At 42.6% G+C, this 72,089-nt stretch overlaps 2 protein-coding genes across 5 annotated transcripts in view; both read left to right on the top strand.

Annotated features, from left to right (window-relative positions):
- The first annotated feature begins 21,204 nt into the window (after positions 1 to 21,204).
- Positions 21,205 to 51,806, top strand: LOC138768424 (limbic system-associated membrane protein-like). 4 transcript variants are annotated; one of them, XM_069946398.1, is made up of 9 exons: positions 21,205 to 21,457; positions 28,334 to 28,394; positions 28,746 to 29,047; positions 35,791 to 36,078; positions 45,177 to 45,422; positions 46,919 to 47,176; positions 49,417 to 49,677; positions 49,865 to 50,125; positions 51,649 to 51,806. In XM_069946398.1, exons 3-9 carry the CDS (start codon positions 28,987 to 28,989, stop codon positions 51,732 to 51,734), a joined length of 1,461 nt encoding a protein of 486 aa, XP_069802499.1. In that variant the 5' UTR covers positions 21,205 to 21,457; positions 28,334 to 28,394; positions 28,746 to 28,986; the 3' UTR covers positions 51,735 to 51,806. The 4 variants fall into 4 exon arrangements, with proteins under 4 accessions (XP_069802499.1, XP_069802498.1, XP_069802500.1 ...); XM_069946397.1 differs by lacking the exon at positions 28,334 to 28,394; XM_069946399.1 differs by lacking the exon at positions 28,334 to 28,394 and having other exon boundaries at positions 28,960 to 29,047.
- Positions 51,807 to 64,222: 12,416 nt separating this feature from the next.
- LOC138794769 (intercellular adhesion molecule 5-like) overlaps positions 64,223 to 72,089 on the top strand; it is a 16,230-nt gene continuing 8,363 nt past the window's right edge. Inside the window, exons 1-2 of the mRNA XM_069973670.1 lie at positions 64,223 to 64,428; positions 72,085 to 72,089. The exon at positions 72,085 to 72,089 is cut by the window's right edge and continues 271 nt beyond it. Of these exons, the coding sequence (XP_069829771.1) occupies positions 64,365 to 64,428; positions 72,085 to 72,089 (69 nt within the window). The 5' untranslated portion in view covers positions 64,223 to 64,364. The remainder of the gene's footprint in view (positions 64,429 to 72,084) is intronic.

The raw sequence follows: 72,089 nt of genomic DNA on the forward strand, positions 1-72,089 counted from the left end.
GGTGGGACCAAACCACTTTAAACAACTATGTGAGTAATGAGATGATACCGCGTGGACTGCGAATAAAAAAAGTGCCAACAAAAGTTTTTTGTGAGGAATTCACAACAGAATGGAATGACGCACTGAGTGACTGTTCCATGAGATTAATGAAAACAATAACCAAATATGAAGCCATTGAATTGTCAAAATATAAGGAAGAAATTGCTCAGATGAAAGCAACTCTACAAAACTACAAAGAACTGTCCGATTATGAAAGTCTGACAAAAAACATGAATGACCGTATTTCCAATCTGGAGGAGCAAATTATGGAAATGAAAAAAATTAAATTTCAAAGAGATTCCCATGATTACTCTACCAAACAAATATATTAATGGGGCCGGTGGGAAAGAGAAAACAATACACCAAAATCCATACTAAAAAAGAATAAGAAAACCAGGAAACCCAAAGTCACATTCAGCTCATCTGAAGTGGACACTGATTGCCCGGACAGTTCTGCCTCAGAAACCTCCCCCAAATCCAACACAGGTGCGTCTTATTATGCGAAAAATAAAAAGTCAAAAAACAAGCAAGGCCCTGGAGGAGGGGCGGCAGGAAGCACAACAAACATGGATGCACGCGAGTTGAGGAGCAAAGCAAGGAAGGGACAGTGATGAATCTTTCATCCAGAGTCCTTACCCAGGATCAAATTCATGTCCTATCAAGAGGAATGAACTTTTCACCTACCAACTCACCCGATGTATTTTCTGTTATGTGTGACGTCAGCAGGTTCATTCGTGGTCTCACGGTACGTAGACATTTTCATAATCAGTCTGATAGTAATGTTGTTATTATGCCTAGCGAGACCACGAATTAATTTGTGGGCAAAATGTTTAATGAACAGTTTGCATTACTTACCTTGCAGGAATTGCATAGAACTGCAAACGTGACACATTCAGAAAGGGTTAATACCAATGCTTCCTTTAAAACCAGTAACCCGGATTTCTATCCTGTCCAGTCACAGGCTGAATGTATGGAGAAATTCCAATATGTTGTAGAGAGGGATCTGACGGGCTTGCTACACGGTGCCACTGGGGAACTGCAAACTCGTCATAATTTATCATTTCGAGAGCGTATGGCTCTTAAAGAATTGCAGTCCTACAGTGACATCGTGATCAAGATGTCGGATAAAGGTGGTCTGGTCACAGTTATGAACAAGTCTGATTACATACAACAAATTAATAATTTACTTGATGACAGAACCACTTACATGCCTCTCACTTACAATCCTACTAAACAGTTCCGAGAGGAGCTAGAAAAAATTGTAGCACATGGTCTTGGGCAGGGCATCCTTAATAAAAAGGAATCTGAATATCTTCTGATAGATCATCCTATCACTCCTATCATGTATGCTCTGCCCAAGACACATAAAGGTATTTCGCCACCACCCATGCGTCCTATTGTATCCAGCACAGGCTCCTTATTGGAACGTCTTTCAGAGTGGCTTGTTAATCTTTTGCAGCCACTTGTCAGACGTGTGCCTGGCTACTTACAGGACTCCAGAGATGTTCTTACCAGCTTGAGTGACGTCACGTGGCAGCCGGAGTGGCACTGGCTGACGTGTGACGTCACTTCATTGTACACCAGCATACCATGGCATGTTGCCTTGCAGGCGCTGGAATTTCACTTAAATAAATATGGAAATTACACTCCAGATCTAAATGAATACATCTTGGAAATCGCATCCTTTTTGCTCAGTCATAACTTTTTTATGTTTGATCGAAAATTCTTTTTGCAGAGGAGTGGAGTCTCTATGGGAGCGAGACACTCCCCCTCGTTAGCAAATTTAACCATGTCGTTTTGGGAGGAACAATTCATTTTTTCTGATACTAATCCCTTTTACATGCACTTGCAATGGTACGGGAGATTCATCGATGATGTCATCATCATTTGGAACGGAGATGTCTCTCCCGTACCATTGTTTATAGATTATTTAAACTCTAATAATTATAACTTAAGATTCACATATAATTTACAGGAGATGGATATTACATTTTTGGATTTAACCTTACGGGGAACACCATTATCTAAAATTAATTTCTCTAGTTACCGCAAACCCATCTCTGGAAACACCCTGTTGAGGGCAGATAGCAATCATCCTTCACATACAATTTGTGCCATTCCTGTTGGAGAGCTCACACGCCTCAAGAGGAATTGCACGAACAGCAACACCTTCAAACAGGAAACAGAGGCACTGGTTGACAGATTAAAAATGAGAGGCTATGCTAACTATCATATTACGAGAGCTAAACATATTGTCTCCAAAAAAAGCCGAGATATTCTGATTAAACCTAAACAGAAAAATATTTCTAACCAAACCAAAACTAAACCGGTTTTATCTATGGTTTATACTCCGTTATTTAATCAGATAAAATATATCATTAAAAAACATGTACACATTTTAATGGAGGACGACATATTGTCTGAGATTCTGGCACAAGGCTTTGCAGTTGTTCCTAAGCGAGCAAAAACCTTGGGTGACATACTTTCTCCAAGTTTAATCACCACAGATAAAAGGACCCCTACATGGCTACAAGCACATGGCTTCTTTAGATGTGGTGGTTATCCTTGCCGTACGTGTAGATTTGCCAAACCTTGTACCACGTTTTCTAATAATTCCAATACTAGCAACTATAACATCAAACAAAGGATAGATTGTAATTCCACCAATGTGGTATATGTCATCGAGTGTTCCCAGTGCAATATTAAATATGTAGGTTGCACTACTAGGAAAATTAAAATACGTGCACTGGAACACCTGAATGACATTACCGGTAATCCATTCCGACATAAGTCAGGCGCATCGGCGCATTTCATTAACCAACATGACAAAAGAACTGATTATTTCATGATTTATGGTATAGAAAAAATACATGTCAAAGCCAGAGGAGGCGACACAGAAAAGTTTTTAAAAAACCGTGAAGCCTATTGGCAATTTGTACTTGGCACAAGGGCTCCGGATGGTATGAATATACGCCGAGAGCTCATGTATCATTACTAACCACATACAGTGGCGTAGCCACCGTGGTCGCGGGGGTCGCCGCCGCAACCGGGCCCGCCACAAGGGGGGCCCGCGGGGCCCCCCGATCAGTCACTCTTGTGACCGCAAGCATTGTTTTGCTTGCGGTCACAAGAGTCTGGCTCCGTCTTTCCCACGGCTGCTGCGCGGCTGCCGGGGGTGTTGCGTCTTACCCCCGGCAGCGCGCGCATCCCAGAACTCCCTGCGCGCCTTGGGCCCTGACTTCCGGTTTCCGGCGCGCAGGGAGTTCTGGGATGCGCGCGCTGCCGGGGATAAGACGCGGCAGCCGCGCAGCAGCCGGGGACAGATCGAAGGAGTGAGGATCAACGTGGGAGCGCGATGTCAGGTGAGTTAAGTTTTGTTTTTTTATCAGCCTGTACGGGTGGGGGGAAAGGAGGGGGGCATCTATGAGGGTGGGGGGAAAGGAGGGGGGCATCTATGAGGGTGGGGGGAAAGAGGGGGCCATCTACGAGGGTGGGGGGAAAGAGGGGGCCATCTATGAGGGTGGGGGGAAAGGAGGGGGGCCATCTATGAGGGTGGGGGGAAAGGAGGGGGGCATCTATGAGGGTGGGGGGAAGGAGGGGGGCATCTATGAGGGTGGGGGGAAAGGAGGGGGGCATCTATGAGGGTGGGGGGAAAGAGGGGGCCATCTATGAGGGTGGGGGGAAAGGAGGGGGGCATCTATGAGGGTGGGGGGGAAGGGGGGGCATCTATGAGGGTGGGGGGGAAGGGGGGGCATCTATGAGGGTGGGGGGGAAGGGGGGGGGCATCTATGAGGGTGGGGGGGAAGGAGGGGGGCATCTATGAGGGTGGGGGGGAAGGAGGGGGGCATCTATGAGGGTGGGGGGAAAGAGGGGGCCATCTATGAGGGTGGGGGGAAAGAGGGGGCCATCTATGAGGGTGGGGGGAAAGGAGGGGGGCATCTATGAGGGTGGGGGGGAAGGGGGGGCATCTATGAGGGTGGGGGGGAAGGGGGGGCATCTATGAGGGTGGGGGGGAAGGAGGGGGGCATCTATGAGGGCGGGGGGGAAGGAGGGGGGCATCTATGAGGGTGGGGGGAAAGAGGGGGCCATCTATGAGGGTGGGGGGAAAGAGGGGGCCATCTATGAGGGTGGGGGGAAAGAGGGGGCCATCTATGAGGGTGGGGGGAAAGGAGGGGGGCATCTATGAGGGTGGGGGGGAAGGAGGGGGGCATCTATGAGGGGGGCATCTATGAGGGTGGGGGGGAAGGAGGGGGGCATCTATGAGGGGGGCATCTATGAGGGTGGGGGGGGGAAGGAGGGGGGCATCTATGAGGGTGGGGGGGAAGGAGGGGGGCATCTATGAGGGTGGGGGGAAAGAGGGGGCCATCTATGAGGGTGGGGGGAAGGAGGGGGCCATCTATGAGGGTGGGGGGAAAGAGGAGCCATCTATGAGGGTGGGGGGAAAGAGGGGCCATCTATGAGGGTTGGGGGGGGAAGGGGACCATCTATAAGGGAGGGGGGGTGAAGGGGACCATCTATAAAGGGGGGGAAAGGGGACCATCTATAAGGGATGGGGGGAAAGGGGACCATCTATAAGGGAGGGGGGGAAAGGGGACCATCTATAAGGGAGGGGGGGGGGAAGGGGACCATCTATAAGGGAGGGGGGGGGGAAGGGGACCATCTATAAGGGAGGGGGGGGGAAGGGGACCATCTATAAGGGAGGGGGGGAAGGGGACCATCTATAAGGGAGGGTGGGGGGAGAGGGGGCCATCTATAAGGGAGGGTGGGGGGAGAGGGGACCATCCATAAGGGAGGGTGAGGAGAGAGGGGGCCATCTATAAGGGAGGGTGAGGAGAGAGGGGGCCATCTATAAGGGAGGGGGTAGAGGGGGCCATCTATAAGGGAGGGGGTAGAGGGGGCCATCTATAAGGGAGGGGGTAGAGGGGGCCATCTATACGGGAGGGGGTAGAGGGGGCCATCTATAAGGGAGGGGGTAGAAGGGGCCATCTATTTGGGGGGGGGCAACATAGGGGGAGAGGGAATACACAGAGGGGGGCATATATTATTAGGAGGTCACATAGAGTCAGGGCTACCCACTAAATGAGGGTGTAAAGGGGACAGTACAGATGTGCAGTGTGTAGAGAGATGGAGATGGTGTCAGAGTGTGGAGCCTAATATGTCTGTCTGGCAGATTCTGTGGATTCGTGGCTCGGAGAAGTTCTCACAACCGACTAGGACGGATGGAGAAGAAGATGAAAAGGAAAGAACTCCGATCAGAAAAGACGTCCCCCTGTGAGTCACCTGATATAACTGCACAGTAATGTATATGGTGTATAGAGCCTGTGTAGAGCTGGGGCCACTTCTATATGACTGGATGAGGTGATTTAGTATACTGGATTTGGTCAGTAACAATATGGTGGTGATGGTAGTGGTTGTGGTGTGGCGGTAATGTTTCCTCCCTATATACTGGTATTACTGGTAATATTGGTCTCAGTATACAGGATTTGGTCGGTAACAGTATGGCGGTAATAGGTAATATCTGTCTTGGTGTGTGTGTGTGTATATATATATATATATATATATATATATATATATATATATATACATACAGTGGTACCTTGGTTTAAGAGTAACTTCGTTTAAGAGCGTTTTGGTTTAAGAGCTCACAGTTTTTCAAAATTGTGACTTGGTTTAAGAGCATTGCTTTGGTTTAAGAACTTCCTGTATTGGGTGGGAGCGCGAGTGGAGAAGGGGCATGGCCTGCATAGCGGGGTCTACAGCACTGTACTCTAAACACCTTCCAAATCATAGCAGATCCCCTTCAGGGTGGGGCTTACATCAGGGGACAGGACTGTGGGGGGGGGGGGGGTAATCTCTCCATAGCTGTAACCCCTCTCTCCCTGGACAGAGAGTGCTGCATGTATGTGCCCACATCTGTACTGCTCATTCCTTCATGCTCCCTGCAGTCTCTGTCAGCCCTTGTGTTTCCCATCCTCTCCATTACTGTACAGTACAGAATAATAAATATATTTGGGGTGTGGAACCAATTGTCTGCATTTACATGATTTCTTATAGGAAAATTTGCTTTGGTTTAAGAGTGGATTTGGATTACAAGCACGGTCCTGGAACGAATTATGCTCATAATCCAAGGCACCACTGTGTAAATATATATATATATATATATATATACACACACACAACAATAGCATCACTTGGTCGTGAAAGGAGGGGGGGGGGCCCAAGTTGGCCTCTCGCACCAGGGCCCAGGAGACATTAGCTACGCCCCTGACCACATATATACATATATTACAATTCTTGTATCAGTTACTTGCCGTGTCATATTATTAAGATCAGTGGTTTCTATATTTCAGTTTAATTTGAGATACAACACTGTCTTTAGCCGCATATGCGGTTTTTCATTATTAGAGGTTATTCACATGCAGCCATTATCACTTATTTTCGCATTGTTCAGTATTCCCTCATCACAAATATTATTAGTGACCCATCCAGTTATATAATATATACAAATATATACATGATTATACTAGGATAGCTTGTCACGTATTATTTAATATTCCAGCCGATACAATTCATCATTTTCCCCATTAACGTGAAACATAATAAATAAATAAATTAATAAAGTAACAGTACACAGCAGGCATTTAACCTGCATGTTTGTACATTACATTTAATTCATTATGCTTTTGGGGTTCTCGCATATCAAGTCATATACCGATATAGATTCATCATGTTTTATTATGTTTCATCACGTTTTATATATCACAATATATCATCAGTTACATAATTTTATTTGATTTTGTATTTATCATTTTTTACAATCATATGAATGTATCTGGTATTGTGTTAAATAGATGGATTATGTTAGTTCCTTCTTGCCCTTACAGTGTTTCATTCTGAATGAATATGTTATCGCAGTAACAGTTTTGTTTGTTTTAAGAGTTAACTTTGTGCACCTGTCTTTACTACACCTGTAGTGGTGATAATTTAAGGAAGTAGCTCACAAGGGAAACTTGGGTGATCAAGAGCGCGCATGCGCTTGAAACGCGTCCTGTGGGGTCACTGCACTTAGGTGTATTCCTGTATACTGGCATTTGGATAAATAAAAGAATTTCTCTGCTTCAAGTGCTGAATTGCCGATTTCTCTTTTGAACAGATAGAAAGTACAGATTATGGCGCAAAAAATGACACCTCATACAGCCCCATAGACCAAAGGCTAAAAGCGCTATAAGCCTGGGAATAGAGACGGAACGTTTATTTTCTGTAAGGTAAGGTTTTATTTTTTTAAAAGTCATCAAATAATATAAAAGTTATGGAAGTTGCATATCATTTTAATTGTACCGACTTGAGGATATATATATATAACAAGACAGTTTTACCATAGGGTTAAAGGCGTAGAAACAAAGCCCCCCCGCTAATTTTTTTATTTTTTATTTTTCAATTTCACTGTGCATATAATTTTTTTCTGGTTTTGCAGCATATTTTATGCAAAAATTAAGTCTGCCATTGCAAAGTAAAATTAATGTCGCAAAAAATAAGGGCTCATGTGGGTCTCTAGAAAAGAAAAATTGTGCTATGGACTTTTAAACACGAGGAGGAAAAAAACTAAAACACATAAACGAAAATTGGCTCCGTCATTAAGGGGTTAAGAGAAGCATTGTCAGTTCTAATGGGTGTCACTGGTAAAGGTCCCTTATTCAGCACATTCAGTTCGAAACCATTATAGCTTCATATAGTGAGGAATATCCACGCGGCATGAAGATGGCGGCTCCCTAGCTGTACATGGCATTTAGGTACATGGCATTTCCAAATTGCAGTGGTTTCACGGTACAAAGTGTCCGCGGTCAGTTCTGCCTTGTTTGGGTTTACCTGAAATAACACTGGAAATATTCCAAGATGCTATCCGACATCAGACATCATACACCGGCTGAGGAAACCACCACTGGGGGTGGGCAAGTGTTTAGGCTAAGGTCATGGATATCCCTGGCGTGTTTTTGGACAATCATCAAGGGAATCTCTGTGCTGACCTTCAATAAAGGTCATCTGCTGTAAGACACAAACACAGCCACAAGAGGGCGCACTGTCACAATGTTATACAGCTTAGATTACTAACTGGAATAAGACAGCAAGTAATGCATTATCATCTACCACATCAGTGACCCAGCACAAGGGATGGAGTGTGGGCTCCCTCTAGTGGACATTGTCATCTGTGCATTACAAGGATGGTGAAAACAAATCAAACCATTCTCAGCCCCCATGCCTTCCTATCACATATAGTTAAATAGCTTTTATCAGAAGTGTAATCTGAACAGGACCCTCAGCTGGGACACTTTATTTATACTGGACACAACAGTGATCTTTGGGTCCCCGTAACCTCTGCCTCGTATATGTGCACCCCTGCCCACATTCTGTCAGCTCTGTGCCTAATTCTCAGGGTTGTCACTTCATGCATAGAACCGCTATATGGATTCAGGTCACTCACTCTCTTTCTTTTTAGTGCCAAGATTAGTCACAGACGAGTTTCCTAGGTGTGGCCGAAAAATAGCGGCTCCTGATTATAAGAGGATCGGAAAATATGACGGAAACCGTTATGTAATCTACATGTAGTCACAGACTATAGGAAATATCCTATCTATCTATCTATCTATTTATCTATCTATCTCCTATCTATCTATCTATCTCCTATCTATCTATCTATCTATCTCCTATCTATCTATCTATCTATCTATCTCCTATCTATCTATCTATCTATCTATCTATCTATCTATCTATCTGTCTATCCGTCTATCTATCTATCTATCTATCTATCTATCTATCTATCTATCTCCTATCTATCTATCTATCTATCTATCTATCTATCTCCTATCTATCTATCTATCTATCTATCTCCTATCTATCTATCTATCTATCTATCTATCTATCTCCTATCTTTCTATCTCCTATCTATCTATCTATCTATCTATCTATCTATCTATCTATCTCCTATCTATCTATCTATCTATCTATCTCTTATCTATCTCCTATCTATCTATCTCCTATCTATCTATCTATCTATCTATCTATCTATCTATCTATCTCCTATCTATCTATCTATCTATCTATCTATCTATCTATCTATCTCCTATCTATTTATCTATCTCCTATCTATCTATCTATCTCCTATCTATCTATCTATCTATCTATCTATCTCCTATCTTTCTATCTCCTATCTATCTATCTATCTATCTATCTATCTATCTCCTATCTATCTATCTATCTATCTATCTATCTATCTATCTATCTATCTATCTCTTATCTATCTCTTATCTATCTCCTATCTATCTATCTATCTATCTATCTATCTATCTATCTATCTATCTATCTATCTCTTATCTATCTCCTATCTATCTATCTATGGGTCCATTTACACAGAAAGATTATCTGACAGATTACCCAAAGATTTAAAGCCAAACCCAGGAATGGATTTGAAAAGAGGAGAAATCTCAGTCTTTCCTTTATGACCTGTTCTCTGTTTATAGTCTGTTTCTGGCTTTGGCTTCAAATCTTTGGCAGATAATCTGTCAGATAATCTTTCTGTGTAAATAGACCCTATCTATCTATCTATCTATCTATCTATCTATCTATCTATCTATCTTCTATCTATCTATCTATCTATCTATCTATCTATCTATATCTATCATCTATCTCCTATCTATCTATCTATCTATCTATCTATCTCCTATCTATCTATCTATCTATCTATCTATCTATCTATCTATTATCTATCTATCTATCTATCTATCTATCTATCTATCTATCTATCTCCTATCTATCTATCTATCTATCTCCTATCTATCTATCTATCTATCTATCTATCTATCTATCTATCTCCTATCTATCTATCTATCTATCTATCTATCTATCTCCTATCTATCTATCTATCTATCTCCTATCTATCTATCTATCTATCTATCTATCTATCTATCTATCTATTATCTATCTATCTATCTATCTATCTATCTATCTATCTATCTATCTATTATCTATCTATCTCCTATCTATCTATCTATCTATCTATCTATCTATCTATCTATCTATTATCTATCTCCTATCTATCTATTTATCTATCTTCTTGTGGAAGCCTAAGGGGCCACGGAGGGGCCTTGTCTAATTAGTACAGTACTCTGTCGGGGCAATGTAGCTTAGTGCATAAATCTTGATAGAAGAACTAGTACTTGTGGTTTAGAAAGATACCACCTTCTACAAGAGGAGATCATGGAGTCCCAGATCTGGTAGCACGAGCCCTAAGCTTGCACCCCCGTGTGTAGCTAGCCACTCAAGGTTCCCCGAGTTGGTGCAAAGATCAAGAGATTACTTCAGCTTAAACTTCACTTTGCTCCTCTACAGAATGGAATGTACTGACTAGTAAGGATTGTCACCCTAGGCGGAGACAAGGTGTACCCTGAATGGAGTACCCCACCTTTAGGCTTTTAGCAGTGCAGAAGTATACTGGATCTGTCATAAGGTCGCTGTCAGGGAACCTGGCCTCCAGGCCAGGCTCTGAAGTAGGCTTCTGTAGGAATACCAATCTATGTACACCAATCTGTATACTCTCTCTTTCAGAATACTGATTTGAAGAAGACCCCACCCAGGAACTTACAGGTTGTTAAATAGTGCAGTGCATATAGAAAAGTGAGACACCCAGTGGCAGGAATAGTTAAGGCACATTTCAGCCCAGAGTATAGGAACACATATAGAATACCTGACGACAGGTATGGTGCATCTGGTGCACTGGCTGGTGGAGACATGACCAATGGAACATCACCAATCTTGAAGACGGAGGTCCCTTGCCCTTGTTGATGGAGCGGTGGTCATCTCTATTCACTTACTATGGGATGATATGTACTTGTAATCTTGGAATAAGCTCTTTAATAGCAGACGTGAGCGCCAGGCCCAGATGACTGCAGATAAGGCAGGTCTGGGCCTGGTGCCATTGTATAAAATGCAGGAACCTAAGAGAATTGGAGGAAAAACTGCAAATCCCCAGGTGGGTCAGAGCTGTGTTAATGACATAAATAAGTGGTGTGGACTCTCAGCATTGTGCCCAGCCGGTGTCCATTACTGGGCGTGTGCTCACATATTATCACAGCTCCAACTCGCTAAACATTAGTCCCAAATGAGAAATCAAGCGCAATGCAGAAGCGTCATCACAAGCAACAGCCAAACCTGGCTATTGTTTAATACCGTTACTTTATTACGGTTAACGATAATCCAGAAAACGATTATTACACTTACTGTAGTTTTACTTTCTGGAACCACAACCAAAAACAGAGGTGAGCGAAATTCTAACACTCAGAAGAGACTTCCAGACTAGTTTACATACAAAATGCATATATAGACAATGCCGCATATATAGACAATGCCTTATATCACACTTTCTTCTTTACCCAATGTGAGAGAAAACACCACTTCCTGCAGAGCATACAGCAGCTGATAAGTACTGGAAGATTTGGGATTTTTGAATAGAACTACATTTACAAATCTGTATAACTTTCTGACATCATAAAAGCATTGTTTTCTCTTGAATACCCTTTAAATCATGGATGGGGAACCTCTGGCCCTCCAGCTGTTGCAAAACCACAATTCCCATCATGCCTGGACAGCCAAAGCTTCGCTTCGGCTGTCCAGGTATGATGGGAATTGTAGTTTTGCAACAGCTGGAGGGCCAAGGGTTCCTTCATCCCTGCTTTAAATTGTAGGTTAAGAGCTAGTGCTAGTGAGGTAACAGTAAGTACCATAGAAGCCTGGTAGAATCATCTGACATTAAGATTTTTTTGAGAATTTTTTTTTATATAAATGAAGCAGGAAGTGAAAGCAACACAGAAATAATAAACGTTAATGTGGGAATCTAATCTATCTGTGAGACAGAGGTCAATGATGGGTTCCCTTCCAAGGAACAATCACTTCCCTTTTTCCCCATAAGTCAAACAGCATCTCTTAGTGTTTACAGTCTCTTTGGTAAGCCGCAGTATGCATACTGGTTGGGTGTCGGACTGGGATACCTTGGGGCCCACCAAAGAAGAATCGGTAAAAAGCTACATACTGTCCCGGCTCTATTCTGGATTCATCTGGATCTGCCTTGTCCCCCACTCAGAGCAGGCTATAGAGATAGCACTCCAATGACTGACTGTATATACTGGTAGTTTGTGCCCATATGATGCAACTGCACCCCATATAATCATTTTATTACCCCCTTCATCCTCCTGCCCCTCTATCGTCATACTACTACCTTCTTCATCCTCCTGCCCTCCATCATCATCATACGCCATCATCTTACTACTACCTCCTTCATCCTCCTGCACCTCCATCATCATACTACTGCCCCTTCATCCTCCTGCCGCCCATCATCTTACTACTACCTCCTTCATCCTTCTGCCCTCCATCATCATACTACTACCTCCTTCATCCTCCTGCCCTCCATCATCATACTACTACCTCCTTCATCCTCCTGCCCTCCATCATCATACTACTCCCCCTTCATCATCCTGCACCTCCAACATCATACTACTAACCCCTTCATCCTCCTGCCCCTCCATCATCATACTACTCCCCCTTCATCATCCTGCACCTCCATCATCATACTACTCCCCCCTTCATCCTCCTGCCCCTCCATCATTATACTACTCCCCCTTCATCCTCCTGCCCTCCATCATCATACTACTACCTCCTTCATCCTCCTGCCCTCCATCATCATACTACTCTCCCCTTCATCATCCTGCACCTCCAACATCATACTACTAACCCCTTCATCCTCCTGCCCCTCCATCATCATACTACTCCCCCTTCATCATCCTGCACCTCCATCATCATACTACTCCCCCCTTCATCCTCCTGCCCCTCCATCATTATACTACTCCCCCTTCATCCTCCTGCCCTCCATCATCATACTACTACCTCCTTCATCCTCCTGCCCTCCATCATCATACTACTCTCCCCTTCATCATCCTGCACCTCCAACATCATACTACTAACCCCTTCATCCTCCTGCCCCTCCATCATCATACTACTACCTCCTTCATCCTCCTGCCCTCCATCATTATACTACTACCTCCTTCATCCTCCTGCCCTCCATCATCATACTACTCTCCCTTCATCCTCCTGCCCTCCATCATTATACTACTACCTCCTTCATCCTCCTGCCCTCCATCATCATACTACTCTCCCCTTCATCATCCTGCACCTCCAACATCATACTACTAACCCCTTCATCCTCCTGCCCCTCCATCATCATACTACTACCTCCTTCATCCTCCTGCCCTCCATCATTATACTACTACCTCCTTCATCCTCCTGCCCTCCATCATCATACTACTACCTCCTTCATCATCCTGCACCTCCATCATCATACTACTCCCCCCTTATCCTCCTGCCCTCCATCATCATACTACTACCTCCTTCATCCTCCTGCCCTCCATCATCATACTACTACCTCCTTCATCCTCCTGCCCCTCGATCATTATACTACTCCCCCTTCATCCTCCTGCCCTCCATCATCATACTACTACCTCCTTCATCCTCCTGCCCTCCATCATCATACTACTACCTCCTTCATCCTCCTGCCCTCCATGATCATACTACTACCTCATTCATCCTCCTGCCCTCCATTATCATACTACTCCCCCCTTAATTCTCCTGTCCTCCATCATACTACTACCCCTTCATCCTCCTGCCTCCATCATCATACTACTCCCCCCTTCATCCTCCTGCCCTGCCATCATCATAGTAGTACCCCTGTCATCTTTTTGCCCCTCATCACCATACTACAGTCTCCTTCACCATTCTCCTGCCCCTCCATCTGTATTTAAAACAAAAAACAGCTATACTCACCTCACCAGTATGGTTCCTCTAGTCCCCCAGCGACTCCTCTCCCTGGTCTGCATGAGAGATCGGTCACGCTGGGGGCAGGACTTCCTGCAGCGGGGGCGGAGCTTACCGATTGATACCTGGGAAATGGTTTTGCCGGGGCTGAAGTCCAGGTATCCTCCGCCACCAGCGCAGGGCTGCTGAAGACCTGACAGCTGCCGCAGCGTCCGACACAGGGGCCCACTGAGGACAGGCAGCATCACTCTATGGATGTCTGGGGGCCCCAGCTGCTGGACAGTCAGTGGGAGTGGGGGAGGGGCCCATCGGAGGATCCATGAAACAAAGCTGCAAATCTTTCTATTAAAATTTCTCCAATTCCACTGCTGGATTTGGCTAAGGATATTGACTGTAGTGGGCCTCCATGGTAAGGTCTCATCATAACCAAGATGATGCAGCTAAATAACCCTAAAAATTTACAGTTTCTATCTCTGATTGACTTAAATGGGAAAAGTTCAGGAAACCATGGGATTTAAAAAAAAAAAAAAAAAAAAAAAAAAAAAAAGAAGGGGACGTCACTTTTCAGAGCAGTACCACTTGAAAAATATTAACATACAGGAAGACATACAACAACTTCCTTTCTCCTCCTATTCCTGCAGGACTCTTACTACACACCACGTGTTTAAAGGGGTACTGAGAAGGAAAAAAAAATTAAGATCAACTGGTCTCAGGTAGAGGTGTATTCTTTCCAGTCTGACACAGTGCTCTCTGCTGCCACCTCTGACCATGTCAGGAACTGTCCAGAGCAGGAGAGGTTTTCTATGGGGATTTGTTACTGCTCTGGACAGTTCCTGACAAGGACAGAGGTGGCAGCAGAGAGCACCGTGTCAGACTGGAAAGAATACATCACTTCCTGCAGGACATGCAGCAGCTGATAAGTACTGGAAGACTTGAGATTTATTAATAGAAGTAAATTACAAATCTCTATAACTCTCTGACACCATTGTAGTTTTTTTCTCCCTTTAAATTTTTCCAGTCAGTGACATAAATACTATATAAAAGAGAAATGGGGTGCAGCTGGATCTCTTCGTCCTGTTATCAATCATCTGAGGTTGGGGAGAGGCTGATGACAGTGTTTCTCATTGAGATTACTCCAATTAAAACATTCTATACATTTAGGTCCTAGGCTTTATAGGGTGGTTTAGAGATGACGCCATATTGAGATAAGACTGGGCTATAGGCCATATACTCACACATACCACGGCCTCATCCTCCTCTCCTACACTTTCCCTGACCTCACAGTAAAATGGACTGACATGGAATAAATGATAGGCTCAGGTAACTGGCGGAGCCCCCCTAGCAGTACACTGACTATAGGGGAGGGCGGCTCTGCCTCTAATGTTATAATGTTACACAAGGCAAAGTGACTGACTCAGGTATTGGGATATAACAGTGAATTAGGCAGCAGAATGAACTAAACAATAGGATATACTGTGTATATGTATATATATATATATATATATATATAGAGAGAGAGAGAGAGAGAGAGAGAGAGAGAGAGAGAGAGAGAGAGAGAGAGAGAGAGAGAGAGAGAGAGGCTCAGGGTGACCACATGTAGCAGAGTTGAACTTGTCATTCAGCTTTGTGATGTCCCCTAATGTATCATAACTGTGCCAGCCACAGGACCCCCATAACAGTGCCAACCCCAGGACCCCAATACAAGGCCAGCATCAGGACCCCCATAACAGTGCCAGCCACAGGACCCCCATAACAGTGTGAGCCACAGGACCCCCATAACCGTGTGAGCCACAGGACCACCATACCAGTGCCAGCCTCAGGACCCCATAACAGTGTGAGCCACAGGACCCCCATACCAGTGCCAGCCACAGGACCCCCATAACAGTGCCAGCCACAGCACCCCCATAACAGCACCAGCCACAGGACCCCAATAACAGTGCCAGCCACAGGACCCCCATAACAGTGTCAGCCACAGGACCCCATAACAGTGCCAGCCACAGGACCCCCATAACCGTGTGAGCCACAGGACCACCATACCAGTGCCAGCCACAGGACTACCATACCAGTGCCAGCCTCAGGACCCCATAACAGTGTGAGCCACAGGACCCCCATACCAGTGCCAGCCACAGGACCCCCATAACAGTGCCAGCCACAGGACCCCCATAACAGCACCAGCCACAGGACCCCAATAACAGTGCCAGCCGCAGGACCCCCATAACAGTGTCAGCCACAGGACCCCCATAACAGTGCCAGCCACAGGAACCCCATACCGGTGCCAGCCACAGGACCCCATACCAGTGCCAGCTACAAAACACTCATAACAGTGCCAGCCACAGGACCCCCATAACAGTGCCAGCCACAGGACCCCCATAACACAGGATTTCTATCATTTCACCTGATCGGGTTAACTTATAATAGTCTGAGTGTTACGTTTAGAATGTATGTACTGTACTTTTAAAACAGTAACTGTCTGAGAGGAGAGTGTATGAGAGGATCCAGCAGCCCCCATAAACAGACACTGGATGTTTAATTCTTCAGGATTATTAGAAATTTATTGTTGTGTCCTGGTATGAAGAGTATGAGTATGTGGTCTGCACCACAGGAGCCTACACTTACACAGTCACTCTGTAGGCGGGAAATGTTCATCTCTGCGCCCTCTATAGTAACGCTGATACTCTATATCTACCGCCATTGTATGAAAACATGGACAAGAGGGAGTTGCTCCACATAACCTGTTGTACAGTGTATAGTCTGCAGTTCATACAGATATAGAGGGGGTATTTAGATATATAGAAGCTGGGGGGGGGGCTTCTTATAAAGAAATATATTACTTTATATAAAAAAAAAAATGATTAAAGGAGATATAAACAATATGATTTAAATGGATTATTAGGAGTCCAGTGGGTGGTCCTAATCAGTGACGGGGGCATATAGAGCCCGCCTGCTGGACTCTTAAGCAAATTCAACCCCCAGTTCCAATATCGGATGGTAAAGGTGAGACATTTTAACCTGTCAAAAAAAAAATTCATTTAGAACTTGATGGCAGGAAAAAGCTGGAAAAGAAAGCGGAACTAATAGAAAAAACATCTGGTGGAACAATTAACAACATAGGCGTGATTATATACTGGAGATCACTGCATGGGCTGAGGAAATCATTGTCTATGAAGACGGCTTGTCATGCAATTCACAGATACAAATCAAGGCTGTGTTCACACATAGAAGCTGTGTTCACACATAGAAATATTGATCCACCAGTATTTGTGGCCACAATCAGGAGTGGAGTGGAAAGATATGCACAGTTTCTGTGTTTTCAACCCACTCCTGGGATATTGGCCAAAATACTAGGCGAAATATTGTGTGTGTGAACATTGTTATTGGGACTCATGGACATAGACGACAATAGACAGATTCTGTCCCCCTAAGATAAATGTGAAACATAACTGAGAGCGCTCTGTGACCTTAAAGAAGCCATTCCACAGGGAGCTGCTATTGCCTCCTCTACTGGTGTCATACGACGCTGCAATACTGTACAGATCACTTTACAGCAGCCTCCTCTTATCACCACAAACAGGAAGTCTTAGCTTAGTTTTAGCCCCGATGGTGAGAATGAAAACTGTAAGATATCACCCCACAGACTCACTCCCACATTACAATGCTTAACCGCATCCATTACAACAGCATGTCCGGGTGCTGAAATATTATTTACATCTTACGTGGACTCCCAACTTTTTAGGGATTGGGATTGGAATAGCAGGGTTTAAATGAATAATAAAAATAAACAATTAAGGCTGAATTCACACTACGTTTTTTTTTTTGTTTTTTTTCAACCATTTTTGGGGGGAAAACTGATGGAAAAACGGATGTATTTATGTGCATCCACTTTGATCCGTTTTTTCATTGACTTCCATAATAAAAAAAAACAAACGGATCGGGACACATCTGTTTTTTTTAAACATACACAAAAACATGGTTGACCACATTTTTGTGTAAACTAAAAAAAGATGCGTTTTGATCTGTTTTTTATAATGAAAGTCAATGAAAAAACAGATTAAAATGGATGTACATAAATACATCCGTTTTTCCATCAGTTTTTTCATCCGTATTTTGTAAAAACAGATTTTAAAAAAACGTAGTGTGAACCCAGCCTTATACTAAATCTTTCCCTACAAACTATGTATCAATCTGCTGAGCTCTTCCTGCTCTCTAGGATGTGGCCTGCAGAGAGTAGTGCACATACAACATGACACAACATGGTTCCCGCTGACAGCAGGTGCCACATAATTATACAAGAATCTTCTAAACAACAGCAACAGGAACCCGGGGCTGGATTGTGATTTTTTTTCTATCTTATTGAGTTTTTATCTTCTTATCTGCTATGGGGAGAGTTTCCTATAAAGTGGTCAGATCTTATTCATTTCCTGTTACTAATATCAGCCTAATATAATCCCCAGCGCGGCCCAGGGAATGCCACTAACGTCATGATATTTCTTTACAGAGGTCGTGATGTTACTATACAGAGCACCAAATCCCTGCTTTTCTTCACAAATCTATAGATCAGCCACCGAGTAGCCGCTACAAGGAAAAACTTACAGATATATACAAAACTATTGTAAGGGCTTTCCAAAATTTAGTAAAAAGTTATGTATAGGTTGGGAAATATCTAGAAGAAAAAAAGAAAAACCTTACTTAGGGTCGTATTACATGGCTAGATCGGCACTCGTTTAGTGAGCCTATTCCACATCCACACCCTATTCGCTAATGGTGCAGCAAGGGCTGTATATATCCTTAGCGATGTCCATATATTATTGTAAAGATTATCTGTTTGCGCATGGTACCAGATTTTCGATGACAATATCAATTAAAATTTTGATTTAATTAGTTACAGTTTGGCATTAATTATCTAAGCTCAAGGGTAGGGCAATCATTCAGCCATTGTTCCCTAGGGGTTTCCTCCACAGGGTGTTTTTCCTCTCTTTGTGAATCTTTATAAATCAAGGTTTAGCTTCATTTTGCACAATTTTTGGCTGGCCTTGTACGGCTGAGTTATACTTTCATGGCATTGCATTAAGTGTGATAAAATGTGTAAAAGATTTTAAAAAATAATAAATAAATGTCATAATGAAAAAAAAAACAGTAAATGAAAAAAAAAAATATATATATATATATATATATATATATATATATATATATATATAAAATTAATTAACTGTCACAGCATTAGATATGGTGGACTCCTTTACACTCATAGAGAATAAATCTCATGATGGTGAACAGGCTGATCCATGGAAGTGGCCAGCCTTACGGATGTCATAATGGTAATGCCATCTAGGGGCGGGCACAGTGGTTAAGCACAGCGGTAAGGATCTTCAGTAGGGTCATTGGTGCCCTAAACTAGACTGGCTCTGCTAGAATGGCAGCCAGAATGTGCCGCCCCCCTTTATTGCTGTCTGGCCGGGTGCTGTATGTCACACAGCTGGGGACCTCACAGTATCCGTGAATCCACTTCTGGACTCCTGTGTTTGTTTTAGTCCTATGATTTAAATAAAGCTGTGCCCATCTTAACACCAAAAAGTGTGTTTTGTGCCTTTATTTCATAGTCTGTATTTATTGTTGTTGGAGGTGTTTCAAGGAGAAGCGAGGATCCATCTCATATCCAAAAGTACTGATCACTGTTGGCCTCCAATAAAGAGTTAATTACATCCATATTTGATTCTTGTTGTTTGCCCATACCCCCCATATTATAGTGCACTTCACAACAGAGCTCCTCTCTACCATACATCATCTTCATGAGCTTAGAGAATATTTATCCAGATTGATCCTGGTGGGCAATGACATCTACCACGGTGCCGATGTGGTGCTGTGCCACCGGGTGATGTTGTGCTGATGGTTGTGATCCAGCTCAGCCAGTGATGGTACTGTTGTTGTGGATGGCTGTATCCCCCTGAAATGGTTGACCTGATGGGCTGTGATGGGTCCCTTGGGCTCCTGTGACGGTGGTCTAGAGCGGGGAGATGACCCACCGGGACGGTCGGTACTGCCACGCACAGAAAGGGGAAAAGGACCCAAGGAGAATATAGCCAATAGGTATACAGTAGGTGCTGGTGTAGGTGCAATGATGACTGAGCCCTAGTATAAATAAATATATTGGCTTTACTAAACAGTCTCTTAGGATACAGGATATCTTGGCAATAGATAACTTCTTGTTGGTACAGACTTTTGTTCACTGAATCTATGCTGGGAGATACCTTAAGTGCTGAGGTAGAGGAGTGGTAGATATAGCGGTGTTGAGCAGTGAAGAGAAGAGGAGAGGAGTTTGCTGTGACGGTCCAAACTTAGGGTTGTAATGTGCTCTGCTGGAACTTAAGAGAGAGAAACTTGAGAGATACTTCTGCCCGTGTTTCGACTACGCTGTCGCTGACCACCTTATGCCCTGCAGTGTCGGGGTACCCGTCCTTCCAAGTTGACACAAGCCCCAGCCTTGGTTACCTGAGTGTAGCTTAGTGTCTTACTTCATTCGGTGTCACCAGCGCTGCGAGACAGAGTACGTAGACCTTCATTACGGTACTTTTGCTCTATCCAGTTAAGTTCCTCTGTCTTAGGATACCGCCCTGCACTGTTTAAAGAGGCTAAAGGCGTAGGCTGGGATGATCTCCTACTTATCCTCCTTTTGGGGGTCTAACACTGCATATTGTAGATAGTTATACTGTCAGAAGTAAAAGTCTCTGGTTGCTCCAGGCCCTGGCTTACTTCAGCTGGGATGCCTGTTCTGTGTGTCTTCCTCCCTAAAGAATCAGAGGGACACTGACGCTACACCTCCTCCCACCAAGTAACTACTTTCTACAAGGGTGTGTAAGAGACCCTGTGAGTGGTGGAGAAAAGAGTGTGCAAAGAAAGAAGCATAGAGATAGGTAGAAGGAATTGAAGTATCTCCATTGGACCACAAGATCACACAATACAAAAAAAAACAGTAACCCTGCGTTCACGACAGGTGTGCAATACATATACAAGCTCTCATACAAAATACTGACATCTGGTGGTGAAACCAAAAAATACTTTCATCACCACCTAACCTTTGAAGTTTTTTTGCGACAGGTGCTATATAAGGAACACCCATGGTGGGACACCACACTGACTCCGACCTTTCCACCTTCAGAATACACAGCTGGATTCACTTATCTGCATTATGGCCTATAACGTAATAACATCATTATAACAACCAGGTTCATAGAGGAAGCTCTACACAGAAGATGAATGGTTTCCTGTTCTTGCAGTTTCTCCTATGAAGCCATTCAATGAGAAGAAACCTGGAGCTTTAAGAAGTTTCAGTCCGGAGCCTCCTCTGCATAGAGGTCTGATATGACTCAATGAACTGAGGAGCAGAGGAAGATGTCACAGTAAATAAGAGGTTCTCAAGGGGAGAACAGAAATATTCAAGTAAACCCTGCTGGGAACTTGGCCGATGTTTCTACTTTTCCCAACATCCCGAGTATTCCTAGCCTGCTCTGCCGGGGATTTCATAACAGAGAAGAAGACTACAGCATGTAATACATATCCCAGGAACAAGGTAAATAATGCATGTCTTATAGTTATACAACCGATATATCCACTACACCCTCCGGTCTATATACCCCACTACCTGTATAGTGCACCATATACCTGATATCTGACTACAGTATCTATCCACAACTCTACACCCTCTGCACCTCATACCCCAACACTTATCTGTCTCTAAAACTTTTATCCATAAAACTCTTTATCCCTTCATATAACTTCACCCAAACCTACTCCTATTACTCCATATATCCTCCCCTATATCTCCTCCTATTACTCCATATATCCTCCCTATATCTCCTCCTATTACTCCATATATCCTCCCTATATCTCCTCCTATTACTCCATATATCCTCCCCTATATCACCCCCTATTACTCCATATATCCTCCCTATATCTCCTCCTATTACTCCATATACCTCCTATATCTCCTCCTATTACTCCATATATCCTCCCCTATATCTCCTCCTATTACTCCATATATCCCCCCTATATCTCCTCCTATTACTCCATATATCCTCCCCTATATCTCCTCCTATTACTCCATATATCCTCCCTATATCTCCTCCTATTACTCCATATATCCTCCTATATCTCCTCCTATTACTCCATATATCCCCCCTATATCTCCTCCTATTACTCCATATATCCTCCCCTATATCTACTCCTATTACTCCATATATCCCCCTATATCTCTTCCTATTACTCCATATATCCTCCCCTATATCTACTCCTATTACTCCATATATCCCCCTATATCTCCTCCTATTACTCCATATACCTCCTATATCTCCTCCTATTACTCCATATACCCTCCCTATATCTCCTCCTATTACTCCATATATCTTCCCCTTTATCTCCTCCTATTACTCCATATATCCTCCCCTATATCTACTCCTATTACTCCATATATCCCCCTATATCTACTCCTATTACTCCATATATCCCCCTATATCTCCTCCTATTACTCCATATACCTCCTATATCTCCTCCTATTACTCCATATACCCTCCCTATATCTCCTCCTATTACTCCATATATCTTCCCCTTTATCTCCTCCTATTACTCCATATATCCTCCCCTATATCTACTCCTATTACTCCATATACCTCCTATATCTCCTCCTATTACTCCATATACCCTCCCTATATCTCCTCCTATTGCTCCATATATCCTCCCTATATCTCCTCCTATTACTCCATATATCCCCCTATATCTCCTCCTATTACTCCATATATCCTCCCTATATCTCCTCCTATTACTCCATATATCCTCCCTATATCTCCTCCTATTACTCTATATATTCCCCCTATATCTCCTCCTATTACTCCATATATCCCACCTATATCTCCTCCTATTACTCCATATATTCCCCCTATATCTCCTCCTATTGCTCCATATACCTCCCCTATATCTCCTCCTATTACTCCATATATCCTCCTATATCTCCTCCTATTGCTCCATATACCTCCCCTTTATCTCCTCCTATTACTCCATATATCCTTCCCTTTATCTCCTCCTATTACTCCATATATCCTCCCCTATATCTCCTCCTATTACTCCATATATCCTCCTATATCTCCTCCTGTTACTCCATATATCCTCCCTATATCTCCTCCTATTACTCCATATACCCTCCCTATATCTCCTCCTATTACTCCATATATCCTCCCTATATCTCCTCCTATTACTCCATATATCCTCCCTATATCTCCTCCTATTACTCCATATATCCTCCATATATCTCCTCCTATTGCTCCATATATCCTCCATATATCTCCTCTTATTACTCCATATATCCTCCCTATATCTCCTCCTATTACTCCATATATCCTCCCTATATCTCCTACTATTACTCCATATACCTCCCTATATCTCCTCCTATTACTCCATATATCCTCCCTATATCTCCTCCTATTGCTCCATATATCCTCCCTATATCTCCTACTATTACTCCATATACCTCCCTATATCTCCTCCTATTGCTCCATATACCCCCTGTATCTCCTCCTATTACTCCATATATCCTTCTATATCTCCTCCTATTGCTCCATATATCCTCCCCTATATCTCCTCCTATTACTCCATATATCCTCCCTATATCTCCTCCTATTACTCCATATATCCCCCCTATATCTCCTCCTATTACTCCATATACCCCCTGTATCTCCTCCTATTACTCCATATATCCTCCTATATCTCCTCCTATTGCTCCATATACCTCACCTATATCTCCTCCTATTACTCCATATATCCTCCCCTATATCTACTCCTATTACTCCATATACCTCCTATATCTCCTCCTATTACTCCATATACCCTCCCTATATCTCCTCCTATTGCTCCATATATCCTCCCTATATCTCCTCCTATTACTCCATATATCCCCCTATATCTCCTCCTATTACTCCATATATCCTCCCTATATCTCCTCCTATTACTCCATATATCCTCCCTATATCTCCTCCTATTACTCTATATATTCCCCCTATATCTCCTCCTATTACTCCATATATCCCACCTATATCTCCTCCTATTACTCCATATATTCCCCCTATATCTCCTCCTATTGCTCCATATACCTCCCCTATATCTCCTCCTATTACTCCATATATCCTCCTATATCTCCTCCTATTGCTCCATATACCTCCCCTTTATCTCCTCCTATTACTCCATATATCCTTCCCTTTATCTCCTCCTATTACTCCATATATCCTCCCCTATATCTCCTCCTATTACTCCATATATCCTCCTATATCTCCTCCTGTTACTCCATATATCCTCCCTATATCTCCTCCTATTACTCCATATACCCTCCCTATATCTCCTCCTATTACTCCATATATCCTCCCTATATCTCCTCCTATTACTCCATATATCCTCCCTATATCTCCTCCTATTACTCCATATATCCTCCATATATCTCCTCCTATTGCTCCATATATCCTCCATATATCTCCTCTTATTACTCCATATATCCTCCCTATATCTCCTCCTATTACTCCATATATCCTCCCTATATCTCCTACTATTACTCCATATACCTCCCTATATCTCCTCCTATTACTCCATATATCCTCCCTATATCTCCTCCTATTGCTCCATATATCCTCCCTATATCTCCTACTATTACTCCATATACCTCCCTATATCTCCTCCTATTGCTCCATATACCCCCTGTATCTCCTCCTATTACTCCATATATCCTTCTATATCTCCTCCTATTGCTCCATATATCCTCCCCTATATCTCCTCCTATTACTCCATATATCCTCCCTATATCTCCTCCTATTACTCCATATATCCCCCCTATATCTCCTCCTATTACTCCATATACCCCCTGTATCTCCTCCTATTACTCCATATATCCTCCTATATCTCCTCCTATTGCTCCATATACCTCACCTATATCTCCTCCTATTACTCCATATATCCTCCCTATATCTCCTCCTATTTCTCCATATACCCCCCTATATCTCCTCCTATTACTCCATATATCCTTCCTATATCTTTTCCTATTACTCCATATAACCTCCCCTATATCTCCTCCTATTACTCCATATATCCTCCCTATATCTCCTCCTATTACTTCATATATCCTCCCCTATATCTTCTCCTATTACTCCATATATCCTCCCTATATCTCCTCCTATTACTCCATATACCCCCCTATATCTCCTCCTATTACTCCATATATCCTCCCTATATCTCTTCCTAATACTCCATATATCCCCCCTATATCTCCTCCTATTACTCCATATATCTTCCCTATATCTCCTCCTATTTCTCCATATATCCTCCCTATATCTCCTCCTATTACTCCATATATCACCTCCTATTACTTCATATACCCTCCCTATATCTCCTCCTATTACTTCATATAACCTGCCTATATCTACTCCTATTACTCCATATATCCCCCCTATATCTCCTCTTATTGCTCCATATAACCTCCCTATATCTCCTCCTATTACTCCATATACCCTCCCCTATATCTCCTCCTATTACTCCATATATCCTCCCTATATCTCCTCCTATTACTCCATATAATTCCCCTATATCTCCTCCTATTACTCCATATATCCTCCCTATATCTCCTCCTATTACTCCATATGTCCCCCCTATATCTCCTCCTATTACTCCATATACCCCCTGTATCTCCTCCTATTACTCCATATATCCTCCTATATCTCCTCCTATTGCTCCATATACCTCCCCTATATCTCCTCCTATTACTCCACATATCCTCCCTATATCTCCTCCTATTTCTCCATATACCCCCCTATATCTCATCCTATTACTCCATATATCCTTCCTATATCTCCTCCTATTACTCCATATAACCTCCCCTATATCTCCTCCTATTACTTCATATATCCTCCCCTATATCTTCTCCTATTACTCCATATATCCTCCCTATATCTCCTCCTATTACTCCATGTACCCCCCTATATCTCCTCCTATTACTCCATATATCCTCCCTATATCTCCTCCTATTACTCCATATATCCTCCCCTATATCTCCTCCTATTGCTCCATATATCCTCCCTATATCTCCTACTATTACTCCATATACCTCCCTATATCTCCTCCTATTGCTCCATATACCTCCCCTATATCTCCTCCTATTACTCCACATATCCTCCCTATATCTCCTCCTATTTCTCCATATATCCTCCCTATATCTCCTACTATTACTCCATATACCTCCCTATATCTCCTCCTATTGCTCCATATACCCCCTGTATCTCCTCCTATTACTCCATATATCCTCCTATATCTCCTCCTATTGCTCCATATATCCTCCCCTATATCTCCTCCTATTACTCCATATATCCTCCCTATATTTCCTCCTATTACTCCATATATCCTCCCTATATCTCCTCCTATTACTCCATATAACCTCCCCTATATCTCCTCCTATTACTCCATATATCCTCCCTATATCTCCTCCTATTACTTCATATATCCTCCCTATATCTCCTCCTATTGCTCCATATATCCTCCCCATATCTCCTCTTATTACTCCATATATCCTCCCTATATCTCCTCCTATTACTCCATATACCCCCCCTATATCTCCTCCTGTTACTCCATATACCCCTCCTATATTTCCTCCTATTACTCCATATATCCTTCCTATATCTACTCCTATTACTCCATATATCCTCCCTATATGTCCTCCTATTACTCCATATATCCCCCTATATCTCCTCCTATTACTCCATATATCCTCCCTATATCTCCTCCTATTACTCCATATATCCTCCCCTATATCTCCTATTACTCCATATATCCTCCCCTATATCTCCTCCTATTTCTCCATATAACCCTCCTATATCTCCTCCTATTACTCCATATATCCCCCCTATATCTCCTCCTATTACTCCATATAACTCCCCTATATATCCTCCTATTACTTCATATATCCTCCCTATATCTCCTCCTCTTACTCCATATATCCTCCCTATATCTCCTCCTATTACTCCATATATCCTCCCTATATCTCCTCCTATTACTTCATATACCTCCCTATATCTCCTCCTATTACTCCATATAACCTCCCTATATCTCCTCCTATTACTCCATATAACCTCCCTATATCTCCTCCTATTACTCCATATAACCTCCCCTATATCTCCTCCTATTACTCCATATATCCTCCCTATATCTCCTCCTATTACTCCATATATCCTCCCTATATCTCCTCCTATTACTCCATATAACCTCCCCTATATCTCCTCCTATTACTTCATATAACCTCCCTATATCTCCTCCTATTACTCCATATATCCTCCCTATATCTCCTCCTATTACTCCATATATCCCCCCTATATCTCCTCCTATTACTCCATATATCCTCTTCTAACCAACTTTGCATGTAGCCTTCATTCAAAGGGAATGTGTCATTAGAAAATGACTTATTGTTTAAATATTATGTTAAACATATTTATAACGACTTTTTGGTGACATTTTTTTTTTAATTTAGCATTTTTCTATCCATATTATAAAATAATCCTGATATCCTGCAGTTTTTTCTCTCACCACTGGTGCTAAAACTAAAGGCTCTATTCCACGGAACGATTATCGGCCGCATTCGGCCGTCAAGGCCGTTAATTGTCCTGTGGAATAGAAGGCAAAGATCAGCCAACATCGTTCATGTCGGCTGATCGTTGCAGTCGTTTGTCTTTCAAACATGTTGAAAAACAAATGACCGGGATAGCAGCGATCTGCTGCCTTCGCTCCGTGGAATAGGATCAGTGGCAGCAGACCACCACTATCCTCTATTGGCTGCACGGACGATCTAGCAATCACCCGGGCAGCCCCCCCCGCAGCTCCCCGCGGCCTTCCCTGTACTTACCCGCTCGCAGCCAACGTGTGTAATAGTGGCGGCAGCGAGCGGGAAATGAGGAACAAACGAGCGCTGATAGCGCTCGTTTGCTCCTTACAGTCGGCCGTGGAATACTGCCTTAAGCGAATGTTGTGTCTGTAGTGATAGGAGGAGGCTGCTGTAAAGTGATCTATACAGCATTGCAGCATCATGTGACAACAGTAGATAGAGGAGACAATAGCAGCTCCCTGTGGAATGACCTCTTAACAGGTCACAGAGCACACTCAGTAATGTTTCCCATTCATCTCAAGGGGTGAGAATCTGTCTATTGCCGTCTATGTCCATGAGACTTAAAGCATGTCACTAAATGCTGTTAAGAACAGCTCAGGCAAGATGGGAGCCCGCATAAAAATGTGCAAACCTTAACATTAAAATAAAAAAAAATACAGTCACAAAATAAAAGAACAAGTTTTTGTATCTAATTCTAATCAGTAAAAGAATATTTAGCCGACACATTCCCTTTAATTTAATTTAATCCTTTCTATTTTGTGTATACAGTTGCTATGCTGACCTATGCATATCCAGCGAAAAAAAATTAAAATCTAATTTTTTCAGAAAGGTATGTAGATTTGAAATTTACTTTTATTTAAAAATCTCCAGTCTTCCCATACTTATCAGCTGCTGTATGTCCTGCAGGAAATATTTTATTTTCAGTTTGACACTGTACTCTCTACTGCCACCTCTGTCTGAGACAAGAACTTGTTTTCTAAGGGATTTGCTACTGCTCTGGACAGTTCCTGACATGGACAGAGGTGGCAGCAGAGAGCGCTGTGTTAGAATGGAAAGAATGCACCACTTTCTGCAGGACATACAGTAGCTTATAAGTACTGGAAGACTGGAGATTTTTAAATAGAAGTATGTATGTAGAGCGTTGAGCTTCCCCTCTAACATTAAGCTTTTATCTCTTTAGATTTGCACCTGGTCTTGTAATACCGCCCTCTCGTACATCACATTTCTGTATATTAGTTGATGCTTATCACATTGTGTTCAGCAATAAAACATTCTTAGAAAAAAAAAAACTCACCCGAGCATCTGACACCGGCCAACTTCCTTCCATCTATTGTTATGCTCAAGTATGTGGTAAGGGAGAAAGCGGCAGAAACTTCTCTTTCTAAACCCTTCAGCCCGACTGAGATTCACACCGCTCTCCAATGAAGCTCCATCTCCAATGCCTCCTCCTCATACTGGTCTTCAACACTTATAAAGCATCTGGTAAGTTTATTCTTCGTTGCACGGCTTTATTTTTAGTAGATACGATACTTTATGCTTTACATTGTAATTATACAAGCGTATACAAGCTGAGATACGGGGTGCTGTTTGACAGGATGCTTGTGCTGGAGAGTTGGGGGATACCTATAAAGTTTTCCTTTTCATGGCGGATGAAGATCTTAAAGGGGCGCTGCAGCAAAAAAAAAAAAAAAACTAGTGCCAGAGATTCGTAATTTACTTCTATTAAAAAATCTCAAGCCTTCCAGTACATATCAGCTGCTGTATGTCCTGCAGGAAGTGGTGTATTCTCTCCAGTCTGACACAGTGCTCTCCGCTGCCACCTCTGTCCATGTCAGGAACGGTCCAGAGCAGTAGCAAATCCCCATAGAAAACCCTATCCTACTCTGGACAGAGGTGGCAGCAGAGAGCACTGTGTCAGACTGGAAAGTATACACCACTTCCTGCAGGACATACAGCAGCTGATAAGTACTGAAAGGCTTGAGATCTTTAAAAAGAAGTAAATTACAAATCTCTGGCACTTTCTGACACCAGTTGATTTGAAAGAAATAAAATCTCGCTGGAGTACCCCTTTAAGGCTCCAGTAGGTTGGGAAATAGGGGTCCCATCTGAACTATGTAAAATCTTTGTCAAACAAAACTCCATATTGCCTCTTCCAGGACACCTGTTTATAGGTTGTGGAGTTAGAATAAAACTGTTAAATGGGTAATAACACTTTAAAAACTTTTGATATGTCTTAGAGAGTGGTGAGACCCCCATCGATCTTTAGAACGATTGCGCGCTAAGTGCGTTCTCTCTGCTCTGTGCCTCGTGGCCAAGATGGCCTCCCAATGTAAGTCTATGGGGCCATCTAAGTCGTGCACACTAAGCTGTGATCTTCTCTCCCCACTCATCTCAGTGATCGATCGCCCAGACCCTCAACAATCAAAACTGTGTACGACATGTCAAAAGTTTCTTAAAGTGACAGGTCAAAGTCGAATTTCAGTTAACGGTTTACAGCGTATTATGCTTGTGTCTCGTTTCTCGGATAATCTGAAAGATGATTCATAAAAAGAAATGTATTCTATTCTTAGTTTGTGTTTGCGTCCCAACCTTGATGCGAAAAAATCTGTACGGGGCTTAAAGGGGTGTTCTGACCAAAGACATACATGGTGTATCCATAGTGCTTTAATGGAGCGTTGGATGGTCTCTGAGTGTTGTACATACTGCTCTTTCCTACAGCCGGCTGAACAGAGGAGGAGGCTGCCAATCATAAGGGAGAAAGGTTCCTAGTCTTTGAGGGAGATTTATCAAACATGGTGTAAAGTGAAACTGGCTCAGTTGCCCCTAGCAACCAATCAGATTCCACCTTTCATTTTCCATAGAGTCTGTGAGGAATGAAGATGGAATCTGACTGGTTGCTAGGGGCAACTGAGCCAGTTTCACTTTACACCATGTTTGATAAATCTCTCTCAAAGACTAGGAACCTATCAAATATGGTGTAAAGTGGAACTGGCTCAGTTGCCCCTAGCAACCAGTCAGATTCCATCTTTCATTCCTCACAGACTCTATGGAAAATGAAAGGTGGAATCTGATTGGTTGCTAGGGGCAACTGAGCCAGTTTCACTTTACACCATGTTTGATAAATCTCCCCCTTTGTTTCTTTCTTCCCCAGAAATGGCAGCCACAAACCAGACTTCATCCCTAGAATCACATATCATCCCCACATACAAATTTGATAACATTGTCACACTGTTATTGAATAGAAACTACCATAGATCATTGTTATTTCCGTACTGTAACAGATATTAACTCTCAGATTATAGTGCAGTTAAATCCAGTGACTCATCCACTTTTCCTCTTCATCTGGCTCAAACCGCCATGAAGTCTTCTTTTAGCCATGACCCACACAGAGTTTACTGCCCACATGCCTTTGGCCTCTACAACGTGTCCCAAATGCTAATAGTGAACCACGTAATAATAGTGGCCTATTTGTGTCCCCACACATAGTTATAATGCCTTCTTAGTGCCCTCCACATAGTAGTAGCAAATATTAGTAGCTAAAGTGCCCCACAAAGTTAAAATTTACACAACTAAAGTACCTACGTAAAGGGACGTCAGAAAATGACCTTTTGTTTTCATGAAGTTTTTATCATACACATTTTTTAAATTTTAAGATGTTTTCTTTTTCAGTTTTACTAATCATACTGTCATGCCCATACCTGTTTTAGTCTCGGCACGACCTTTCGGCTCATAGTATGCTACCAAGACTGCATCTGTAGTCAGGTTTTTGTCTTTGTATCATGTTTTTTGTCTGTACAGTGTCTTACTCCTTCTACCTCAGTAATTGATTTCTTTACCACGCCCATCTGTTCTCTGCATAGATGCCTCTGGCCACTTAACACTTAGGGGGATATTTATTTATGTGGCACAGTGCCCATTTACTTGCGTGTAAATCTATTTGCAAGCGATTTGATTGACACTTTGCCTTTCCACTTATCCTTCCCTTTGCTAGCCTGGGTTCTGGGTCTCTGGTCCAATCACTTTCTGGACCAGACCCCTGACCTCAAATGAAAAAGCTCCATTGTATTTACCCCCTCGCTGGCTATTATGTCTAGTTCCCTGGAAAGCTCTGCGTTCCCTGTATTGATCCTGTGTTGGTTTATCTGATCTCTGCATCTGTATCCTGACTTCCCTGGTATTCCACCTGCCCTTACCTTTTGGCTTTGTGACCCAACTATCCCTCTTGGACTCTGATTTGGTACCTCTGCTGTCCTCTAGTTGTGATCTCAGCTTTCTGACCATTCTTTATTGTTTGTGTCTGTCTTGACTGCGTACAGTGTGCTATGTATCCTAAGTCAGGGACTGTCTCCAAGTTGTCCATAGCCGCTTAGGACTGATTGTGGCAGGTAGGCAGGGACAGGGATAATCCTGTAATTTTGCAGTTTTCATTTTGGCCACTAGGCTTAAAAGTATACTGAGGCTACACTATAGCTATTGTTGACAACTCAGCCCCCATCTCCTATGGAATGAGCCCACAGAGCATGCCCACAAATGTGTCCCATAGATAGAATTGGGTCTGAAGATGTTTATCTATGTACATAAGGCTTGCTATAAAACATGTGACTGAATACTGTCAAAAACAACTTAGGAAACAAAATGTGTTGGATGTGGAGATTTTTTACTATACATATGATCATGAGGCACATGACATGGTCACTAAGTAATGTTATAACCCCATACAGCGAGACTTATATTTAATTCTTATTTCTGCTATGAATCCAAAGCAAAATCCATGACAGACCCCCTCCCCCACAACACACGAGCACTTACTGTTGGCCCCCAAGAGAAATCATTTTATATGAAACTAGATGATGAACGCATTAACTTACTGTCAGCAGAAATGTCTGTAATAGGAAATGAGAGAAAAATAGAATTAATCTCATAGGAAATTTTTGATTCTTGTGCTGACTCATTTAGAGAAGCGCAACTTTTTCCTATGTAGTATTATAGGGGCTCGTTCTTTGTGGGTAGGAGTACTGTGGTTAGCTGTGTATAGGAGCTCTGTGGCTAGCTATGTATAGGAGCACTGTGGCTAGCTATGTATAGGAGCACTGTGGCTAGCTGTGTATAGGAGTACTGTGGCTAGCTATGTATAGTAGCTCTTTGGCTAGCTGTGTATAGGAGCACTGTGGCTAGCTGTGTATAGTAGCTCTTTGGCTAGCTGTGTATAGGAGTACTGTGGCTAGCTGTGTATAGGAGCTCTGTGGCTAGCTATGTATAGGAGCACTGTGGCTAGCTATGTATAGGAGCACTGTGGCTAGCTGTGTATAGGAGTACTGTGGCTAGCTATTTATAGGAGCACTGTGGCTAGCTATGTATAGGAGCACTGTGGCTAGCTGTGTATAGGAGTACTGTGGCTAGCTATGTATAGTAGCTCTTTGGCTAGCTGTGTATAGGAGCACTGTGGCTAGCTGTGTATAGTAGCTCTGTGGCTAGCTGTGTATAGGAGTACTGTGGCTAGCTGTGTATAGGAACTCTGTGGCTAGCTGTGTATAGGAGCTCTGTGGCTAGCTGTGTATAGGAGTACTGTGGCTAGCTGTGTATAGGAGTACTGTGGCTAGCTGTGTATAGGAGCTCTGTGGCTAGCTATGTATAGGAGCACTGTGGCTAGCTGTGTATAGGAGCTCTGTGGCTAGCTGTGTATAGTAGCTCTGTGGCTAGCTGTGTATAGGAGTACTGTGGCTAGCTGTGTATAGGAGCACTGTGGCTAGCTGTGTATAGGAGCACTGTGGCTAGCTGTGTATAGTAGCTCTGTGGCTAGCTGTGTATAGGAGTACTGTGGCTAGCTGTGTATAGGATCACTGTGGCTAGCTGTGTATAGGAGCTCTGTGGCTAGCTGTGTATAGGAGCACTGTGGCTAGCTGTGTATAGTAGCTCTGTGGCTAGCTGTGTATAGGAGTACTGTGGCTAGCTGTGTATAGGAGCTCTGTGGCTAGCTGTGTATAGGAGCTCTGTGGCTAGCTGTGTATAGGAGTACTGTGGCTAGCTGTGTATAGGAGTACTGTGGCTAGCTGTGTATAGGAGCTCTGTGGCTAGCTATGTATAGGAGCACTGTGGCTAGCTGTGTATAGGAGCTCTGTGGCTAGCTGTGTATAGTAGCTCTGTGGCTAGCTGTGTATAGGAGTACTGTGGCTAGCTGTGTATAGGAGCACTGTGGCTAGCTGTGTATAGGAGCACTGTGGCTAGCTGTGTATAGTAGCTCTGTGGCTAGCTGTGTATAGGAGTACTGTGGCTAGCTGTGTATAGGATCACTGTGGCTAGCTGTGTTTAGGAGCTCTGTGGCTAGCTGTGTATAGGAGCTCTGTGGCTAGCTGTGTATAGGAGTACTGTGGCTAGCTATGTATAGGAGCACTGTGGCTAGCTGTGTATAGGAGTACTGTGGCTAGCTGTGTATAGGAGCTCTGTGGCTAGCTGTGTATAGGAGCTCTGTGGCTAGCTGTGTATAGGAGCTCTGTGGCTAGCTGTGTATAGGAGCACTGTGGCTATCTGCGTATAGGAGCTCTGTGGTTAGCTGTGTATAGGAGCTCTGTGGCTAGCTGTGTATAGGAGTACTGTGGCTAGCTGTGTATAGGAGCTCTGTGGCTAGCTGTGTATAGGAGCTCTGTGGCTAGCTGTGTATAGGAGCTCTGTGGCTAGCTGTGTATAGGAGTACTGTGGCTAGCTGTGTATAGGAGTTCTGTGGCTAGCTGTGTTATGGGGCCCTGTGACTACCTGTGTTATGGGGCCCTTTGGATAGCTGTGTTATGGGGTGCTTTGGCTGTATTAAGCATATGCAGGTGGTGTTATAGGGCTTCATGTACTCGATACGGTGCCCCCCCCCCCCCCAGACACTGACAAAGCTGTAACTATTTCCCATAGCTTTATAAACAATTGCCCAGCAACAATCCTTCCAAGTGCAGAAGCCATTCCATAAATCCCTTTCCTGCCATAGAAAAGACAATCACATTTCTTCTAAGATCAGCGCTCAACCCGGATAAACAGTTCTGTGATTGTCTCCAGGCAAGAACATTATATCTGTCGGCACAGACTTCCTGGGAAAGCTGCACCGGTGCCCCGCCATCAGTCATCTCCGCCACCTTCTGATGGCGTGAGGTCTATAAAACTGAAGGACATGGAGTCTGAGTGTTTCTATGTGTATATCACAGGCTGCACCAGTACATGTTCCAATCCCAGACACCATGTTAGAACATTTTGACCTCAAACACCAACACAGCCTTTACACTCATAAGATCCGTCATTAAACATGTTCAGTGCTGGACCGACCACCTCTCCCTGTCTTCTCCCTAAGGACAGGAAGCGTCAGCCAGTCAGCAGTAATGGAACTAAGTTACTTCGCCACAACTTTCTCTTCCCTTTCCCCTCATCCTGCTCCTGTAAATGTTCTATCTTTACTGATATCAGTTCACAGATACCCATACAATGGAACTCCCCCGTGCATGCCTTGGGGCCAAACAATATAAACTCTTTTACTGAGGGTTTCCATTTATTTCAAGGGAAGGTACAGCGTAGGGCCATGTTCACACATAGAATTTCCATCAGTCTTTTTTCAACCAAAATCAGGAGCGGAACTGACAGAGCCAAATTATAATGGAAGGATTTGCACAGTTTCTTTGTTTTCATCCCACTACTGGTTTTAGTTGGAAAAAAAAAGACTGTCGGAAATACTATGTGTGAACATAGCCCTATAGTAAACAGCAAAATAAAGAGTAAAAGGACAAAGCGAAAACATTGAGGACAAGTAATACATGTGACAAATCTTTTAAATGTAATTTCACTCTTCCCCTTTCCATAGTTTTTGTATTAGCAGCATGTAAACCGATCCTTCAGTGAACTGATAGGTCATCTTTAGGCAGTTTGTTTGTGAATGCGGAGTTAAAAAATGAAGAAATGAAGCAAAGAAGATACAATAAAAAGCTTTTTCTTACAGTGGGTTTTTATTGTGCTCCGTTTTGATCAAACCCGTCAGCGTTCCATCTTTTTGGATGGACATAAATTTTGTCCAATTTTTCTGTCCGAAAAAAAGAGCACGAATGGAAAAAGCACTTGGGGTTTTTTTCTGTTTTTTTTTTTTACATTATAGCCAATGATGATAGATCTAAATAGAAGGTATTTCCGCTCTCTGTTATCCGTCACCATCGGTTGCATGTATGCAATGTAACAGCCTTATCCATGATTTTTTATTCCAGCTGATCTGCCTAGTCCCGAATTGCATTTTGAGAATAACATCATTGAGGATGAAGACACGAAAATCACATGTAAAATTCGAAATCCGACCTGCCTCAAAGTCACTTTGGAGATCAAAGGCAACGTAACGCTAACACATTGCGAGGACGAGCCGGCAGACTGTTTCACCAACGAGCATTATACCACCAAGATATGTACCATAGAGGTCACCAAGGAGATGGACCAGATGGAGTTCACGTGTGAGGCTCATTTCAAAACCCAAAGTCAGCCAAAAAAGATGTATCTGCAACGTAAGTATGGCTGGCCAAGACCAATACTCGGCTTATTTTGATCTATTCAGTCTCCTATCCCTAGTTCTGAGCTGCTGCTTTCTGCTGGAGACACAAACATCTGTGTGTGAGCTTTTCTCTCTGTCGCCCCTTAAAGGAAAAGTCAGGTGGAAATTTTTATTAAAGTATTGTATGGCCCCCCAAAAGTTATACAAATCACCAATATACACTTACTATGGGAAATGCTTATAAAGAGCTTTTTTCCCTGCACTTACTACTGCATCAAGGCTTCACTTCCTGGATAACATGGTGATGTCACTTCCTGGATAACATGGTGATGTCACAACCCGACTCCCAGAGCTGTGCGGGCTGTGGCTGCTGGAGAGGATGATGGCAGGGGGACACTGAGGGACACAGGGCACTGGAGGGACACTAAGCATCCCTCTGCCATCATCCTCTCCAGCAGCCACAGCCCGCACAGCTCTGGGAGTCGGGTCGTGACATCACCATTTTATCCAGGTAAAGCCTTGATGCAGTAGTAAGTGCAGGGGAAAAAAGCACTTTATGTACATTTCCCATAATAAGTGTATATTGGTGATTTGTATAACTTTTGTGGGGCAAAACAATACTTTAATAAAAAATTTTGCCGGACTTCTCCTTTAATCCCCCCTTCCTTCTGAGACGCCTGATGTAAACAAGTCCCTGGCTGTATCTGCAACACTGTAGATTCTTTGTAATGCCAATCTAAGGTCAAGTTGCTAATGAACTCACTGTAATTAACCCTCCCAGCATTACAATGAAGCTACAATGTTGCAGATACAGCCAGTCAGGGACTTGTTTACATCATCTGTCTCAGAAGGGAGGGTGGAGGAGGGGGAGACAGAGAGAAAAGCCTTACACACAGATTTTTGTGTTTTCAGCAGAAAGCAGCAGCTTAGAACTGGAGGAAGGAGACTAAATAGATAAAAACATAATAAGTATGGAAGGAACTGTTAGTCTCACCATGGTAACCCACATATCAAAAATATGTTTGAGTGGAATACCCCTTTAAATAGGTAGTTCTAAGAAAAAAATCTTTTAAATTAACTGGTGCCAAAAAAGTGCCAGAGTGCCATTTGTAATTACCTTCTATTAAAAATCTCAAATCTAGTATTTATATAAACTGCTGTATGTCCTACAGGAAGTGGTGTATTCTTACCAGTCTGACAAAGTGCTCTCTGCTGACACTGTCCAGAGCAGTAGCAAGTCCCTACAAAAAAAACTCCTACTTTCTAGACTGGAAAGAATATACCACTTCCTGCTGGGCATACAGCAGCTGATAAGTACTGGAAGACTTGAGATTTTTTAACAGATGCAAATCAAAAATCTCTGGCACTTTCTTGCTCCAGTTGATTTAAAGGAAAAACTTTTTCGCTGAACTAACCCTTAAACTCCTTCAAGTCAGCTATATGCCTATATACGTTGCAACTGCTGATACCCCGCGCAGTAGGAATGTGTGTACGCCCCTGGCATGCAGCGTTTTAATGTGTGCTGGGCTGCTTCAGTGTGAACAGCACCTCACGCATTAATGTGCCAGGAGCCGGGCATAATGACAGGCAGCCCCGATCACACAGCTGCCTGCCATTAACCTCTAAAGGCTGCAATCTACAGTATGTCAATGCAGCGTTTAAGGTAGTCAGTAACAGGAGTGGTAGCTGTCAATGTCTGATCAGAGCCACCGCAGTCACACGGTCCCGATCAGTCTCATTGACAAACAGAGAAATAATATTGTCTGATCGGCCATCTGCATCTAGAGTCTGCCTCAGGCAGACTGTAAATGCAGGGCGATGACAACACTGATCAATGCTTTGCAACGGCATAGCATTGATCAATATAAGCAAACTATTGATTGCATATAATAGTACCCTAGAGGGGTACGTTCTAGGTCCTGTTGTTTTTAATATGTAAGTAACATAGAAGGATTGGTAGGTAAGGTTAGTGATATAGGAGGTTTGGTAGGTAAGGTTAGTGACATAGGAGAAGGTTTGGTAGGTAAGGATAGTGACATAGGAGAAGGTTTGGTAGGTGAGGTTAGTGACATAGGAGAAGGTTTGGTAGGTAAGGGGAGTGACATAGGAGAAGGTTTGGTAGGTAAGGATAGTGACATAGGAGAAGGTTTGGTAGGTAAGGATAGTGACATAGGAGAAGGTTTGGTAGGTAAGGATAGTGATATAGGAGAAGGTTTGGTAGGTAAGGATAGTGACATAGGAGAAGGTTTGGTAGGTAAGGATAGTGACATAGGAGAAGGTTTGGTAGGTAAGGATAGTGATATAGGAGAAGGTTTGGTAGGTAAGGTTAGTGACATAGAAGAAGGTTTGGTAGGTAAGGATAGTGACATAGAAGGTTTGGTAGGTAAGGATAGTGACAGGAGAAGGTTTGGTTGGTAAGGTTTGTCTGTTTGCTGATGACACTAAGGTGTGCTATAGGGTTGATATTTCTGGAGGTGTCAGTAATATGGAGAATGATTTAGTTTTACTAGATAAGTGGTCCAAACAATGGAAACTGCAATTCCTTGTTTCCAAATGTAAATTAATGGGAGAAGGAGTCCTCCGAGTATCATATCTGCAGTTCTGTGTTGGTAACGACTGCAGAGGAGAAGGATTTAGGGGCAGTGATTTCTGATGGTAAAGAAAGCTAATGGTATGCTGGGATTTATATATATAATGGTATGCTGGGATTTATATATATAATGGTATGCTGGGCTATATATATTATGGTATGCTGGGCTTTATATATATATAATGGTATGCTGGGCTGCATATACATATATAGTATGCTGGGCTGCATATATATATAATGGTATGCTGGGCTGTACATATATAATGGTATGCTTGGCGGTATATATAATGGTATGCTGGGCTGTATATATATAATGGTATGCTGGGCTGTATATATATAATGGTATGCTGGGCTGTATATATATATAATGGTATGCTGGGCTGTATACATATAATGGTATGCTGGGCTATATATATATATATAATATATATATATATATATATATGCTGGGCTGTATATATAATGGTATGCTGGGCTTTATATATATAATTGTATGCTAGGCTGTATATATATAATGGTATGCTGGGCTTTATATAAATAATGGTATGCTGGGCTGTATATATATATATATATATATATATATATATATAATGATATGCTGGACTGTATGTATATAATGGTTTGCTGGGATGTATATATATAATGGTATGCTGGGCCGTATATATACATATAATAGTATGCTGGGTTGTATATATATAACGGTATGCTGGGCTGTATATATAATGGGATGCTTGGCTGTATATATATAATAGTATGCTGGGCTGTATATAGATATATAATGTTATGCTGGGCTGTAAATATATAATGGTATGCTGGGCTATATACATATAATGGTATGTTTGGCTGTGTATATTTATATATATATATATATATATATATATATATATATATATAAATATACACAGCCAAACATACCATTATATATATATATATATATATATATATATATATACAGCCCAGCATAACATTATATATATATATATATATATATATATAATGTTATGGTGGGCTGTATATATATATATATATATAATGGTATGTTTGGCTGTATATATATATAACGGTATGCTGGGCTGTATATATATAATGTTATGCTGGGCTGTATATATATATATATATATATATATAGTAGTATGCTGGGCTGTATATATATATATATATATATATATAATGTTATGCTGGGCTATATATATAATGGTATGTTTGGCTGTATATATATAATGGTATGCTGGGCTGTGTGTATATATATATATATATATATATATAATGGTATGCTGGTCTGTATATATACATAATGGTATGCTGGTCTGTATATATATATATATATATATATATATATATATATATACAGACCAGCATACCATTATGCATATATACAGACCAGCATACCATTATGTATATATACAGACCAGCATACCATTTTATATATATATATATATATATATACAGCCAAACATACCATTATATATATAGCCCAGCATAACATTATATATATATATACAGCCCAGCATACCATTATATATATATATATATATATATATATATATACAGCCCAGCATACCATTATATATACAGCCCAGCATACCATTATATATACAGCCCAGCATACTACTATATATATATATATATATATATATATATATATATACAGCCCAGCATACCATTATGTATATATACAGCCCAGCATACCATTATATATATATATTCAGCCCAGCATACCAATTATATATATACAGCCCAGCATACCGTTTTTTATATATATATATATATATATATATATATATATATATATATATATATATATAAACGGTATGCTGGGCTGTATATATATAATTGGTATGCTGGGCTGAATATATATATATATAATGGTATGCTGGGCTGTATATATAATGGTTTGCCGGGCTGTGTAGCTAGTGGTATAGCCAGTAGGAAGAGGCAGATTGTGATCCCGCTGTATAGAGCTCTAGTGACATCACATCTGGAATACTGAAAACATTTAAATATGTCAAAGAACTAAATAAGGTTCTGGAGGGAAGTGTAGAAGAAAACTGAACAGAAGAAGGAGAAGACACAGCGAGAGGTTACTTGGGGGAAAGATCAGCAACAACACAAGAAAATATTACTTTACTGAAAGAGTAGTAGATGTTTGGAACAAACTTCCAGCAGATGTGGTAGGTTAATCTACAATAACAGGATGGGAACCTGCCTGGTGTATTATCTTATTTATCCTAAGATAATAAGAAGGGAAATACTAAAAGGGCGGACTAGAGGAACCCAGTGATCTTTTTCTGCCAACAATCTCCTATGTTTCTATGTAGGGTATGATAGATAGTGGGGCTATAGGCCAGCATTCTGAGGATAGTACACTACTACATAATGAGGCTGTAGAGCAGCATTATGGGTATTGTAGAATTATCGGTAATGGGACTTTAGACCAACATTAGGTTTACTGGGGTTTTAGAGCAGCAATCTGGGTTGTGTAGAATAGAGAATAAATCTGGGTAATAGAGCTATAGGCCCGCATTCTTTGTATAGTATAATTAGGGCTAATGGGATTATAGGCCGGCATTATGGGTGTAGCACCATCTAGGGAAATAGGGCCGAAGGCATGGATTATGGACATTGTAGTATTCTGGGTAATGGGGCTATAGGCCAGGATCATGGATGTTGTAGTATTCTGGGTAATGGGGCTATAGGCCAGGATTATGGACATTGTAGTATTCTAGGTAATGGGGCTATAGGCCAGGATCATAGATGTTGTAGGGTTCTGGGTAATGGGGCTATGGGCCATATTTATGGATATTGTAGTATTCTGCGTAATGGGGCTATAGGCCAGGATTATGGATGTTGTAGGATTCTAGGTAATGGGGCTATAGGCCAGGATCATAGATGTTGTAGGGTTCTGGGTAATGGGGCTATGGGCCATATTTATGGATGTTGTAGTATTCTGGGTAATGGGGCTATAGGCCAGGATTATGGATGTTGTAGGATTCTGGGTAATGGGGCTATAGGCCAGGATTATGGACATTGTAGGATTCTGGGTAATGGGGCTATAGGCCAGGATTATGGACATTGTAGGATTCTGGGTAATGGGGCTATAGGCCAGGATCATAGATGTTGCAGGATTCTGGGTAATGGGGCTATAGGCCAGGGTCATAGATGTTGCAGGATTCTGGGTAATGGGGCTATAGGCCAGGATCATAGATGTTGTAGGATTCTGGGTAATGGGGCTATAGGCCAGGATTATGGACATTGTAGTATTTTGGGTAATGGGGCTATAGGCCAGGATCATGGATGTTGCAGGATTCTGGGTAATGGGGCTATAAGCCAGATTTATGGATGTTGTAGGATTCTGGGTAATGGGGCTATAGGCCAGGATCATGGATGTTGCAGGATTCTGGGTAATGGGGCTATAGGCCAGAATCATGGATGTTGTAGGATTCTGGGTAATGGGGCTATGGGCCAGATTTATGGATATTGTAGTATTCTGGGTAATGGGGCTATAGGCCAGGATTATGGATGTTGTAGGATTCTGGGTAATGGGGCTATGGGCCAGATTTATGGATATTGTAGTATTCAGGGTAATGGGGTTATAGGCCAGGATCATAGATGTTGTAGGATGCTGGGTAATGGGGCTATAGGCCAGGATTATGGATGTTGTAGTATTCTGGGTAATGGGGCTATAGGCCAGGATTATGGATGTTGTAGGATGCTGAGTAATGGGGCTATAGGCCAGGATTATAGATGTTGTAGGATGCTGGGTAATGGGGCTATAGGCCAGGATCATAGATGTTGTAGGATGCTGGGTAATGGGGCTATAGGCCAGGATCATAGATGTTGTAGGATGCTGGGTAATGGGGCTATGGGCCAGGATTATGGATGTTGTTGTATTCTGGGTAATGGGGCTATAGGCCAGGATTATGGATGTTGTAGGATGCTGGGTAATGGGGCTATAGGCCAGGATCATGGATGTTGTAGTATTCTGGGTAATGGGGCTATAGGCCAGGATCATAGATGTTGTAGGATTCTGGGTAATGGGGCTATAGGCCAGGATTATGGATGTTGTAGTATTCTGGGTAATGGGGCTATAGGCCAGGATCATAGATGTTGCAGGATTCTGGGTAATGGGGCTATAGGCCAGGATCATAGATGTTGCAGGATTCTGGGTAATGGGGCTATAGGCCAGAATCATGGATGTTGTAGGATTCTGGGTAATGGGGCTATAGGCCAGGATTATGGATATTGTAGTATTCAGGGTAATTGGGCTATAGGCCAGGATCATGGATGTTGTAGGATTCTGGGTAATGGGGCTATAGGCCAGGATCATAGATGTTGCAGGATTCTGGGTAATGGGGCTATAGGCCAGGATTATAGATGTTGCAGGATTCTGGGTAATGGGGCTATAGGCCAGGATCATGGATGTTGTAGGATTCTGGGTAATGGAGCTATGGGCCAGATTTATGGATATTGTAGTATTCAGGGTAATTGGGCTATAGGCCAGGATCATGGATGTTGTAGTATTCTGGGTAATGGGGCTATAGGCCAGGATCATGGATGGTGTACTATTCTGGGTAATGGGGCTATAGGCCAGGATCATGGATGGTGTACTATTCTGGGTAATGGGGCTATAGGCCAGGATTATGGATGTTGTAGGATTCTGGGTAATGGGGCTATAGGCCAGGATTATGGACATTGTAGGATTCTGGGTAATGGGGCTATAGGCCAGGATCATAGATGTTGCAGGATTCTGGGTAATGGGGCTATAGGCCAGGATCATAGATGTTGCAGGATTCTGGGTAATGGGGCTATAGGCCAGGATTATGGATATTGTAGTATTCTGGGTAATGTGGCTATAGGCCAGGATTATGGATGTTGTAGGATTCTGGGTAATGGGGCTATAGGCCAGGATTATAGATGTTGCAGGATTCTGGGTAATGGGGCTATAGGCCAGGATCATGGATGTTGTAGGATTCTGGGTAATGGAGCTATGGGCCATATTTATGGATATTGTAGTATTCAGGGTAATGGGGCTATAGGCCAGGATCATGGATGTTGTAGGATTCTGGGTAATGGGGCTATAGGCCAGGATTATGGACATTGTAGTATTCTTGGTAATGGGGCTATAGGCCAGGATTATGGATGTTGTAGGATTCTGGGTAATGGGGCTATAGGCCAGGATTATGGACATTGTAGGATTCTGGGTAATGGGGCTATAGGCCAGGATCATAGATGTTGCAGGATTCTGGGTAATGGGGCTATAGGCCAGGATTATAGATGTTGCAGGATTCTGGGTAATGGGGCTATAGGCCAGGATCATGGATGTTGTAGGATTCTGGGTAATGGAGCTATGGGCCATATTTATGGATATTGTAGTATTCTGGGTAATGGGGCTATAGGCCAGGATCATGGATGTTGTAGGATTCTGGGTAATGGGGCTATAGGCCAGGATTATGGACATTGTAGTATTCTGGGTAATGGGGCTATAGGCCAGGATCATAGATGTTGCAGGATTCTGGGTAATGGGGCTATAGGCCAGGGTCATAGATGTTGCAGGATTCTGGGTAATGGGGCTATAGGTCAGAATCATGGATGTTGTAGGATTCTGGGTAATGGGGCTATAGGCCAGGATCATAGATGTTGTAGGATTCTGGGTAATGGGGCTATGGGCCAGATTTATGGATATTGTAGTATTCTGGGTAATGGGGCTATAGGCCAGGATCATGGATGTTGTAGTATTCTGGGTAATGGGGCTATAGGCCAGGATTATGGACATTGTAGTATTCTGGGTAATGGGGCTATAGGCCAGGATCATGGATGTTGCAGGATTCTGGGTAATGGGGCTATAGGCCAGAATTATGGATGTTGTAGGATTCTGGGTAATGGGGCTATAGGCCAGGATCATGGATGTTGCAGGATTCTGGGTAATGGGGCTATAGGCCAGGATCATGGATGTTGCAGGATTCTGGGTAATGGGGCTATAGGCCAGAATTATGGATGTTGTAGGATTCTGGGTAATGGGGCTATAGGCCAGAATCATGGATGTTGTAGGATTCTGGGTAATGGGGCTATGGGCCAGATTTATGGATATTGTAGTATTCTGGGTAATGGGGCTATAGGCCAGGATTATGGATGTTGTAGGATTCTGGGTAATGGGGCTATAGGCCTGCATTATGGGTATAGCAGAATTATGGGTTTGGGGGCTATAGGACTGCTCCAGGGTCTGATATTAATAATATGTAGTTTTAGTGATTATAATAATATTAATATTAGGTGTACAAATAAACTTATCCATGGCCTTTTGCTGGGCCGTACCCCTAAACATGACCAAATCATTTTTTTCCATGACCCACAGCCGAAGTATCTCCCTGTGAAGGACTCCCCCAAGTTGTCCTATCTGAGAGTGCTTTGTGGAATTCTGGGTAATGATCCTATAGGATAATACATCTAAAGGTCTGCACTGAGAGCACTGAGGGATTCTGGGTAATGTGGCTTTCCTTGCAGTAATAATTGCTTTCCTACAGGTGAACCTGAATTTACAGACTGCCCCGAGGAACAGGTTTGGAAAGAGGGAGAAGAGAACAGCTTCCATTGTATAGCCACCGGATACCCACAGCCCAATGTTACTTGTCAGAAGAAGAATCAGAAAGATGGCACTGTATACCGCGCAGGAGAAAGATTCACAACACTGAGAAGTATGGCCGGAGATTATACCTGTACCGCTAAAACCTTCGATACTACTTCCAAGTTCGTAAAAGTGTCTCTACAATGTGAGTATCCAAATACTATATAATGGTGGCTCTATGGCTATTTGTTGTAATCATCACCATAAAGCAGCAGGGGGGGGGGGACATAATAAAGACAGTGGGGGAGATTTAGCAAACATGGTGTAAAATGAAACTGGCTCAGTTGCCCCTAGCAACCAATCAGATTCCACCTTTCATTCCTCACAGACTCTTTGGGAAATGAAAGGTGGAATCTGATCGTTACGTGTCGTTACATAGCTGTAGGGGAGCTAGGAAGACTGCCGGCTGGGGTCTAAGAGTGGGCCAGGTAAATAGACCTTCTTTATTATGTCTCCCCCCCAAGCCTAAAATACTTGTTTTTGTATCCAGCTTCTATGGAGACCTATGTGTCGCCATGGCAACAGACTACAAACAAACCCTGTGTAGTCTGATCCAGCAATCACTTTATCGTACACTTTGTGTATCAGAGCTTTTGCATCAGGGACAAACAATGTCTACATGACAGGATTCAAAAAATATATTAGACTATAGAGTTACAAATGTGTGACATAATGTTGGTGTATATGTATAGTGTCATAGATAATACGTCATCGAATTGATACAGATAATGCAAGTACAGTATTGTGCAGGTTACTTTAGGAGTGTTACAATGTATAAATGCTTATACACACCACTTTAGCTATACACCAATAACTTGGACACAGACTATGGGAAATTGGGAATTTCTTAACTACTGATGAATTATGAAGTAAAAGTCATGTCGATCTAATACCAGACATGTACCCAAGGAGGAGGAAGAGAGCGATCCTGCTGCAAAATTTTAAATCATTGATGATATGACAAAACATTCACTAAATAGCACTCAATGCTTGCTATTAGTACTATATAGTCTTTTGTGTAAGGCACATGTCCTATGTGTGAGTGGTGTGTGCTGCATGAGGCCTATGTGTGACTGGTGTGTGCTGCATGTGACTGGTATGTGTGCAGCATGTGGTTGGTGATGTGTGTGCGGCATGTACTGTAAGTGGTGTGTGTGCAGCATATGATTGTTGTGTGTGTGTGTGTGTGTGTGTGTGTGTGTGTGTGTGTGTGTGTGTGTAGCATGTGATTGCTGTGTGTGCAGCATGTGATTGGTGTGTGTGTGTAGCATGTGAATTGTGTGTGCAGGGTGTGAGTTGTGTGTGTGTGTGTGTGGAGCATGTGAGTGGTGTCTGTGTGTGTGTGTGTGTGTGTGTGTGTAGCATGTGAGTGGTGTGTGCAGGGTGTGAGTTGTGTGTATGTGTGTGGAGCATGTGAGTGGTGTCTGTGTGTGTGTGTGTGTGTGTGTGTGTAGCATGTGAGTGGTGTGTGTGTGTGTGTGTGTGTGTGTGTAGCATACGATTTGTGTGTGTATGTGCAGCATGTTAGTGGTGTGCCCACACTCCTTTTGCACAGATGCCCACCTCTGTGTCACTCCTTTCTCGTCTTTATCATCCAGTTGATGTGTGATATCTACAATATTCTTCTGTTTCCTATTTCAGACAAGCCAGCAGTTCGTAACATAATAGTGAATCCACATCTGCACAATGAAGGGGACCCAGTGACAATAACTTGTGAGGCAGATGGTGAGCCGCCTCCCTCTTACACCTGGAAAACCCCATCATCTGATGTTCAGTTTTCTCCTGACAACAAAACCATTACGATCCAGAAGATGGCAAGTAGTCACCTGGGAAAGTACCAGTGCACAGCAAGTAACACTATTGGGAGTCACAGCCTAGAGCAAGAGCTCAACCTAGCAGGTATTCACTAGTTATCTGTACTGGAATATGGGGCAAAACTTCTTGGTTTCACCCTGTATCCATGTGCCGCCGAAAGTCATCTATCCCCAGTTTCCTGAAAATGTGATTGATGGCTTACATAATACACTGCACTAGTTATATAGTGTACAGTAGTATTTCTGTAAGCCAGCAGGACCTAACAGGAGTGCAAACAGTGGGAAACCTGGAGGCCATCATTAGGTCTCTGGGAGAACTCATTGGCACCCTGTGTTTGTTATACTGGGGCTCCAATGGGATGATAGAGGAAGCCCCTCCCTCTAAAACCTCCTAGATGCTGTAGTCATTACTGGGTGCAGCATCTAAGTGGTTTAAAGGCCAGGAAAGGACATATATCCCAGTCCTTACGTTTCTAAACCTCCGCTATATCTGACATTGGACACCTATGCTTCTGCCATATAAAAGTGTATTAGCAGTCACTAAGTGGTTAAAACTCTTCTGACCTAGTATTGCTCTGCAAGGAAACCTAGCCATAGAAAAGATCTCCAGGCTAGCTCTTAACTAATTTTTTTTACATTGTAGCAAACTGTCAGTTATGAAATGCATTTGGTCTCTAAGAGATTTCAGCCTCTAAACGTCAACAAATATGGTTCTATGCCCTGCCAGCAAACAGATCTAATAGGTTCCCTCCATCGATTTGTATGGGTATTGAACCAAACAGAATGTGACTAGAAAAAAGATTCTGTTTTTTAAAAACAGTGCCACTCACTTCCATTGGCTGTACATTGCAGCATGGCCCCATTTAAAGTGACTCTGTACCCACAATCTGTCCCCCCCCCCCAAACCACTTGTACATTCGGATAACTGAAGGTCCATTTGGCAGGTGATGCAGTTATTGTCCTAAAACACAACTTTTAAACTTGCAGCCCTGTGCCACACGGCCGTGGCCTTGAGTATCTGTGTCCTAACTTTGCACCACCCCTCCGTCCCTCCTCCCCACCCTCTTCATCATTAGGAATGCCACTGGTAGGATTTTTCCTATTCCTCTGTAGTGAACACTAAACAGGTGCCTTAACGATCCAGCCCATGTGCCGTGCTGACACAGGTGATGAATAGGAGAAAATCATCCTGGAGCATTCCTAATGATGAGGAGGGCCAGGAAGAAGGGACATAGAGGTTGTGCCAGCCTAATGCATACACACTCTAGGCCACGGCTGTTTGACACAGGGCTGCAAGTTTAAAAGTTGTTTTTTAGGACAATAACTGCATCACCTGCCGAACTGACCCCAGGACAGATCTTGAATTAAAAGCAGCTATCCGAAGGTACAAGCAGTTTGTGGGGGTCAGATTGTGGGTATAGAGTCGCTTTAAAAGAGTATTCTGGCAAAATATAATGATGAATGATGTAGAAATAACAAATAAGTGGTAATAATAATAGTAGTAATATAAAAATATCACATTTACCGATTCGGGGCTGGGGTCAGTACAACAAATTGCCCACTCAGCTTATCAAGTTATCAAGACTCTGTGATAGTGGCGGAAATGGGGAACCAAGGAAGGTAAGCATAGTTTTTTCTATAGTTTTTCAGTTGCCTGAGCACATCTAAAAAGAGATTAATTGCCAGATAACCACTTTAATTCTAAGCACTGTTCCTGGTGCAGACTTTTTGTTAACCCTGGACAACTCCTTTAGGCTATGTTCACACGGAGTGAGAGACTGGCCGTTCCGTGACCCCAGCCGGGTCACAGAACGGTCGGTCTCTGCCCAAATGATCTGTCCGGCCGCAGAGCTCTGATGCAGGCACATCAGCACGCACCCGCATCAGAGCCTCCCCCTGCACACTATGGAGCGAGCGGCCGGAGCCGCTCGCTTCATATTGTGAGCTGACAGGGTTTCCTACGGCCGCAATTCATTGAATTGCGGCCGCAGAAAACTGACATGTCAGTTATTTCCGGCCCTGTACGGGATCCCGGCCGGAGCGTATAGGATGTGTATACGCTCCGGCCCAGGATCCCACTGAAAGTAAGCAATTGTTCCACCTCGCCAAAAGTACGGCCGTTGTTGCCATCGGCAACAACGGCCGTACTTTTACGTAGTGTGAACATAGCCTTAAATTGTTAAATACTGGCTAGTTGGGGAAAGTAGGTAAAAAGAACTGGATAGCAAAGACTAAAATGTGATAGAATCCCCTACTCAATGCAACCTCAGTTTTCATGATGTATTATTTAACCCTGGTACCATTGTCTATTTTTGTTTTTTAAAGTCCAACCTATAATATCAAACATAACGGTGAAACCATCTATGGAGATACCTGTAGGTTCTAATGTGACTCTGATATGTGACGCTGGTGGAATCCCCCCTCCCACTTTGAGCTGGATCCATCCAAAGGTCAAGGTTCAAAAATCTGAGGATCAGCGCATTATCAATATATGGAACATAACAACGAACCATGCCGGAAATTACTCCTGTACTGCTCAGAATAAGCATGGGACCACCAATCGCACCCAGCAAATCACAGTCTCAGGTACAATTAAGTCTAGTTTGTGTTTTTATTGGTTACCAACAGGCCCAAACTACCATGGTGCTTCATATGTTGGTGTCACTTATAGCTTTACCCCTGAAGTAATATGTTATCTGTAATACACGTCGGGGCTTTAGGCATTTTTAGTCTTATTATTATTAATATACTGTGGTTTACTGTCTATTTCCAGTCAAGCCTAAAGTATTAAGTATTAACGTCAAGCCATCAACGTCCGTGTCGGAAAATGACAACTTGACCTTGACTTGTGAGGCTGAGGGTGTCCCTCGTCCATCCTTCAGCTGGCAGTATCCGACACCAAATGTTCTTCTCTCACATGACGGCAGTACCATTAATATCTATGCTGCCCAGAAGGATCATACCGGAGATTATATCTGCACCGCTCAAAATAAGCATGGGCGGGACACAATGACAAAGAGTATTACCGTCACAGGTAACGGCATGCCTACTCTTACATCACAATGCATGGCATGAGAAGTTGGTAGCTCTGAGGGTGACTTTCAACATAGAATCTCGCAACCCCTCATAGACTTCATTGTCACCTGTCAAATAGAAGGTCAAGAATCACTAATAGCACATATAACACTATAAACCTACTGACACCTCTTCTTCTTCTACTACTAACATTTGAAACTCTCTTTTTTTAAATGCAAACCCCAAGGGGTTGATGGGCAGAGGAACAGTAAATTTGCTAAAATATAGTATAAATATTATGTTAAGGAGCTTGTACAGCTGATACAAATAATAGGATATCTATAGGTGATGAGTAGGGTGCTGGCTTTCCCGTGATCAGCTATTCAGCACCCGCATGACAGTGAGAACGGAGCCAGAAGCAGTTGGAGAACTCATCAGCACCCTGTGTTTGTGTTGCAAGGGGCCAATGGGATGATAGAGGAAGCCCCTCCCTCTAAAACCTCCTAGATGCTGCAGTCATTACTGGCTGCAGCATCTAAGTGGTTAAAAGGCCAGGAAAGGAGATTCTCTGATCCCAGTCATTCAAGAGGAAATATCAGCAGGTTAGACAAATCTAACCTGCTGATAGTTCCCTAACAGGCATAGGGTGCTGAGGATAAGGGTATGTTTCTTACCTTTAGGCTATGTTCACACTACGTAAAATAACGGCCGTTGTTTTTACCAGCTGGATTTTTTGCGACCAAAACTACGGCCGTAGAATTGCGATCGTACCGGCTAGTCGTGAAACTACAGCCGTTGTTTAATTTTGAATCCTAGCATGTTTATAAGCGGGATGAAACAGGTCATTTACTGTAAATACCACGCCCAGCCCGAGAAACCACTCAGAAATTTTTTTACATCAAAATCAAGTTTAATTCGGCAGATATAAGTTTTACATTCGCGGACGAATTGAAATCCACGGCCTTTGTTGCAGTATTACCGTCCGGAAATAATTGACATGTTCATTTTACATGGGGACGTTATCTGATACGTAGTGTGCATTCAACGGCCGTAGTTACATTGCATTGCAGTCATATTAGAGAACCTCAAAACAACGGCCGTAGTTTTGCAGCGCGGACAACGACCGTTATTTTACGTAGTGTGAACATAGCCCAATACTGCACGGTTCCCGTGCTGTTAGTTGTGCCTGGTGAACTGTTAGGAGCACTGGGGGCGTGGCTGACGCTCCTCCAAGCTCCGATCCGAGCATTGATAATTATTAGAGGGGCTTGCCGTGCGGGGGGTAGACGAAAGCAGTTATGTTTTTCTTTTCTTGGATAACCCCTTTAAGAAAATTACTAAGCAGAGGTTGGCTGTGAGCACAGGACTAAAGAGAACATGAAATACCTGACATAAGCAAAGTAATTTTTTTATATCATAGTACCAGTGAACTACCAAATGTTTACCATATTTACAAATGTAAATATCAGACTTGACTAAGAATTTTTTTTTATAATTTCACTGATGTCATTATGTAAGATGACAAGTTCTTGTCTCTTTTAGGAAAAGGGAACAGAGCAGACACACTGGAGATGACAATTATCCTCATCCTGGCCACGCTGATCTCCACCGGCTTGATGTTCCTTTAAGGATTTCCTCTCCATCTACAGCAAACAGTTTTCCAGTGTTTTTTTTTTGTTGTTTTTTTTTTCCTTTGGGGGGGGGGGGTGTTAAATATAGATTTTTTTTTTCCAATTGTATTTATTTTTCACTGGTTTGGATTACACAATTTTCTAAAATGATCTATTTTTTTTTTTGCTGTAATGATATGTTACAAGAAAACTTCAATAAATGTCTGAGAGGAAATGTGTCACCTTAAAGGAATTGCTTGTTTATTACAATACCATTGTATTAAAAGGACCTGCCAACGAAATGTTTGTTGCACCGCTAGCACCAACAGAGATCAGCAAGCGTTCAGCAGGTGTTTCATTTTTAATTTCTCTGCAGCACCAACAAACTCTAGAGTTAGAGCTTCCCTTTATCCTCCTGAACTAGTCATGTTTTATGTCCTCGAGAACTAGAAATGCTTTTTTTTTCTTCCTGCTCCTTGTCCTCCAGAATTTTGGTCCATTTTATCCCTCCAGAACTAGGGAGGCTTCTTGTCCTACAGAAGGAGAGATTCTGTTTGTATTCCAAAATAAGCAATGCTCATTGTCATCCAGAACGAGAGATTCTTTTTTTCATCCATATTTTTTCCTCCAGAACTAGAGTTGCCTTTTTCTGCTAAAACTAGACATACTCTACATTCTCCAAAACGAGAGATTCTCTTGGTCCTCCAGAACTAGAGATACTCTTTGTTCTTGGTAAAAACTGAGCTGAGGGTTGTACACAGTGGTCCTTCGGTCCTTTTCTATGGTTTAGGTCACTATTAAATAGTTAGTCCAGAGAATATATCTTACTGTTAGGAGCTGTCAGCAAACAGGTACAAGTGAGCCCTAACCCAACACCCTGACCCGTATCCCTACCTACTTTCCTCACTCTGTCCTAAGTGGCAGCGGGTAACTCTGAGACAGTCCCTGTCCTGTGTAGGTGAAACACTGAACAACACAAGACAAACAACACACATTAGAAAGAAGTCGAAGGTCCAGGCGATAATTGACAGGTAGCAGAGGTACTGAATCAACAGACAAAGGAAGAGTCAAGCAAGAGTCAGAGCAGGTTGCAAACAAGAAAAGTTAGAAGGTCCAGAAAAAGATCAGGAATACAGATCAAATCACAAGGATAGGAACAGGGTAAGCTGTATAGGGTATATACTGCAATAACCAGCAACTACTGCAGACCCCAAGAACAACTTTTAGGGAGCCATGAGACCGGGCAAGAGCTGATGCTACTATATTGTACTTCTAAGCGAAGCTCAGCAATACCGTAAACCATGACATGTACACATGACAGACTGTACTTACTACCACACATGGAGGTCTATATCGCCACATAACGGAGCACAATGGAGCCAGGGACCACTGGGTGGCAGCATTATTATACATCAGCAGGACATTTGTGGTCCATGTATTCCTATGTCGGCCACATAGAAACCGTTTGTATAGTAGCGCAGTCTCTATGGAGATGTGGACATATTTTTACCATGCAGTAAGTCCTAACTATAAATTTCCATGGTTTCCGAGAGTACAACAAGATACGAACCTAATAAAATGAGTAGAGTGGAAGCTATTTTATTATTTTTTCCACAAATTCTGAGCTTTTCTACTAAAGGAATCCTTTAGAGATAAGCGAGTTCACATGAGGGTGCAGGAATGCCGCTCCCAGGTCTGGACTTGGTACGCGTGATCCACAGACCCATAACTGGGTAGGAATCGGATAAAATGCAGTGACTCCTCGGGTTGGAATGTCCTATCTGGCCAGGAGCCATCATTTCTCTTTCCCTTCCTCGTGATGTGAGAAACATGCAAAAAAAACCATGGCTGCGACTCGGATGACAGAACAGCAAAAATGGCCCAAAGTTCAGATTCCTATATTCTCCCATAGTTTTATTATAGTGTGATAAGAACTAAATCATCAAATCCCTATAATGAAAGCCTACACAGACAGTATTAGAAAACATGGAGTTGACGAAGGCTACTAATCCGAAACGCGTCCTCCTTGTTACCTGTTTGTGGTGTACTACACTGAATAAATAAGCAACAATCTACTTTGGTGAGTGCCTGGATTTTTTCTAAATATTAGAAAAACATGACGTCTTTCATCCAAAAACTGTGCCCCACCTGCCACAGGTTGTGTGCAGTATTGCAGTTGCGGACAATTCACTTCACTTGCTGTTTTTGAAACATAACAACTATTTTTTTGATAATTTCATGATTTTTAAAGAATATGTTCTCCAACTGGCATATAATCTCTTAAAGGGAACCCATCACTTTAAAATTGCTGCCTAACCTGAAGGTGACTGAGAAGATTGATATACATCCAATCCACTCCTGGTTTTGGTTGCAATATGAGGACCACAATACTGACTGAAATACGTAGTGTGAACCAAGCCTAAAGCAACATTTATCAAGTTGTTTGCCCTATTTTTTAGCAGTTTACGCTGGCTGTGCCTTTTTTTTTTTTTGCTCGGAGGGGCCCATGGTTTCATGTTAGCTACTTAATTAGCCAGTGCAATTTTTTAGTTTTTGCTGACATAGTTTTTTTATTAGCCAGGTTTTGATAGCAAAAAAAAAAAATAGCTTGCGCAAAAAAATGAGACAGCTACACAAAAAAATGTACGAGATTCATCAAGACCTGTGTGCCTAAAGATAGGGTGTAGACAATGAGTGAGAGTGGGACACTGACACCTCAAGAAGAGAGTAACGCTTCTTTGTAGTGACCTTACAAGTGATGACTGGTGTGAAAACGATATATAGGACATGTCAGACATGACTGGCAACATATACAGTCATTGCACATCTTCCCCCTGTCAGGACACAGGCTGAAGAACGATGCTCTGGCACATGCATGCACACTCTCTCATTACTTCCTGCCCCAGGGAGAGCTGGGTAATGTAGTTCTGCTGCCTTTCTCAGCAGATGTACCTGTTATTCTCCATATATCTCTACCCCTACTCTTGAATTTTTTATGGTGTTCATTGCTAAAATTAATAAAGAAGAGTAGGGGTACCTCATTTTGAGAGTAGGGATACCTTGTATAAACATATCTCCCACTGTAACACCCCCATATAGTCAGTTTGGGTCAACATTTATTTAATGTCTATGGCGTTAAGAGCATTGCTTTGGTTTAAGAGCTTCCAGTACTGGGTGGAAGGGTGAAATGTGAAGGGGCATATTCTTTAAAGCGGGGTCTACAGCCCTGTACTCTGACCCAGGAAGTCTCCCTCACCTTCCAAGTCATAGCAGATCCACTTCAGGCTAGAGCTTGCATCAGGGGACAGGACTGTGGAGGTAATCTCGCTGTAACCCCTTTCTCCCCGGACAGAGAGTGCTCCTATACTGTGCTCACATCTGCCCTGCTCATTTCTTCATACTCCCTTCAGTCTGTCAGCGCTGATTGGTCCATGCTGAGCACACCCCTTCCCCACTGCTGTCATGTGACCACACAGACCTCTGACAGCAGCCCTGCTTCTCTATTCTAGCCTGTTGTACTACGCTACTGCATTATGTGGATTTGCAGTTCCATCCTGTATGTACAAACTGCTGCTGTGTTATCAGGTTTATGCAGCTACTATACATTATACTCCATATGCTGATTGCTATACTGTACAGTAACTTATAATATCATATATTCAGCTGCTTATAAATGTTAGTTTCATCTGTTCTACATGTTATTCAGAATATAAAATCCTTATTTTTGGGGTGTGGAACCAATTGTCTGCATTTACATGATTTCTTATGGGAAAATTTGCTTTGGTTTAAAGGGGTACTCCAGCGTGGGGGCTATTTTTAGATGTGGCCGGGGAGGAGGTGGCTGAAAAAAAAGACGTCCACTCACCTCCCTGGTTCCAGCGTCGGGTCCCGCTTCGCGGCGCTCCGGTGCCCGGTTCCCGGCCGCTTCCTGGTCTCTGACGCGGGCCCGAGACGTGACGTCTCAGGTCCACTCAGCCACTCAGTGAAGGAGGGGTGATCCCGCTTCCTTCACTGAGTGGCTGAGCGGACCTGAGACGTCACATCTCGGGCCCGCGTCAAACACCCGGAAGCGGCTGGGAACCGGGCACCGGAGCGCCGCGAAACGGGACCCGCCGCTGGAACCAGGGAGGTGAGTGGACGTCTTTTTTTTCAGCCACCTCCTCCCCGGCCACATCTAAAAATAGCCCCCAACCTGGAGTACCCCTTTAAGAGTGGATTTGGTTTACAAGCGTGGGCCCCGGAACGAATTATGCCCATAATCCAGGGCACCACTGTAATACACAGCCCTATGGGCATTTATTAGGTCCAAGGGATGCCTGTATTTACTGGTTTGCCCTTTCCCTTTCTTTTTATCCTGATCAATTAGAGGTTAAACAAAGGATTCGGGCTGTTACTAAAGGAGTGTTACTATCCATCACTGGGAATTACACCCCCCCCCCCCCCCCCCGCTTCTTTTAACCTTTTTAAAAGAAGGGGTTAAACATGGCTCATAATAGTCTAGTTAATCCCAATAAGTAAGACATTGAAATGTGTAGGCGAGATCATAATGAAACACAAATCATGCTGGAAACTCGAGAAACAATTTCAAAACTAGTTAAAAAAAAAAAAAAAAAACACAAGAATTCTGTTTCCAAATGTTCTGTACCTGTCTGCGATGTCTTGTTGGGATTAGCTTCACCTTATCGTTATCCTAAGACTTGTACATTGATGTATGTTACATTTTCCACAGCTTTAAGGGATTGTCCACATTTTAAAGAGTAATGTTCCCTTTTTTAATACATGATTATATTTGATTGTGAAGGGGCTGCGAGTCCTTGGGAGTGATTATGCTTCAGTGATTTCTAGGACAATGCATCCACAGTACACAGTCTAATGGTACTTTTACACGAAGCGATAATTCGCCCGATCGCACGATTAACGATTTTGAATGAACGATTTTTTTTATAACGATCAGTGTTTAGACAAAACGATACATTGTACGGAAAATTTGCTATGCGATCGTTTTCACATAGGTGAAATCGCTGAAAGAATGTTTACACGGAACGATCTGCGAATTTTTTGCGAACGATCAACGATGATTTGAGAACATGTTGAAAGATCAAAATGAACGATTTATTGCTCGTCGTTTGATCGTTCGCTGCGTTTACATGTACGATTATCGTTCGAATTCGATCGTTATCGTGCAAATTCGAACGAGAAATCGTTCCGTGTAAAAGGACCATAAGCCATGGATGTACAATCTGCGGTCCTCCAGCTGTTGCAAAACTACAATTCCCATTGTGTCTGGACAAATCTCGGATTTGGAGGAAGACAGGCTAGACACCCATGGTCTAAATCCATTCAACATTTGCTGCTAATTTTCCCAAGGGTCTGTATGGTACCCATAGAGGATGATGAGTGTTATACTGTGAGCGAGCAGGGAGTAGTAGTGAGGGGTTGTATTGTCATGTGGCAGGGTGGTGCAGCTTGTATGTACCCACAGAATTGTAAAGTGCTGCAAAATATGTTGGATCTTTATCAATAAAATTATTAATTATTATTATTATTATTATTATTATTATTATTATTATTTAAAGCAAGAGAGTCCTTGAGGAACTAATCCCTCTCTTGGCTGGCCAGTTTTCTCTGTGTGGAAAGGAACAGGTGCTTCAGCAGAATTTTCCTCTTAGCATGGACTCTAGGGAGTCTTGGGTGAAACCTTCTGAATTACATGATGCCACAATTGCACTGTATATGTGGCCAGGATCAGTCTTTAACCCCTTCCCTCCCTGGCTAATTTTCATTTTTGCGTTTTTCATTATTTCCGTGTTTAAAAGGCATAGGGTTTGCATTTTTTCACCTATAGACCCACATAAGTTCTAATTTTTTGCGCCACTAATTGTACTTTGAAATGATAGACTTAATTTTTGCATAAAATATGCTGCAAAACTGGGAAAAATCATATACGCGGTGAAATTAATAATAAAATGATTTTTTTATTGGGGGGGTTGTGTTTACACCATTCACCCTATGGTAAAACTGCCTTGTTATCTATGTTTGTCAAGTCAGTACGATTACAATGATATGTAACTTGTATAACTTTTATTTTATTTAAAAAATGAAAACCTTTTAAAACAAAAATTTAAATGTTCCTTAAAATTTCTCTATTCAAAGCCTTATAGCGCTTTTATTTTTTTGGTCTATGGGGCTGTGTGAGGTGTCATTTTTTGCGCCATGATGTGTTCTTTCTACTGGTACCTTACTTGCATATATGTGACTTTTTGATCACTTTTTATCACAATTTTTCTGGATTTGATGTGACCAAAAATGCACAATTTTGCACTTTTGCTTTTTTTTGCTCTTTTGCCGTTTACCGTGCGTGATTAGGAATGCGATAATTTAAAAGTTTGGGCGATAATGCAAGCGGCGATACCAAATATGCTTAATTTTTTTTATTTATTTTCTCATATTTATAAAATGGGAAAAGGGGGGTGATTCAAACTTTTATTAGGGGAGTGGATTTTTTTTATTAATAAAAAAAACTTTTTTTTACTGTTCACATTAATTAGAAGCCCCCTGGGGGACTTCTATATACACAGTATTGATCTTCCATTGAGATCAATGCTGTGTATATGATAGTGCTCTATTACTCTGGTCTACTGCAGACCAGATACATGGATTGCTGAGCCCCGGCCCAGCAAGTACAACAGATCCCCCCTCCGCGATCGCATCATGGGGGTGGGATCCGGCCACTAGACACTAGAGAGAGGGGCTGTAAATACATTTAAATGCAGCTGTCATGTTTGAAAGCTGCATTAAACTGTCCTAATTATGGCTACAGAAAGTATCTGGGATTGTGGCGGTTCAGAGCAGGGTCATGGCGCGACCCCTCTCTGAGCCTCGCCACCCACAGCAGGACGTGCTGTTACATCCTTCTGCGGGAAGAGGTTAAAGTGTCACTGTCGTTTCAAAAACCTTTTGATATATCAAAACTTTTGATTGGTTCAGGTCTGAGTGTTCAGACCCATATGGATCAGGAGAAGGAGCTGGAGGAAGTCTGCACTCAGCGTGGTCCACTCTCCGCTCTTTGTCATGTGATGAGTCAGATGAGGCTGTCTTTTTTCACTGACACAGAGCGGACCGTGCTGCCGCTCGGTCCTCTCCCTGCCCGTTCCCATAATGGAACACTCAGACTCGGAACTTCTGACATATCTCTCTGAAATGTTAAGATTTTTTTGAAACAACAATGACACTCCTCTTAATCCAGGTTAAGTGGGTCATAGAGGTAGTGACTCCCCTTAAGTAGAGCCTGTCATAAAGACGTGTGGAGACTTACAGACCATTGCTGCCCAGAATTCTCAGTGGAGCAGCAATGGTAAGTCTCCACACGTCTTTATGACGAGCTCTGCTTAAGGAAAGTCACTACCCCTTTGACCCACATTGATAGACCTTTTACTTGCCAGCCAACACCCTGCTCTGCACTGATGAGGGACAAAAACCCCAAAACAGCTGTCTGCAGATGGGAAATCTTTCCTTTTGGAGAGATTGTTTGGCTTGGCATTAAATCCCCAGTCAATGTTCTAAGGTTCCTTGACTGAGCAAGACTTGACTTAAAGGGACATTTCTTTGCTCAAGAGGTGTGAGAGCTATTTTGCATATCTATTCTTTCCAGGTTAAATGGTGATGGAGTGCACTTTAAAGTTTCACCAATAGATGTCAGTATTTTCTATATGTATGTTCTATATGTATGTTCTTCACAGGTGAAGTTAGGAATGGTTTACTGTTTTGTGTGTACCATGTGCTTTTGCTAGCCTATAGGAGATGCTCTCTACTCTCAGCCTATCTCTTTCTCTCTTTCTTTTGCACACATTCCTTTCCACCACTCACAGGGTAGATAACACATCCCCTGTCGTAAGTTACTTGGTGGGAGGAGGTGTTAGTTCTTATCCAGATTCTCTTGGGAGAAGGACACACAGAGCAGACGTCCCCTGCTGTAGCCAAGCCAAGGCCCTGGCTCTGCCAGCACCCTCGTCCGGGAGGAAGTTAGTTTAGTTCAGTCTAGTTAGTGAGTCTAAAACATGTATGGTCAGATGCAACTAGAGACAACCAGTTCTTTCAGTATTCGTATTATATCTACTATACAGTGCTAAACACTACAAAGGCAAAAGAGTCTGGGAACATCCTAGGCCACGCTGAGAACCACTCTACAAAGGGCAGGGCAGTATCATCATACAAAAGAGGAACTAGCCTGGAAGGTCTACGTATCCTATCTCACAGTGCAGATAACTGAGATGCCCCCGGGAACTTAGCTTCACCCAGGTAACCAAGGCTGGGGCTTGTATCACCCTAGGAGGACGAGTCACTCAACACTGTAGGGCAGAAGGTAGTCAGACTGAAGTCTATACACAGATACCAGTAAACTCATTCTAAAGTATTCTTTACAAGTTACAGCAAAGTACTTTGCTACATTGGGTTAGGACTCCCTCCACAAGCTCCTCTCCTCTACTCTTACCTCTGCTCTACCTCCACTCCTCTACAGCTACCTCTACTCTACGTTTAACTCTTCAAGCACTGCTACAGCTACCTCTACTCTACTTTACTATTTCAAGCATCTCCACAACACAAACGAGTTCAAACACTACAGTCGATGTAAAGATTTATCAATTTGCTGCCAAAGTGTATTGTATTCCTAAGAGACTGTACAGTAAAGCAGTTATATTCGTCTAACACTGGGACTCAGGCATCCTTTCCTCTACACCAGCACCCATACACACTTGCCCCACACCTTGGGATATTCTTCCCCTTTCTGTGGGTGGCGGTAATGATAGTCCAGGTGGGTCAATTGCCACTCAAGACTACCATGACAAAAGCCCAAGGGACCAATCGCAACCCGGCAGGTCACAGACCAGTTCTGGGGAGTACAGCCAGCCACAACATAAAGCAGGTACTACCACCATACCTGTGTGCTGGTCTAGCACTGGTTTCACAACTATACCATCTTTGGCTGAGCTGTACAACAAAACCGACCAACCACCACACCTATATCTCCTCCTATTACTCCATATATCCTCCCTATATCTCCTCCTATTACTCCATATATCCTCCCTATATCTCCTCCTATTACTCCATATAGCTCTTCCTATTACTCCATATATCCTCCCTATATCTCCTCCTATTACTCCATATATCCTCCTCTATATCTCCTCCTATTACTCCATATATCCTCCCTATATCTCCTATTACTCCATATAACCTCCCTATATCTCCTCCTATTACTCCATATATCCTCCCTATATCTCCTCCTATTACTCCATATATCCTCCCTATATCTCCTCCTATTACTCCATATACCCCCCCTATATCTCCTCCTATTACTCCATATATCCTCCCTATATCTCCTCCTATTACTCCATTTATCCTTCTCTATATTTTCTCCTATTACTCCATATACCTCCCTATATCTCCTCCTATTACTCCATATACCTCCCTATATCTCCTCCTATTTCTCCATATATCCTCCCTATATCTCCTCCTATTACTCCATATCTCCTCCCTATATCTCCTCCTATTACTCCATATATCCTCCCTATATCTCCTATTACTCCATATAACCTCCCTATATCTCCTCCTATTACTCCATATATCCTCCCCTATATCTCCTCCTATTACTCTATATAACCTCCCCTATATCTCCTCCTATTACTCCATATATCCCCCTATATCTCATCCTATTACTCCATATACCTCCCTATATCTCCTCCTATTACTCCATATATCCTCCCTATATCTCCTCCTATTACTCCATATACCTCCCTATATCTCCTCCTATTTCTCCATATATGGAGTTTTAGGAGGATATATAGGGAGGATATAACTCCCTATATCTCCTCCAATTATTCCATATATCCTCCCTATATCTCCTCCTATTACTCCATATATCATCCCTATATCTCCCCCTATTACTCCATATATCCTTCCTATATCTCCTTCTATTACTCCATATATCCTCCTCTATATCTCCTCCTATTACTCCATATATCCTCCCTATATCTCCTCCTATTACTCCATATATCCCCCCTATATCTCCTCCTATTACTCCATATATCCTCCCTATATCTCCTCCTATTACTCCATGTATCCTCCCTATATATCCTCCTATTACTCCATATATCTCCTATATCTCCTCCTATTACTCCATATATCCCCCTATATCTCCTCCTATTACTCCATATATCCTTCCTATATCTCCTCCTATTACTCCATATATCCTCCCTATATCTCCTCCTATTACTCCATATATCCTCCCTATATCTCCTCCTATTACTCCATATACCTCCTATATCTCCTCCTATTACTCCATATATCCTCCCTATATCTCCTCCTATTACTCCATATATCCCCCCTATATCTCCTATTACTCCATATATCCTCCCTATATCTCCTCCTATTACTCCATATATACTCCCCATATCTCCTCCTATTACTCCATATATCCCCCCTATATCTCCTCCTATTACTCCATATATCCCCCTATATCTCCTCCTATTACTCCATATATCCTCCCTATATCTCCTCCTATTACTCTATATACCTCCCTATATCTCCTCATATTACTCCATATATCCTCCCTATATCTCCCCCTATTACTCCATATATCCTCCCTATATCTCCTCCTATTACTCCATATATCCTCCCCTATATCTCCTCCTATTACTCCATATATCCTCCCTATATCTCCTCCTATTACTCCATATAAACCCCCTATATCTCCTCCTATTACTCCATATAAACCCCCTATATCTCCTCCTATTACTCCATATATCCTCCCTATATCTCCTCCTATTACTCCATATATCCTCCCCTATATCTCCTCCTATTACTCCATATATCCTCCCTATGTCTCCTCCTATTACTCCATATATCCTCCCTATATCTCCTCCTATTACTCCATATACCCCCCTATATCTACTCCTATTACTCCATATACCTCGCTATATCTCCTCCTATTACTCCATATATCCCCCTATATCTCCTCCTATTACTCCATATATCCTCCCTATATCTCCTCCTATTACTCCATATATCCTCCCTATATCTCCTCCAATACTCCATATATCCTCCCCTATATCTCCTCCTATTACTCCATATATCCTCCCTATATCTCCTCCTATTACTCCCTATATCCCCCCTATATCTCCTCCTATTACTCCCTATATCCTCCCTATATCTCCTCCTATTACTCCCTATATCTCCTCCTATTACTCCATATACCCCCCTATATCTCCTCCTATTACTCTATATATCCTCCCTATATCTCCTATTACTCCATATACCCTCCCCTATATCTCCTCCTATTACTCCATATACCTCCCCTATATCTCCTCCTATTACTCCATATATCCTCCCCTATATCTCCTCCTATTACTCCATATATCCTCCCTATATCTCATCCTATTACTCCATATATCCTCCCTATATCTCCTCCTATTACTCCATATATCCTCCATATATCTCCTCCTATTACTCCATATAACCTCCCCTATATCTCCTCCTATTACTCCATATATCCTCCCTATATCTCCTCCTATTACTCCATATATCCTCCCTATACCTCCTCCTATTACTCCATATTTCCTCCCTATATATCCTCCTATTACTCCATATATACCCCCTATATATCCTCCTATTACTCCATATATACCCTCCCCTATATCTCCTCCTATTACTCCATATACCTCCCCTATATCTCCTCCTATTACTCCATATATCCTCCCCTATATCTCCTCCTTTTACTCCATATATACCCCCTATATCTCCTCCTATTACTCCATATATCCTCCCTATATCTCCTCCTATTACTCCATATAACCTCCCTATATCTCCTCCTATTACTCCATATAACCTCCCCTATATCTCCTCCTATTACTCCATATATCCTCCCTATATCTCCTCCTATTACTCCATATAACTCCCTATATCTCCTCCTATTACTCCATATATACCCCCTATATCTCATCCTATTACTCCATACATCCATCCCTTTATCTCCTCCTATTACTCCATATAACCTCCCCTATATCTTCTCCTATTACTCCATATATCCATCCCTTTATTTCCTCCTATTACTCCATATATCCTCCCTATATCTCCTCCTATTACTCCATATATACCCCCTATATCTCCTCCTATTACTCCATATATCCTCCCCTATATCTCCTCCTATTACTCCATATATCCTCCCTATATCTCCTCCTATTACTCCATATATCCTCCCTATATCTCCTCCTATTACTCCATATACCTCCCTATATCTCCTCCTATTACTCCATATAACCTCCTATATCTTCTTTTCCTATCCCTCCCTATAGCCTCTCCCTATGTCTCTCCCTATCCCTCCCTATAACCTCTTGCTCCACATTACAGTCCTATGTGAGTCATTACACAACATTTCCCACTAGTTTTGCTGTCAATGCTCCATAAATGGTTACTGTTGCTCTAAACAATCCCACCCATTCATCATAACACGTGTCATAATAAACCTCTTTCTCCAGTTTTACTAGCAGTTTATTCCACAGCCCGCAGCACCGAGGGCTCCGACACAGACAGATCCTCCTGATTCACCTCTGACAGCCGTCAATCTTCATACATTTCTTCTACAATCTCCTCACTATGGAAGTCTCTTGTGTCTGGCCTCTGATCTTCATCACTATTCTCAGACTCTGCAGAGTACATGGTAAGCTCTACAATCTATATCATTTCTATTATAATGTCACTTGGCATGTATGTTATATATTGGGCTCGTAAAGTCACAAGGTGATGGATGGAGGTGGTTTAGCTTTGTATAATGACTTTGCAGTAGTAATAGAAGCTTTATTCTCCTCACATCTTGGGGCTGACAGGTCTTTCCCAGTCTGTAGATCGCTATGTATAGCTATACTGAGAGATGCCGTAACTACGTAAACTTTTTACAGAAAGTTTGATGGGAATGAGTGGAAAAGTCAAAATTGGCTTAGTGTCAGGAGAAACCTCCCTGGTATATGGAGCTAGTTCAACGCAGTCCTGACTAAGAAATTCATTTAGAGACCTGAGTTTCAATTATATACGTCATCTTTAAGGTTTCTGGTGCTGGAAACAACCTATTACCTCTATGCACAAGGCCCGGCCTAGTTTATGTAGTCATATGTGGTGTATATAGGTGTACCATATTTAAAAGGAGTACCAATGGTTCCTCCTGTCCACCAGTCCTGAGAATGTTATGGTTAATCGTCTCCAATAGAGTAGATCACACCAGATGCATGGCCACTAGAGATGAGCGAACCTGGAGCATGCTCGGGTCCATCCGAACCCGAGCTTTCGGCATTTGATTAGCGGTGGCTGCTGAAGTTGGATAAAGCCCTAAGGTTATGTGGAAATCATGGATATAGTCATTGGCTGTATCCATGTTTTCCAGACAACCTTAGAGCTTTATCCAAGTTCAGCAGCCCCAGCTAATCAAATACCGAACATTTGGGTTCGGATCGACTCGAACCCGATTCGCTCATCTCTAATGGCCACTAATCCATTTGTACTCTATGGGGGTGTAAAATAGAGCTGGCTGAATTGCCCCTAGCAACCAATGTGATTCCACTTTTCATTTTCCAAAGAATCTGTGAAGAAATAAAAGTGGGATCTGACTGGTTGTTAGGGGCAACTGACCCAGCTCTACTTTACACCCTTTTGATAAATCACCCCCTATGGGTCTTCGGGTTCAAGTATGCAAAACAAGAGTCCGTGGAGTCTTGGTTGCGAGTCTCAAAACACGGGATAGCCAGATATCTCTAGCCTGTTGCCACGGGGTGCCTCCATGATGGGAAGAGCACCACACCACCTTGATAAATAGCCCCTTAAGTCCCACTCGGTTGCGAGTATTGGAACATAAATAGGGAAATACCAGGGCGGCCCCTTTTTGTCAATGTCTAACTCAAGGTACGAGTATTGCAATCATGACAAGGGCTTGCCAGGGCAGGCATCCATCCACAGACAGCCGTTTCGGAGTATTTGCCCCTCGTCAGTGTGGAGCAGGATTCTGGCTGGTTGGGGCAATAACAAATCAACCAACAAAACACAGTAATCACTGAACAGTGAAAAAACTCCAATGAAGTACTCAATCAAGAGTCTCCACTGATGCCCCCAATAATTTAAATACACAAAACAAGAGTCCGTTGAATCTCGGTTGCGAGTCTCAAAACACGGGATAGCCAGATATCTCTAGTCTGTTCCAACGGGGTGCCTGCATGATGGGGAGAGCACCACACCACCCTGATAAATAACCCCCTAAGTCCCACTCGGTTGCGAGTATTGGAACACAAACAGGGAAACACCAGGGGAAATATCAGTGTTCTCCTTGAATTTAGTGATTACTGTGTTTTGTTGGTTTTTTCAGGTTCAAAGCTTAGACCCACTGGTGGACCAGTCCCACTAGGATGGAGTTGATGTTCCATATATCTGGACTCCAAAGGTCTCTGGACTGGGATAGATCCAGTCACAGACCTGTAGCCTTCACCTGAGAATATAGTGTAACTAATGTTTATGGCACCGAGCAGAACCTACAGTGTTATGCACAGTCTTATTCACATACACAGTAATCTAAAAAATTACTCAGCAATAAAATTGTTATGTTAGTTTTTCGCAAAGATTAGAGATGAGGGCAACTGGAGTCTGATCGTTCAGCATTTGATTAGCGATGTCTGAAGATGTTGGATGCAGCCCTAGGGAGTCTAGGAAAACATGGACACAACCTATGGCCTATGGTTGTATCCATGTTTTCAGGACTACCTAGGGCTGCAACCAACTTTTTCAGACATCAGTAATCAAATGCCGAACAATCGGACAAGAGCATGCTCCAGTTGCACTCATCTCTAGTAAAGACCCTTGAGACTCATGAGATGTCTATGACGGAAGGGTAAGGAGCAGCAGCCATTTCTTATCCCGAGTGAGAACAAGAGTCTGGCACAGTAATCCAGCATGATCTATCCACTTTTTCAATGACCCGGGGGCAGCTACTGTTCTATATATACAGTATTAACAGATTGTGAGCAAGTCCTGCCAAAATCAGGGGGATCCATGTCTATGGCCAAACTTATGAGGTTTTGTAATGTAATGCAGAATAAAGTGAAATTTCCTGTTATACAAGACAACCGTATTGAGGTTACTTATCCAAAGCGTATGGAAGTGGCACAGGTGGCTACTAAGGGGGCACATAGAGTTATGGGAGCCATTCCAGGGGGTTATCCCAATGGGTGGTGAGAACCTGCACTGGGAGGGGGCGGCCATAGGTTCTGCACATAATAAAAAGTGGAAAATCTGTTCAAGAAAGTGAAAGCATCTGCTAAGGGACCTGGAAGATGATGGGGGGATGTCAAGTCTTAGAAGTGAGGGAACCAAGATTCTGAAATACATTCACGCATATGATACTCTTCCGCATCTTGGAACTATTTTTGTATTAACACATATATGTAGGTAGACTGTCATGGGATGGTAAAGATATAGGTGCACATACTGGCAAAGGCCCTATTGACTTTGTGTTGACGTAGACAACCAATGACTATGTTATGGTCATTTCATGAATGTAAATGTGTATTTTCCAGGACTCAGGACTGCATCTTGCTGAGCTTTATAGACCTGGTCACTAGTGCAAATACATACACACTAGTGCCAGTCTGCAAATATAGACAGGTTGCCGATATACAGATGTATATGTGGAATCAGTTGCAGAATGATGATGGGGTGTGGCCTCACGATGATGTCTCACAAGAATAACAGTTCCTACTATTATGTTGCCCCATTTTTAGCCCTTTCTTCACCCCAGCATGGTTGTTAATTTTGGAATCGACAGAGAGGATGGGTTTCACATTCTTCACTTTGAGCAGATTATGCAATGTGACTGCCCCAACAGTCACAAATTTTAAGGAATTGGCAAATAATATTAATAATAATACATTGCAGAACTTCTCATTTGTACCAAGATTTAGCTTTATTTGTATAAAATGAGAAAACCTCTAATACTTTTAGCTGTGTAACCATAAGGTCTACTACTTCCTTATAGACCTTCCACACCATCTACAAGATATGTTTGCTGTCAGTGATTCAGGATACTCTATAATTTTCAGAGGCAGTAAACCTATGTATAGCTAATCCTGCTGTCAATTAATGGAGCGATGGAGCACACCTTTTGACTAAGGGCCCTACTCTCAAAATTGTGGGGGTCCCAACAGTCTGACCCCACACAATTATAACCTCTTCCTGTAGATAGAGCATATGTTTATTTTGGGACAGCCCCTTTAAGAAAAATGACTTACTCATGGATAAATGGACCATGTGGGCATTCACTCCATGTCAGGTCGGATTCCGAACTTTAAAGTAAAACATTATACATGCCAGGGTTCCATATAAAAACTAAATATTGCTCAAAGCTGTGTCATGACTATGGTGGATAGTAAGCAGCCCCCGGTCTTTATTACCCAGGGGACCTGACCACACACACAGTCCATCCCTGATTTTCCCTTTGCCTATGCCATATCTGACAGAGAAGGGTCAGCATTGGAATGTAACAAACTTATAAAATGAAAAGAATGAAAAGTATATTACTTCCAAAGGGGACCGTAATGGGGTCTGTTCCAGCCCTCAGAACGTGCAGGAACACCTGGAACATGTGGACATGCAGATGCATCGATAGGAAGACATGACTGTGTGCAAACAAAACACCATTAATGTGAGTCAGACAAGGGGCAGTGGAAATCTGTCATCATAAACAATGGATGGAGCATTTCTCTGTTATTCCAGAGCAACTTAAACCAAAAAATTCAGGATATTCATATGCCATATTCCAAGTGAATCTTTCCCTACTTTGTACAGTGATTGAGACTCCGTATTCTTACTGAAATATGACTAACAAGAAACCCATGGAGACCTCACCTCTCATTGTGTTCAAGCCAAAAAGTAATAAAAATATTATTTGTATCTTTCCTATACACTGTAGTTACCAGAATTATAGCATGGCATTATGTGAGGACTATATACTGCTGTAAACTGGTCATTCTATAGTGCTTTCAGGTAGACAGTATATGGCAGCATTATTTGGGTAGAACTGGTATGTGGTACTGTGAGTTATTATTTAGAACAGCGTTTATACAATAGTTTGGAAACTTTTTGCCTCATTGATATCCTGGTTCCATGTTGTATGGGTCCATATGGTATAGGTCATGCTGTAGCGCCTCTGATTTCATATGGAGTTCCATGTAAATTGTTTAGTCACTGATTCATATAGAATTGTAGAAAACTGTATTTAAGTAGGCCACCATATACATTAGATGGTCAACCAGTCCCTCAAAATCAGTATGCCCAGCTTAAGCCTTAACATCTACATACTGTATTAGCATCTCCTATTAGCAACAAGACTATACTGTTAACTGTATATTTATCCTGAGGGCCCGTCTAGAGCATTGTTTTAATAACACAGAGGCTTTGTAACTTTTCTCCCCTGCTATGAATTCCGCTAACAAGTCCTGGCAATACCTTGGCAGCCATACCTGGTATAACAGTCTATTAGGGTGTGTGCAACAATCACTACATTAGGGACCAGGACGTTCTCCTGGATCTGTATAGCAGTTTAGAATGGAAAAAGCTGCCTGTTCTATGGAAAGGTCTATGGAAAAGTGCTCCAGTACTCCCGCACATCACCACCTCCACTAAGTCATTGTTAGATATAAACTTTATTACTTATAATTTATTAATATACAGTATTTAGATATCTGTGTGTCCCGCCATAGATTGGAATTCCCAATTACTTTCCCATCTATTCTAGGGAATGCCTGGCCTCACGTGATATTCACCATGTATGGGGCTATTTTGTATAGTTTGCATTTTGCTTTATTTTCTCCATTACCAGTCACATTTTGGCTAAGAATGCCCAGGATGTCCTAGGGGGTTCTACCACTACGGTATAGACACTCATCCTCTATTCACAGGACAGGGGTTCAGTGTCTGATCATGAAGCATCTGATCTCTGGGACCCCCAACAAGCTTAAAGGGGAACTATAAGCAGGTAAGATTAATATAACAAGCAGATAGCCCAATATAGCGCCAGGGATGCTGAGAAGGAAGGTATGTGTCTTACTTTCCTCCTCTGTGCGGGTCCTCCACTGTTAGTCGGAGTAATCTCCCCTCCTGACCACTGTTTGGAGCACTGCTGCGTCATCCGGCCCACCCCTTCTAATGATAATCAATGGAGGGGATGGGCCAGAGTGTGCAGCAGGGCCCCTAACGGTGCTACAGAGCAAACATTACTCCGACTAACAACGCTGAGGAGGAAGGTAAGACAAATACCTTCCTCCTCAGTGTTCCGAGCACTATAGGGGGCTATCAGTGTGGTGTCCCACTATTAAGTGCCTTATGCACCTGTTGCAAAGTTCTCACTCCAGGTTAAAGTGGTGATGAGGTATTTTACAGTTTTGCCACTAGATGTCAGTATTCTTCATTTACCTCTGCTTTTGCCTGCACAGCTGAAGTCAGGATTGGGTTAATGTTATTGTTGTACCATGTGTTCAGTGCTGACCTATATGAGGTGCTTTCTCTTCTTCTTCCTATCTCTGCTCTCCACACACACTCACCCCCTGTAGGAGGAGTTAGCTGTGGGAGGAAGTGAGCAGGGCAGTCCAGTTTAGACACTCAGGTGTGTACATGCAGCTACAGACAGCCAGCTCTTTAACTACTACTACTACATTCAGTATGCAGTATGCACTTTAAAGGCAGAGGAGTTCAGGAACACCCTAACCCACACCAAGAACACATCTAAAAAGCACAGGTCAGTATCCTGAGCAAAAGAGGAACTAGCCTGCATAGGACAAAGTTACCGTAAAGAAGGTCTATCCTATCTTGCAGTGCAGGTAATTGTGACACCCCCAGACACGCAGCTACACCCAGATAACCACAGCTGGGGCTTGTAGTACCCTGCCAGGACGAGTAGCTCGACACTGTAGGGCACAAGGTGGTCTCACACAATTTAAACACAACTACAAGTAAACTTCTCACTATAAAGTATATTTCTTCATGTTCCTGCAGAATACACAGCTACATTGGGCTACTGTACTCTACTCTCCAAGCACCGCTACAACTATCTCTCTTCTACTCTACTTCTCCAGCACCTCCTTAAGCACAACGAGTTTAAGTACTAAGAGTCTGTGTCCAAGATTTATCTATTCTACCAAACTGTATTGTATTGCTGAAGAACTTAAAAGTAAAGCTGTACTATTTTTTTCATCACTGGGACTCTGTCATACTTTGTACGCACCAGCACCTATACACACAAACCGTACACCTTGGGTTATTTTTCCCCTTTCTGTGGGTGGCAGTACCAATAGTCCGGGTGGGTCAGTTGGCACTCAGCACTAGCGTGACAAGAGCCCAAGGGACCCACTACAACCTGGCAGGTCACCGACCATTTTGGGATCACAGCCAGCCGTAGCACAAAAGCATGCACTAACATCACACCTGTGTGCTGAACAAGCACTGGCATCACAACACTAATACCTTTGGCTGAGCTGACATTGCACCACACCACCAGATTAGATTCTTCTAACTTGCTGATAGTTCCCCTTTAAGAACAGTACTCAGAGTCCTGCCAAGACTGATTTATTATCTATGGGAGTGCAGAGCTCAACTATCTTTGGTACTGCCATAGACAATAAATGGAGCAACCAAGTATATGGGTGGCAATGCCTTTACAGGGCACCTGGGCTGTACGAACAATCCTTGTATTGTTTGTGCAGCCTGGGAAACTGACAGCATAGATAAGTATTTATTGGGATATATATCTATGCTGTCAGTTTCCAGATCACATGCAGTGTATACTTACCATCCAGCTCTCCAGTTCTAAGGCCGCTGGCTGTATCTTCAGGCCCAGCCTCCTCCAGCTGTCAATCATTCTGGAAGAGGTGGCGGCCTGAAGATACACCAGCAACCTAAGAACTGGAGAGCTGGATGCCGGATCACAAGCAGCGTGGAAGGTAAGTATACACTGCTACTTGTGATCTGGAAACTGACAGCACATATATATAAATATCCCAGAACCCAATATATACATATCAGTTAACCTTCAGTAATATTGACCTCATATGACCCTGTTTACACCGGAAGATGTTCAGACGATAGCAATATATTTTAAAGCAGGTTCTCATTGCCTTAATACCTCCATGACTTAATAAATGTTGCCCATAGTGCAGCCATAGAGGTCTACAGACTAAACATAGCTTGCTAGTGACTACATTTGGTGTGTTCACAATGGATATGTTTTGCTTGTAGGAAACAAAATCACAGCGGGCTATAACATTGTCTATGTTCTCCCTCCCAACAGCGCTG

This window comes from Dendropsophus ebraccatus, chromosome 1, assembly GCF_027789765.1.
Source record: "Dendropsophus ebraccatus isolate aDenEbr1 chromosome 1, aDenEbr1.pat, whole genome shotgun sequence".
Lineage (NCBI taxonomy): Eukaryota > Metazoa > Chordata > Amphibia > Anura > Hylidae > Dendropsophus > Dendropsophus ebraccatus.

Excerpts from the sequence above, each read along its gene's own strand:
- LOC138768424 (XM_069946398.1), top strand. The coding sequence starts at position 28,987 with ATGAAGCTCCATCTCCAATGCCTCCTCCTCATACTGGTCTTCAACACT. Across the intron at positions 36,079-45,176 it reads AAAAAAGATGTATCTGCAAC|GTGAACCTGAATTTACAGAC; the intron begins GTAAGTATGGCT and ends GCTTTCCTACAG. Across the intron at positions 49,678-49,864 it reads CCAGCAAATCACAGTCTCAG|TCAAGCCTAAAGTATTAAGT; the intron begins GTACAATTAAGT and ends GTCTATTTCCAG.